Source organism: Mesoplodon mirus, assembly GCF_964341445.2.
Source record: "Mesoplodon mirus genome assembly, chromosome: 2".
Classification (NCBI taxonomy): domain Eukaryota; kingdom Metazoa; phylum Chordata; class Mammalia; order Artiodactyla; family Ziphiidae; genus Mesoplodon; species Mesoplodon mirus.
In genome coordinates this window covers 209,046,044-209,118,132 of record NC_138977.1, presented here as the reverse complement: position 1 = coordinate 209,118,132, position 72,089 = coordinate 209,046,044, and the positions used below count along the sequence as shown (strand labels likewise).

Genomic DNA, 72,089 nt, shown 5'->3' with positions numbered 1-72,089 from the left:
TTAGCCCATTCTCACTGAAACTCCCTTGGTGAACCCTCCTATTTGCCCATTTGGTCTTGGCAATTCAGTTTGGGGTGTATGTGCTTTAGCTACTGCTGAGCTTCATATCTCAACTTTGGGCATTAGAAATGTTGCAACTGTAAGCTCCTGTTTTCAGATCTACCATTCTGAGTGTTCAAATATCTGCCCTAGAAGCTCTTCCTCAACTCAACCTTAGCATGATGATAATAGCTATGCTCCTACTTCCATACATGTTAAGCCCTATTGTCTTCCTCTTGGGGACCTTATCACTCTTCATTCATTCCCACTTCTCAAAATTTTAAGGTGCATTTATCCTAATAATACCTCTACTGCAGTTATGTTTTCCTCCCCACACTAGCATTGCTTATTTTTACATAAACCAGTGGAATTTCTATTGATCTTTTCCTTTTACTCATAACTTTGAATAAAACAACTTCTGAATGATAAACGATTTTTGTGTATCTATGAAATACCAGAGAATCTCTTTACTCTTGTAAAGCACTTGTCAACCTGAATTTAAATATCACAGTTATCTATCCACTACAAAGATAAAAGTATTCTGAGATCCTCTTAAATTTCCCAAGATATATGTTGTGGCTCTTATCCTTAAATAGTATTGTAAGCATTATTTAATAGTGCAGTGACTGCTGTGGGGGAAACATATATAAAATGAGGAAAACAGATGGAAAGAATGTTGAGGAGAAGTTAAATGGTTATGTGGGCTTATTTTAGCTGTGTGGTGGGAAGCACGTGTATTTGCTTTTTAGAGCATGACTGTGATGACTCAAGCAGGCGGCAAACTAATTTACTTTTGGGAAAGACTTTGTTTACTCATTTCAAAACCAGTGGTTATTAAAGGTTCTATTCAGCTATTCCCAGATGTGTCACACCTTGCTATAAATAACCACTTTTTATTATAAGCTATATGATGCATACTTATTCAACAAAAGAATGCAGGGCTCCATAATGCAACAGGCACTGAGCTGGCACTAATGGTATAACAATGAACAAAAGAGACAAGGACTCTGGCATCATGGAGCTTACATTTTAGTAAGGGACACATTCATATATTTTCTAGTGTGACTGTACTTAATTACACCTATTTTACAGGAAAAGGGCTGTGTCATATGGGAACTCACAACAAAATAAGGAAACCCAATCTGATGGTGATTTTCCTGAGAATATGAAAATTAAGCAATTCTCCCAAAAGTAAGTAGAAGAGATAAGAGGATGAAGGAGGGCAGGGGAGTAGTCAGTAAAACCCGAGAGAACTGTAGCACGTGGGACCCCTGAAGCAGGAGGAGACATGGAACATTTGACGAAGTCCACACTGGGCCAGTGTGGCCAGAAGGCAGGTTAGAGTTGTCAGAGGTGAGTCTGGAGAGACAGACAAGGGCCAGATCACGCAGTGTTCTCTTCATCAAATTGACAAATTTGAGTTTTAGCCCAAAAGCAATGTGGCCCAGTGGATTTGAACTTTCTGGGGTCTGGAAACTTCAGCACATTATATATATATATATATATATATATATATTTATATATATATATATATATAAAATATAGCAAGACTTAACTTTGAATTAAAGCATGCCTAAATTTGGCTTGCATGAATAATACTGAGAATTTCTCTCCTTTTTAGATGTCTTTCCCAAAGGTACCCTAAATTTTTATCTGATACTTTTATCTTTATACAGTCCATCGAGAGAAAATGTTCTTGACCACTGGAATAAGCAGGGAAAGAAAAAAAAAAAAGAAAAAACAATGGCTCCATAGAGTTGTCTTGTCTTCTGTATGTCTGCTCTCGTATTACTACTTTCTCAAATGCACTGCTTTGAGGGTGAGGACTCAAAGTTCAAAGAAGATAATCATGGAAATGTGATGAGAGAGGTGGAGATAAGAGGGTTTCAGTGAGAAAGTAACAGTTTTATTAAAGCCTGGAGGAGAGTTAAATTGTTTTCTCCACTCCCACCCCAAATGCTCCCACAGCTGACGTTTGCCATGTTATGCCTGTTAACCTGGATAGAAACGGGTTTTTAAATGGATTAAATATTAATTTGAGGTTAACAATATGAAAATTAAACACACCCCTAGATGTTCCTAAAGTCAGCATCTTGAGGATTATTTCAGCTAAGAGAGTGCCATCAATTAGGGATAGCATTTTCCATTGATTCCAGGGGTGGTGTTGCTTTCTAAGATTCACTTGGAGGAATGATTTTTCTCTCCAACCAGTCTTTTCTTTTGATGTAAACTGACTTTGCCCACCTCTTTTCTTCCCTGGCAGGTGTTCTATCAGTGCTGCTTCCCCCCACCCTATTCCACAATGCCCTCATCCTATCCACCTGACAAGTACTTTCTTTTCTTTTTATGACTCCCATTGATTTCTTTATGGAGGTGAAATTGTGCAGAAGAAATTTTCCCAAAAATTGAGCCCGGGTATATTATATCAAGAAGAACTTCCTAACATTCAGTTCTATTATATGCCAGAACAAGTTCCCAGGAGCAATTGTAAAAGGCCAATAAAATGAGTTATTTAAAACTCAACTGGACAAAGTTATGGTGGATGTGCTGTCAGGAACTGCCTAGTTTTAGCCACAAGAGAATTCAAAAGACAAAGAGATCATAAAAATATTTTTTTCTCTTCAGTTCAGTTTTTCTCTAAGCTGAATTCTGTAATTTCTGTTGAAATCAATAACATTAATAGACAGCAAGAGTCTCTGCTTTTCTGATGTCAAGTTTATCAAGAACTGGAAGGAAAGAAGGATGGGGATACTAAGGGAAATCATTCACTAGAAAGAAGTGACGTGATCTCATGAATGACTACCTGAACGCAGTGTTTGGGAACTTGTATCCTAATTCTAGTTCTTTCTGATTGTGTGATCAAAGAAAAAAGTTGTGTGGAAACAGACAGTTAAGTCCTGCTAACATCTTCTAATAAGCTCCTCTAATTATGTATCACTTCCTGCACCGTTCATGTATTTTGTCAACCAAAAAGTATAAATAACCTTAAACTAGTATCTGTTTTGCCATTAAACGTTTAAGATGATTTTTCTCCGATACATTTACTAGTGCTAACTTCTACCATTACTACTACTACTGTAAGACTTTGATTATGATTATGGTACATACCAGCCTTGAAGAACATTCCAGAAAACTTCCCTAACCCAAAGATGTATAATATATACTCTGAACCTTTAATAAAAATCCCACTGTGGTTCAATTAATCAATAGTGTAATTAAATGGAACTCTTCATTGGTGGAGCAGTTTGACAGGCACCCTCTCATTTAACCCTCTGGACAACCCTGCGTGGTGGGTTTTATTACCAGTTTTATTGACAATGAATAAAACTAATGTTCAGAGAGAGGAATGGTTTGATCAGAGAGAGAGTTAAGTCCAAACTCAAACCCAGCTTGGATTCCAAAGCCCTTCTGCATATCTGCCCTTCTCAAACATTTTGGGGGTTTCATCATCTAAAAAATATTCAGATGACAAATTGTATATGTTAATTACACTTTCTTTCTTCCACTTCCTCCTCTCTACATTCTGTTCCAGAACAACACACATAAATATATACAGTATTTTAATCAATGGCTCTGAGAAAGGAGGCTTATTTTCAAGTATTTTATTTTTCATTCACAGAGAAATAATCATGTAAATTCCTTTGAACTGTGTGCCTTTTGGTTGAAGTAATTAACCCTTCTCCTTATTACCCCAGAACTTAAATTATTCTGTCTGATCACTCTGCAGGACTCTCCGACCCCTACTTTTCTTAAACAATTCCATTCACCCACCAGGTCAGAGACCATCACATGTTTCACTGTGATTTGAGAAAAGAGTATGTAAGTGAAGAAACAACTAATAATTTTGGTTAGTTTCAAAGGTAGAGATCGTAATATGTATTTTCACTAAGTGTGAGCAAGACACATTTGCATCTGGCTGGTATTCATTGCTTATGTCAGGGAATCATCAAAAACTTTCAATCCTGATCTTAAAAATGAGAAAGAGTGGGCTTCCCTGGTGGCGCAGTGGTTGAGAGTCCGCCTGCCTATGCAGGGGACACGGGTTCGTGCCCCGGTCTGGGAAGATCCCATGTGCTGCGGAGCGGCTAGGCTCATGAGCCATGGCCGCTGAGCCTGAGCGTCTGGAGCCTGTGCTCCACAATGGGAGAGGCCACAACAGTGAGAGGCCTGCATACCGCAAAAAAAAAAAAAAAATGGGAAAGGGTAAATTAAATAAACTGATGAAAAAAGAAATAATGCTTTGATTAATGGGAATACAGATGAAAAGAAAAAGTTACCTCAATAAAGATCATAGTAAGAAGTTTCCTTCATTGTCAGGATGAACTAGTTCTACATACACAATAATGTAAATGAATGTCACAAATATTATATTTAATAAAAGAGGACAGGCATAGAGTACATACTGTACAGTTCTATAGATGATCTTCAAGAAGAAATAATTTAAGGTGATTGAAGTCAGAATAGAAGATACCCCTGGGGAAACACTGGCTGGGAAAGAGCCCAAGAGGGTTTTATTGGATACTAGAAGTAATCTATATCTTGTAGGTGCTTACACAGGTATATGCATGTAATAATTTATTGAGTTTTATACCTAAGATTTATGCACCTTACTCAATGTATTGTATAGTTCAAATATGAGTGAAGGGATAGATCACAAAAGGTCTTTTCATTTATGTGTAGGACTTTGTCCTATAGAAAATGGAAATCGCCAATATGTATATTAATCAAGTAATTGGTTAAATTTGCATTTTGAAGACTCCTTTTTGGATCTCTGGATCATCGCCTGGGAGAGTAGAGAAGCTGGAGTCAGATACCTACTCCAGAGGCTATTTAAATAGGCCAAGTGAGAAGTGATGAGACCAGAGAAATAGAGAAAGGAGGAGATGATTATTAATAGTAACTAATTAATACTTGGCTTTGGAAAACAGTAAAAGAAAAGTTAAGGGCTATTTTCGAGGAATTTGCGATCATCTTAACTGAGATAATTCAAACGAGATGATCCAATAACTCATCACATTTAAAGATAAGCTAATTGTCTTCCTCCTATATTTCCTGTGAAATGTGCAAATATGAGTGTGATTCACCAGGGAGATGTCTTGGTTGGTGAGGTAAGCTTGTGAGTCATTAGCACAAACATATTTTAAGTCATTGTCATATTAAAGATTGTCCAGACGTATTGTTTAGTTAGAGAAAGAGGATTAGGAATGAGAATTTGTAGAGAAAAAAAAAAGGATGGGCAAAGAAGTAGAAAATGAGGAAGCAAAACAGAGGAAAAATTAGAAAAACAGAGGATTCAGATGGTGACAGAAGTCAAGGAAAAGGAGATTCGAAGATTAAATGGTCAGTGATATTTGGTATTAAATTTACATAGTTTGAGTAATATACGGACTTTACCTTTTCCACTGAATTTGGGTATTAGTGGTTATCAGTGATTCTTGCAAGTGAAGAGAAGCTAAATTGGTAATGTGCGTAGAGATGGTGAAAGGGAGTATATGGAGGTGACACACAGGAATAGCAAAAATGACTTGAAATAACTTCGAAAATTTTAAAAAATTGACGTTTAAAACTAGATTCATGAGGTTTTCAATTAATGCTTCTTTTATAATATTAGATAGACTTGTGGAACTATACTTGAGTCTAAACTGTAGTTGAAAGAAAAAAATAAAAAGAGAAGATGGAAGAGCATGGGATTCAATGCGTTGGTGGAACAATTAGTTTTGGACAGAAGTGTAGCCTTCTATGCCTTTGACGTTGTAGACAGAGATAGATTGCAAACAGAGACAGAGGAGACAGCATGTTTTAAATTGTTCAAGAAGGAGGAGGTGAGGGTGTAAGTCTAAGATATAGAGAAAGTAGAGCAGGTTTAGAACAGACACTGAGTAGAATGTCAGAGAGATTACAGGAATGCTCTCCACCTTTTACCTTTCTCAGCATTTCAATACCTGGCTTGAAATACTGAGACATGATAGTAGATAATCATTCAAATTTAAAAAGTAATTGCAATATAATGAGAATAAAATGCTACAACCGTCTAAAAAAACATACTGACCGTTCACCGACCTGAATTCCAAGTAACTGCAGAACCGGATGTTAACCAATCCCCCTCAGTCAATGGCAGCCCTACTTCAGTATCCCTGCTTCAGACAAGACAGGACTAGGGTGAGGTGAGTGAGGCACTCAACTCAGACACACAATTTAAGGAGATACCAAATAACTCAGTAATCAGGATAACGGCATGCCTCATTTTACTGTGCTTTGCTTTACTGCACGTTACCAATATTGTGTTTTTTTAAATAAATTGAAGGTTTATGGCAACTCTGTCTCGAGTAATGCTATCAGTGCCGTATTTATCAACAGCATTTGCTCTCTTTGTGCCTCTGTGTCACATTTTGGTAATTCACACAATATTTCAAACCCAATACTATATTTTTATGGTGATCTGTGATCAGTGATCTTTTTTTTTTTTTTTTTTTTTTCTTTTTGCGGTATGCGGGCCTCTCACTGTTGTGGCCTCTCCCGCTGCGGAGCACAGGCTCCGGATGCGCAGGCCCAGCGGCCATGGCTCACGGGCCCAGCCGCTCCGCGGCATATGGGATCCTCCCAGACCGGGGCACGAACCCATATCCCCTGCATCGGCAGGCGGACTCTCAACCACTGCGCCACCAGGGAGGCCCGATCAGTGATCTTTGATGTTAGTATTGCAAAGAGATTACAACTCCCTGAGGCTTAGATAATGGTTAGCATTTTTTAGCAATAAGGTATTTTTTAATTAAGGTATGTACGCTGGTTTTTAGACAATGCTGTTGCACACTGTATAGACTACAGTATAGTGTAAACATAACTTTTATATCCACTGGGAAGCCAGAAAATCTGAGTGACTCACTTTATTGTGATATTTGTTTTATCATGGTGATGTGGAACCAAACCAATTACTATCTCGAAGTGTGCCTACATTATAAAGCAATATCTTTAAAAAATCAAAATTACTGCAAAAAAGTCATACTGAACAAAATACAATTTTAATGAAAGATAGGCTGCAGCCCTAGATTTCATGACCCTGTCTCACTCTCTTCACCCTAATTTCTACCCTGCTTATGAAAGTCAGCCAGTCTCTAAACCAGCCTTCCATCACTGTGCCTCTAAATGTCAGGCAATCCCTGAACCCATGCGTCCCCAAAATACTATATAAAGTTGGTTCCCTGCTTTGTTCTAAATGACTGAGTTCTGCAACCAAAGTTGTCCTTTGCTTAGCAAATAGAGCAAAAAATAGAGCTTTGTTTCAGACATATTTGCTGATCTTTTTCCTCAGTCCAAGAAAAGCAGCAGGACATCTGTATTTTCTGTGTTGGACAAGGGTTCCTCCCAAGCTTGCTGTTAACATATTCTGGACTTGGCTAAAATTGTCCTCTCTGAGTATCTTTTTTTGCCCCCATTAAGCATACTCTTGGATTTGTAATAAAAAAGATTCTTTTGGATACCTTTAATGGAGGAGGTTATTGCAAGGAGTCACAGAAATAAACTTGTGGTTGCTGTGGTCATGGCCTTTTAACTGTGAGGGATAACAGCAAGCCTTGGAAAACGCCCAGAGAAATAGTTTGGCTTCTTTCATGATGAAGCCAAAGCACTGGTTACTTTCTTTTATTCTTTAATATTGAAGACATAAAAAATTAAAGGTAGGAATTTCTTTGACAGTTATCTCTCATAAAAGAGGAAGTTAATCTTTGAGAGCTTATAAATTATGTCTGATTATGACACACTCGGGTATTTTTCTGAGTTTTTTTCTATTGAAGTATAGTTGATTTACAACGTTGAGTTAGTTTCAGGCACACACCAAAGTGACTCAGATATATATATATATATATGTATATATATATATATACATATATATATATATTTCTTTTTTTTTCGGATTCTTAGATTCTTTTCTCTTGTAGGTTATTACAAAATGTTGTGTACAGTTCTAAATTAGGAGGTTTATTACTCTTTACTGATTTGCTTCATGAATAAGGGAAAAGGTAAACCAATAATCTGTCCATCCAGTGTCCAATGCTAATAGTATTTGACTTCTGGTTCTGCCACATCCTCTAAACTCCAGGCTTTGGCTGCATGACTCTTAGATCCCTGATATTCTTTCCCAGAATAAAGTAATGGAATTCAGAAAATGCCACTCAGAACTGTTTGTGTCTATATTCTGTAAACTGACTGGTTAATAGAAGAATTGTGGAATAGCCACAAGAGAACCAGGATTGCAATTAAGTCATCTTGAGGTCTCAGTTTCCTACTTGCTTTGTGACTTTGGGCAAAGCATGTCACCTCATGAATATCATTTTTCTCCTCTATAAAAGGAATAGTTTGATTAAAAGGTCTCAAGGATATCTTCAATATAAAAAATATCTGAATCTATGGTTGTATACATGTCAGTAAATTTAATTTTCCTCAAAATAGTTTTGCTAATGGACGCTTGGCACCTTAAATATGGCTGGGTCATTCTTGAGGATGTGCTCTGACTATTCCAGTATCACTACTACTGTGACATGACAGCTACTTAACAACTCTATTAATGTGTCATTGATTTATTTGTGTGTACACAGTCAGCAAATCTTAGACGCCTGGGATCAAGGGAAGAGCATGGTACTTATGTCATGTAAGCTCTCTTTGCCTCAATTTCCATAACAATAAAATTAAGATAGTTATACCTACTCCTATGATTGTCATGAGGATGACATAACATGTGTGAAGAATTGAGCACAGTGCCTGTACTATACTGGTACCCATAACAGTCTAGGGTTTTTTTTTTCTTCCTGCCTTAATAGTGAAGCTGGCCAGGTCTTATAAGATCAATAATTATCCAGTTCTCAAATAAAACACTTGTCAAAACTTAGGCTGAATGAATATCTCTTCCTCCCGAGTTCTTTGCCTCAGGATTCAAAGATATAAAAGCATTGGAAAACATTAATGACATTCCTCCCTCTACATGCATAGATAGTAAAATAAATTACTTTTAATGTTTTCCAGGAAAAACAACAAATTACATTTGAAAAGTATATGTTTAGGATGATAGAATCCAGAATTTTTGATGCAACATTATAAATACTGTCATTTGACAGTTATTAGTTTACAGATTTTTATAATTATGGTTATTACAACAATTTATATTTCTTAAATATCATCCAGTGATTCTCCATTATGTCAACATCCTAATACATATTGCATTGGGATACATATTTATATTGTCTTTATTATAGATACACATATACATTTACAGAAAACTGAAAGACATGTGTCAGAACCTTAGATGTTAAGTCTTTCAGTCACCATGTGTTATATAATCTTGAAAGTGACAAAACCCAGGGTGTGTGACTAACACTCCTGATATTACAGCCACCTGAGTCTCCTGTAAGAGCCCACATTAACCCTGGTTCATGATGAGAAAGCATTTCCCTGTAGCCCTTCTTGTTAGACATCCGTATTCTCGACCCTGGGCATTAATCAATGAGTAGCTAATTTTTTTTTTTTTTTTTTTTTGCGGTACGCGGGCCTCTCACTGTTGTGGCCTCTTCCGTTGCAGAGCACAGGCTCCGGACGCACAGGCTCTGGACGCATAGGCTCAGCGGCCATGGCTCACGGGCCCAGCCGCTCTGCGGCATGTGGGATCCTCCCGGACCAGGGCGCGAACCCGTGTCCCCTGCATTGGCAGGCGGACTCTCAACCACTGTGCCACCAGGGAAGCCCAGTAGCTAATTTTTAACAGGTCGGGGTGTCAAGTCTGGCAGAAGTATTTCCTCAAGGGCCCCATCACCACTTTCATATTTAATTTGAATTTCTTTGGGTCAAATGTTTAACTGCTCTTGACATTCTCCAGAGCAGTTATATTCAATCTCAATCTGCATAATAGATTGTAGGGAGGGCAAGTCATTTTCTGTCTCAATTTGGTCAAGCTAGCAAAAGTAACCTGTTGCTTTGATAGCTATGGGCAAGTACCCCTACCCGTTTTGATTTTATACCATCATCAATAACATAAAGGAATTAGACTAATTCCCTTTTGCCATTACATCATCTTCTGATATTTTATAACTCCAAGTATTTTTAAGTAACTCTTAAGTACCAGGTTCCAAGGGTTTCTAATGGAAGTAAATGCCACTGGTCAAAGAAGTAATTAAGATTCTCCTATTCAGTGAATATGTGGAGGTACTGCGGTCATGGTTCAGTCAACCAGGGGAGAATGGGAAGGTGGAAGTAATTGTCCTGGCTTATGTATCTTCTTGCCCTGAAAGCACAAACTAGGAAGTACTTAGGCATGCCCGTGCTGTCCACACAAATAGATACTTCTGTTTCCTTATTGAAGGTATATAGGGACAGTGAAGAAGCTGTTGACTTGAGTATAAATTAGGGGGAGCTACAATCTCCTCCCAAACCAAAATATCTTCACCACTTACTGACCATCTCTTTGATACAACAAATATTTGGTGAACAGCCATTTTGGCCAGACATTTTGCCTGCTGCAGAGCATTTGAGAACAAATGAGATACAACTACTGCTCTCCGAGAGCTCAAAATCTGAGACAGCAACTATTCCTGCAGGAAGGAAAATTGGCTCCTGGAAAAGTTAACGCATTAAGTGTGGTATGTTGAAAAGGCCTGCGTTCAAATTATCCCTTGTATCTGTATGAGTTGAGAACAATTACTTAACTCTCTGACCCTCGGTTTCCTTAACTGTACACATGGCTACTAATAATGTATTTCTTTCAAAGACCTTAGTGGGGAGCAGGGCAATGAGAGGAAAGAGCTTCAGAGAGTTACATGATTAGAGCAGCTGTGGATAGGAGATTCCGGGACCCAGGCAAAGATATGGTTTAGGTATAAAACAATTTAGCATTCAAGGCTGAACGGGGATTTATTTAGAGTGATTCAGAATATACTGAGTCATCAAAAGTGTGACTAAGGACAACCTAAGGTATCACTGCAGGGTTCTTGGTAGGCTCTTCAGAACTCATGTCAACTATAGAACTTCTGAGATACTAAGTGAGTTAAGCATGGATCTCAGTTACTCAGTCATGGCCTCAGGTTTTTATTCTTGATGTTTCATGTTGCTTTGATATGATATAGTACCTGGGAATGAGGCCAAGGCAACAGACTGGGAGTCAATATCTTCATTTAAAATTTTGCAGCAACATGGGTGGGCCTAGAGTTTGTGCTACTGAGTGAAGTAAGTCTGATGGAGAAAGGCAAATATCATATGATATTGCTTATATGTTGAATCTAAAAAAATGGTACAAATGAACTTATTTACAAAACACAAATAGAGTCACAAATGTAGAAAACAAACTTATGGTTACCAGGGGTAAAAGGGGTGGGAATAAATTGGGAGATTGGGATTGACATATACACACTACTATATATAGAATAGATAGCTAACAAAGACCTACTGTATAGCACAGGGAACTCTACTCAATACTCTATAATCACCTATATGGGAAAAGAATCTAAAAGAGCGGCATTGTGTATATGTATAACTGATTTACTTTGACGTACACCTGAAACTAACACAACATTGTAAATCAACTATACTCCAATAAAAATTTTAAAATAAAATAAAATACAATTTTGTGAACCTTGCGATACATTTGGGAGGAGAGAGAGGGAGGAGGGAACAGGTTAGTTGACTGTAAAAGCCACTGTATTTCAAGAGAACATGGAAGTCTTAGGAATTCATTCTGGGGCTAATAATTACAACCTGGGAATCTAAGGGAGAGGGAAAGTTCTCAAAAAGTCCCCTGGAGGAAAGACAACACTTCATCATCTGATAACATGGCAGGGATGTAACTTCTTGAGAGAATATAAGACATGACTTTCCAGTTAACTTTGGACTCCTCACTCTGGCTGTTTAGCTGCTGCACCATCTGGCCTTGGGAGCCCACACACCTCATGCCCACACAGAGGATAAAATGGAGATACAGGGATGAAGAAAGGGGCAAATTTGTTCAGCTTGAAATAGTTGGCATCTGTTTTTATCATTTTAATTCTTGTTTTGAAGCCTGGCTGCCTTGGATGCTCCTTGACGTCCCTGTAGAGATAGCTGGGCTGAGGAAAGCCAGTGCTTGCTAACCAGTGAGCTTTACTGCAGGTTGTTCTTGAATACCTGGGGCCTTCCTGGTGACCAGAGGGCACCACAGTTTCCCCTCTAGAACATGGCTTTGCTCCAGGCACAGACAAAGCCAGCTTGGGGTGCTCTTGGTGAAGAGTGTTATGGGCCCTCTGGCCTTTTAAACCTGGTCCTGAGGGAAACAAGAGCAGATACACACCCCCCTCACCCTGGCGGAAAATTCACCTCCACCCAGGTCATCCTTACACCCTCTCCTCGTAGGAAAAGGCTGGTCAAGGCTGCTGGGTCAGCCTTGACCTCATACACACAGACAGAACCTGTGCTCAGTCTGGCCCTGTCAAGGGAACTAGTGTCTCACCACTCTTCTTGTTCTGCTGTTTATGTCTCTAAAATAACAGAATGACTTGCTCTCTCTCTCTCTCTCTCTCACACACACACACACAGAGCTTAGTCGCATTGTACAAAGTTGTAACAAAGAAAAAACATTCCATGACTTTAGAGCATTTCCATGAAGGTCAATTATTTAAGTTATTTTGACATTATTAACTATGCTAATAAAAGCTATTAAAAACTGCATTTGCAAGTGATCAGGTGCATGCTTGAGTAAAACTACTACTTAGGGTTAGGTGCCACCTAATAGTAATGGTTATGCAGATGTGGGTGGACCTACACTGTTACACTTTTAAATCCCCTTTTGTTTGCTGCCCAAATCTAAATAAATACTTTTGTTAGTAGATAATTGTTCTTTTACTAAGAGATACTCCTTACCTACAGAAATGTATTTTGGGAACTTATTTTACACAGCAATTTTTTATCCATTGAAACTAACCCTTATTGTTTAGATATTTTAAACAGTACTTTTTTGTAATTTATGTTTTAAGAATCATGCCCAATTTTATTATTTCACAAGAAGGAAGCAAAGGATAAAAGTAAATTTAACACTTCCTGGCTGTTGATTACCGGCAAGCTGCTGGCCACCTGCTAGACAATCTCTACGCAAATGATGCTCCTTATTCACCAGAGTACAGAATTTTAAAGACAGTTACAATATGAACATGAACATGCGTATAAGCTGTTACACATAATAACAAAAGCTGGTTCTGTCAACTCCAGTCTCATCAGAAAATTCCATCAGAAATAGCTAAATTTTCCCTTGGTGGATCATGCCTTCTCCACTCTTGGCCCACATGTTTTGGTCAAAAGGGACCTAACTCACAACTTTAGGAATAGATATTGAATAGCATATAACTTGCTTCTTGAAGTGTGGCAGTGAACCACATCATGAGTATCACTTGGAAACCTATTACAAATGCAGTGATACACACACACACACACACACACACATACACACATACAATGGAAAATTACTCAGCCACAAAAAAAGGGTGAAATGATGCCATTTGCAGTAACATGGATGGACCTAGAGATTACCATACTAAGTGAAGTAAGCCAGACAGAGAAAGGCATATATCACATGATTTCACCTATATGTGGAATCTAAAAAATGATACAAATGAACTTATTCATGAAATAGAAATAGACTCACAGGCATAGAAAAGAAAAAAAGAAAAGAAATGTAGTGTCTTGAACTGCGGAGCATCGGGGCCACAGCTCCAACACAAAGGGCAGGCATTCCCAAAACAATGTGCTAACCTGACTCTGGCCGGTGGGCCCGGCCTGCCGCAGGCGTCCGGGGTCTTTCAGTGTGGTCATCTGTGGCGTCCGTCTCCTGGGACCCCAGCGCTCGGTGGCAGGAAGAGAGGGGAGTCTAGGAGAGAGGAGGGCACGGGCCAGCTCCGAAACTCCTTCAGGCGAGGTTAGTCCCGTGGCCAGTAGCACGAGCTGACTGGGGACAGAGGGGCACAGGCTAGCGGTGGGTGGAGGCCCCGCCCCTGACCCCGGGGACCCCGCCCCTGACCCCCCGCCCCTGAGCCCGGGGGCCCCGCCCCTGACCCCAGCCTCTCCAGGGCCCAGAGCCCTCAGCCGCGGCACTGGGCTCCCGAAGGTCTGGCCCATCCTCTCTCCTGGCCTTCCCTGGGCGCCCTCCCTGCTTGGACTCGCAGCCTGCACTGTGGGGAGAGTCGTGCCCCGCCCTGGGCGCGGTGTCGTCCGTGCTGGTGCCCAGATGGCCTGGACGCACCTCAAGTTGCCAAAGAAGCACTCGGCACAGCGCGAGCCTCAGGCTGCAGGCGCTCTGCCGCCTCCCCGACCCAGCGCGCAGGCGCCAGGTGGCCTCCAGGGCGCAGCCAAGCACACGGGGCCCGGCTTGCGAGGGGCCTGAAGCCGCGGACACCTGAGGACTGGCCCTCCGTGAACCCGCTAAGGCCCAGCCGGCACCGTTCTCAAGGAGTGAGTCACTGAGAACCGGCCTGAGCCGGTGGCTCTCTTCTTGGTCTGGCTCCTCCCCAATCTTCAGCCTGAGGCCCCGGGCTTCTCCGGAAAGATGCTTCCTGACCTGGAGAGCTCCTGAAATTCCTCTGCCCGGCTTCTGTATATACTCAACTTATATTTAAAGTTTTTGTATGTTCTGGGCCCGTTGACTCCTCCTCCGGTTTGAGCACTTCGGTTCTGTACCGTCTCTGTGGGGCGCTGAAGCGTTTTGGACCATGACGACTTGGTATTTTTGTAACCGATTCCAACAAAGACTCTTACCACAGTTCTTGGTGGTCTTCTGCAAACTCCGAGCGCCTTTTGAAACCAAATGAACTGACGGTGAGCAGGCTTCAAGGAAGGCTACTCATGAGACCACAAGCAGATGTGCTGGTAAAGTGCTGGAATGTTCCACCCTTTTAAATTCCTAAACGGTAAATATCACCCCGTGACTTTTATTTAAATTATTTAAATATTTTTCCTTGAAAAGAGTGGGAAGTGATGCCAGGATTATAAATGCATTTAAGTTAAACTATGTAGTGTCCTCTGCACAGTACATTTGCTTTAGAAATGTGGTATAGTTCTGTTGCTGTTTTATATATACACATATAGTATTTTTATACCTCAACACTTATTCTTGATGGTATCTGTCAGATATTAGGAGGGATCAGAAATGGGAATTGTTTCAAAAGTCCTTTAATTGGGCTTCCCTGGTGGCGCAGTGGTTGAAAGTCCGCCTGATGATTCAGGGGACACGGGTTCGTGCCCCGGTCCGGGAAGATCCCGCATGCTACGGAGCGGCTAGGCCCGTGAGCCATGGCCGCTGAGCCTGCGCGTCCGGAGCCTGTGCTCCGCAACAGGGGAGGCCACAACAGTGAGAGGCCCACGTACCGCAAAAAAAAAAAAAAAAAAAAAAAAAAAGTCCTTTAATTAACCTGATGACCTCACCAGGGACTTACAAAATCTGTTTTTAATATCTAGAACACTACAATTTAAGCTCCAAAACGACTTAAAGAAATGTAAACCCTCATTTATCAAAGGCTCTGGGTAGACCTGTCCTCCCACTGTGGGTGGTGCCCTAAGTCTGCAGCCCAGAGTGGCCAGACTTCCCTTGGGGCAGGTGGGCAAGGCCGCTGGACGGATGGATGGACAGAAGCCCAGGCCAGCCCGAAGTTTTATCCCTTGGAGCAGGACTGCTAAGGTCATGTGCACAAGCTTCCTTTGGCCCAGTGTCCAGTCATCTCCAGTCATCCAGCCCTCCATGCTCTGTCTGTGTGAGGTTTAAAAATAAAGCTTCTAATGTCCAAAAAAAGAAAGAAAAAAGAAAGAAAGAAAAGAAGGAAAGGAGGGAGGGAGGGAGTGGGGAATGGAGGAAGGAAGAGGAAGGAAGAAATGTAGTGACTTGGGCCCTGGATCAGACCTACTGAATCAGAATCTGCCTTTTGAAATATTCCCCAGGTGAACTGTATAAACATGAATCATCATAGTCCAGGTCTAAAGCAGTGGTTATTCTGGATAAACGCTGAAATCACTTAGGAACTTTAAAATATACTAATGCCTGATTCTCACAGATGTACAGGCTTAATTAGTCTAAAGCTGGCCCCCAGCATAAGTATTTTTTAAATCTCTGAAGGTGATTCTAATGTGCAAACAGTGATTTTCCACCATTGGAGAGCTTACCTCCCTACCTAGTTTAATTGTTTCAGATGTAGTCATTTAATCTAATCCAACCTATGAGAGGCTAACCTTGGACATTTGTCTGATTCTGAGGGAAAGATAAATTCTCTTTCAAGCTGGAGGTGAAGCTAAAAACATATGAAATTCAGAGCAGCTGTACACCTCCGAGGACAAAGATTATACCTGCCTACATGGAAGAAACAGAGCTGAGAAGAAAGATGGAATAGGGTGGGTCCTGGTGATATTTTTCAAGCCCCACTTTAAGTCATTCCTTTAGCCATTTAAGCTTTACCTTTGTAAGCTTTTTTGACATAATCACTTGGTTGATTTTTCTATTTTGTACAACAGAAAGTAGCTTATTTGATAAACTCTGACCCAAGGAATCTCTTGGTGGACTCAATCTACACAGGAAAATACTGCATCAATCCATAATAGCTATATAATTTTAAAACTTTAAAGAAACATATTGAGTTCTGACTCAATACACTTACTTTATAATTGAGAAGACTAAGGACTACAATGGATTGGGGAAGAGTTCACTACAAGTGAGGATCAAGGCTGGTCGATAGCACCTGGCTACAGAACAGCAAGAGTAGAACCCACTGCCTTTACAGGAGACTTGCGGTTTCCTGTTTGCAGTAGTCTCCACCTCATTGGTATTTCCTTTTAAAATATTTGAGTTCTGATCTAAGAACCAGTAACAACCTGGTAGATGAATACACAACAAAGGGAGTTCTTCGATCAAATAAATTTGGCAAGTGCTTTTTAATAACTTTTGCCTCCTCCGGGAGCACCTCGATTCACTTAAATTTCTAATAAATGCTTGAGCAAAAACAACTGTTTAAATCTTTCTCCTCTCAAAAAATACCTATTAACAGCTCTCTGGATTGGACTTTTAGAATACAGTTGATGTCTATTAATATGACTTTAAAGGAGTTAAAGTTCATAAGAGAGGAAATGCCTGGCTTCTGTTTCTCCCAAAGCAAACCGTGACAAAAAGACTGAAATAAAGTTATTTGTTTAGGAGGTGATCTCAGGGAGCTGAGCAAGGGTGAGGGAGTAGGTGAAGGAGGGGTGGGAGGAAAAGCCAACCGAGTATGTGGAATGAGTGAGTCATGACTGTTGGCAACTGGAGTTCCATCCTGCTGGGATGGTTGGGAACTTAGGTTGAGGGTTGTCCTGAGTGTGTTAGAAAGCCCTCTAGTTCTGGTCTGCTTTGCATATTTCGGAGCAAGCTCCCATGTCACTGCATGAAATCCTCATCCAGAGAAGCAGAAACACACAGAGCTGGGAAGCTGTCAGTATCCTAGGAACTTTTCTCTGCAGATGGTGGAGACCTTACGAGTGACAGAAATGGATAAGGGGGCCATACGGCAACATCATGTACTATAGGAAGAGTCATAATACATTTCCCCCAACTAGGGCCTCAGGTAAAATTAATAAACAATTTGGGAATGATGAGAAGATAGATATAAGGTGTATTATATATGTATATATGGAGAATGAAAGAAGACAGAGAACTCTGTGCTGGCATCTCATCAAAAATGAAGGTTTGGAGAATTAGGCCAAACAAAAATTTTGCAACTGTCTATGTGGTCAATCGCAGCAAGAACCAAATAATCCTGCAAATAATTAAGCAGAAACTTGAGTTCGATATGCTGTCAGTGAGTGTTTCTTCTTTTGCCCGATATGTTACATTATGAGGAATGTACCTTTGACATGAAAATATGTCAGTATGAGAGCACATGTCTTTCAACCTACTGGGTTGTGTGTTTGTAATAAATTCTGCTGGAGCATTTGAGGATTAATGGTCACCTTCTTATCCCCAAGGTGAACTCAGACTGATTAGTCAATTTCACATACATAGGTAAGCAAATAGTCATTTGTTTGCTGACTTCATTTTTTTCCCACCTTGGCAGATGTCATTCAGAAAAGAATGGTTCTGCTTTATGCTATAGGCTTGGCTTAGTACAATTTCAGATAATTAGTAGGTTATAATAATTTTTGACTAGATGGATTTAGTGGGGCTTAAATTTTTTATGAGTTATTCCCCCCCTCCAATACTGAAATAAAATGTTAATTTAGAAAAAATTTAAATACAAATTGAATAAAGATATAGTAAAATGACCAAGAGGAATTGAGGTTAATAGTAGCCTTTGACACATTTTCTACAGGTGTTTTTCAAGGCTTATTTTAACATACCATATATGATTTTGTATACTGAATAACATAAATTTATAACAGAATTATAAAGAGTCTATGCCAACATTTAAAATTAACCTAAGCAAACTACTAAAAAATCCATGAAAGTTAAGATGTATAAATAAAATGTGGCATAGTCTCTCAATGGAAAACTATATAGTAGTGAGGATGAACAATCTAGAACTGTATGCAAAAAGAGAGATGGATCTCATAGACATAATGTTGAGTGAAAGAAGCCAGATGTAATAGAAATGCTATAGCATTTCATTTATGTTAAGGGAAAACATTACACAACTAATCTATGCTGTCGTGAATAAAAATATGTTTACCTTTCCAGGAGTAGTGACTGGGAAAAAAGAGAGCTTCTAGGGTGCTGGTAATGTTCTGTTAATTGGTCGGAATGCTGGTTACATGGGGTGTTCAGTTTTTTTAAAAATTTCAAGTTGGGTACTTGTGTATACTTTTGTGAACATACTTTATATATAAATATGTATCTATATCTATACATAGATATAAAATATCATTTATAAAGAAAAAAATTGCCTAAGCAGTTATTTCACAGCCTTTAGTGAGCAACTACCCCTGAAGACTAGAGACCCACCTTCTGATTTCTCCCTCAATAATGGCTGAATAATTTGTCTCCAGTCTCTTGCCCCCCCTTTTTTTTTAACCTCTTCAATCACTATTAAATTGTTAATTTAATTAACAAATTACTGAAGTATTTATTATCAATTATTCTTTATTCTTTATTATATCTTGCAGGTAGACATAACCCTTCCATTTTGATAACTTTATTATAAAGCCCTTAATTCTGAATCACAGTCACAGATAAAATTAAAATCTCTACCTTGCAAAAGGTAAAGTTTCCTAATTGTTTTCCTGATCATATTTAAGGAGTGTTCTAAGCCTGAGACCTGGAATAAATGACGCAGATCTCTTGTTTTCACTTGACTTCAGTTGGCTCAGAATGCATGTAGTGTAGTTTTGAATTATACAATATATTGAAACCAAAAAACGTTTCTGTTCAACAAGGGAGGTTCTATCCATATAGTTGAAAGTACCAGGTCAGCAACAACCTATGAGTATGTGTTACACTTATATTTGATTCAAATTAGCTTTGGGGATGCATTTCAACGTGGATTATGATAATGGAGTTTCAAAAATAAAAAAATTATCCATTGTAAAGTTAATGATGCATTTTCCCCATTCAGATTAAACTTTATTATTTGTATTAAATTGTTTCCTCAAAGAAAACTTGCTAACTGATTATTATGAATGCTGGAAAATTCTTTTTGTGACATAGATTGTCACATATGGTGACTGAGAGACATATCTTGGGAGAGTCCTTCACAGTTGGACATGTGTCCTTGATGCTAATAAATTTAACTCATAAGGAGACAGTCCCTGGCTTCCTATCCCGAGGGTTAGAGGTAGCCTTCTGATTTAAAGACCTCACTAATTTTTGGTGGCATAACACAAGCGACCTCCCAAGGACTGTTGCCAATAGAGTCTCTCTTTCATGCTCATAGCAGCTAAACAGCTTTTACTCAATTTGAAAGGTCATTGTGGGGAAAACCTGGTAAATTGTCCTCAGGAAAATTAGAGACAGAACATGTTCTTGCCAAGTAATCTTGGAATTTCTCAATATATTTTAACCCTCAGCAACCCAGGCATTTTTCTTAACCACAAAACACAGTAGTGTGCCCCTGATGAAACAGGTCTAAAAATTATAACCCTGATAAGGAAGACAGCAACAATAACAACAAACAAAAGAATGGAAACAAATATGCTATCTGTAGGAATCTCAATCATGTATGATCAAGAAGCAAGTGAGCTAGCTGGTATGAACACAAACAAAATATTATGACATTTATAACATGCTTTTAGACAAGGGAGAAAAATTTTACTGGATATTTAATACATATCTTGGTTTGATTTATTGAGAAGTGAGGTGTGGAACCAATGAATCCTATCAATCAACAAAGGATGCTAAAGTAATTTAAGGATTTCCTAACAGTTCTCCTAGATTTAACATTCCCTAAATTTACTAATCAAAGGACAATTTTAGTTCAAAATATCATAGAGTAGAAGAAAAGCGAAATTGTGTTAAGTTTGGGTTAAAAGAGGGAGAGTGATCTTTAAAATTATTTTTACAGTTAGATTTTGAACATAAAAGAGGAAATAAACATCATTTACCTTTGTGCTTTTGCAACTGAAGTGCAGTACCCATGAGGGCATGAAGTGGTATACTAGGGATTACTAGAAATCAAAGGCTAAAACTGCTTCAGCTTTCAGGAAGATTTATCTTCACTTAGAAGATTTTATACATAAAAATGTATTTTACATTAGAACAAACATGGATAGATTTTGAATTAAAATGAGGGATGTGCTTGAATTTTAAAAAGTAAAATTTGAGATATCATAGAAACTCATTGATTGTTGTAGAATCCATAGGCTGTGCCTGGGTTTAGACTTTGAATTGCTTTTGGCATTAAGCTGAAGCACAGAGTGAGTTGCCAGCCTCGTCACCATTTTTTTAGATCAGAAGAAGTGGGACCTAGAAAACCAAAATGCCTTGTCCAGACTTTGTAGCTGACAATAGGAGAACCTGACCTGGATCCCCATTTCTATATCTCTAGGACTCTTCCCCCACTGAGCAGAACTGGAATAGAGGTAAGTGCTGAACCACACATCTGCCCCACTCTTGTATCTCGAGGTAGAAACACATTTTCTGGAATGTTCTTTCATCAGGATATTGATCTCTAGGTTAATGTTGCCCTGTCTCAGATTTTAAACTGTTTATTCACCCTCAAAGCACACTCCCTGTTGAATAGACCCAAGGTACACTTCTGTTTGAATATGTGACTATTAACATTCATTCAATTATTTTTATTAAACAGATGTTTGTATGTTGCCCATTATATGTTAGGCTCTGTGCTAGGTTAGAGTAGTTTCATAGAGCTTATTATATTGGGTAGACTAGCAGGAGAGAAGAATGAGCATGAATATATTCAGCTAACATTATTTTACATTCCTCCTTCCCTATCCTAACCCCAGTAGGAGTTTTAATGGCCCAGCCATTCTAGTTGCAGGGCCTTGTACCCCACCTCAAGACTACCAAAGAAAGTAATGGCTTGTTTCTGTGTTGTTCCCATGCCCACAAAATATATCTGCAATAAATTTAGAATTGAAGCTGTGGAAGTGAGTTATATTTGCAAGCATGGGGCCATCAGTGGCAAACCTTGGGAGTACAGTATTGGTGTTACCACCAAGATTCAAGTGCCATTTTGTTCCTTGTTTTCCCTTGTTCCCATGTATCCCCTTGGCCTTAGTAGTGTGTTCTTTCCTCTTGCCTCCCAGCTGTGTCCATGTGAGCACAGGATGGGTATTAAGGCCACCAAATCCTAGATAACCATTCCGACCAGCAGTAACAGAGGTGACCCACGGCTGTCCTAATCATAGTGATTTTTCTCCTTGGGCTCCTTCTATGAGTCAAACCCAATCTGATGGTCTTTCTAATGCCTCATGTGATCCTATATGGTATTGAAGGAGCATGCACCTTGTTGAAATCAGTTATTCACCTAGATCCTCTGAAGGAGGAAATGGTCCTACATTTCTGAAGCAGACTTGACATGTAAAGAATAGGCTTGTGACAGAATGAGTGTTTCTAAGTATTTTTTTAAATGTGGCTTTTGTTTCAAAGTATATCTTCATTTTGCCATGCCTTGCATTTCTCCATACTCTGTATCTTACTTGAAAACAACAAAAAATATAAATAAGTAAATGTAAATAGCGGGGCTTCACCTTTCCCTTTTTGATTCAGTATATGGTGTTTGTTTTTATCTCCTGATGAGCAGCTTGAGGTTATGCATTAGGGTTTTCACAACCTAGATTCTTGTTTTGTTGATGAGCAATTATATGATTTCTCACAAAGATTTTCTTTGTTTGGGGGATTATAATAACTTCTGACATACACATCATTTGTTAAAATTATTATTTGTATTTTCTTTATATATATATATATATTTTATTTGTTTGTGCTGGGTTTTAGTTGCAACAGGTGGGCTCCTTAGTTGCGGCTCACCAGCTCCTTTAGTTGCAGCACGTGTGCTCCTTAGTTGCGGTTGGTGGGCTCCTTAGTTGCAGCTCACAGGATCCTTAGTTGTGGCATGTGAACTCTTAGTTACGGCATGCACGTGGGATCTAGTTCCCTGACCAGAGATCGAACCCGTGTCCCCTGCTCGGAGGTCCTAACTGCTGCGCCACCAGGGAAGTCCCTATTTGTATTTTCATTATCTGTTATTTATTTCACTGATCTAATATTCCGTGAGATGGACAGCATAGTCACCATTATATCATGTTACTGAGGAAGATCATTATTCAACCATTTTATTAAATGTCTAGGAGTAAATGTATGATGGGTGATATGGATGGCATGAAATCAAAGTTGGGCAAGGCACACTTTATGTTTTTAAGACACATATCTGATAGGGCCAGTAAGTATGTAGACAAAAAATCACAAGAATGTGATTATTGAAATCTATTGCCACCATAACATTTTATATACCCAGTATAAATGTTAGAAGTTGTCATTATTGTTGAATATATTTTACAGTCATCTCTAACAAAGAAGAGCCAGAAAAGATCTAATGAGGCATTGCTTGAGTGAAGACTTGAAGGAAAAGAAAGGATATACTATAAGTGGACCTTATGGAAAAGGGAAGAATGATTTTCCTGCAAAGGGAACAGCTTGTGCAGAGGCATGGGAGCATTAAATAGTTTTCATCAAAGTGTCTTTCATGGAACTTTATGGTAGTAGTAGTATGATTTGTCCAGAGTCATGCAACTCTTTAATGACATTGCTTAGGGTCAAGTTCACTGCTCTTTGCGTAGTGTCTTTCTCCCTGTTTCTAAGTGTCTGGACTTTGCCTAATACATTGAGCTTCCTGAATGGAATGTTACCCTACAACTAACTGTATTCTCAAGAAAATAATGTTTCATATTCTTGATTTCAAGCCACATATCCTTGGGTGACTCTCTATAGTGACAGAATGAAACAATTGTGATCATAGTAATAACACTGTAAGAATAATCAAGTGCAATTGATTGAAGTAAAAATGCATCATTCTAGCCTGCATTTCTGCTGTTGAACATTTTAGTTTAATGCCTTTTTTTTGATAACCTAGGATCCATGAAAACTGCCTCTGAATATGGTTTAGTTTAGCAATTAGTATTACCCCCATCCCTCAAATTCAAAAGGGAGGGAAACCAGCCCTCTTTTTGAAATCAGATCATATCCAAACTAAGCTAGGGCTAAAGAAATGAAGGCAGGTAATTTATAAGTAACTATATTAAAAATATTATCACTGTTGGGCCAAAATTGAACTATTGTAAAAGAATGTGTAAATAACCTTTATTTAATGAGGAGTTCAGCAGCTTAGTCCTTTTCTCAGTTTCCTGAAGCAAGGAAGATGGAACAGTCTCTTGTCTGTTGTTCATGCTTCAGTTCCAGCTCCTTTGGTAATTCACATAATTTTTATCCAGACAGCATCTGCTAGGCTTGTCAGTGACACTACAACAATTGTTTTGGAAGTGTATTTGAATATCTGATACTGTTTCTGTTTTTTATTTTTAAAGATTGTGTGCTTACTTGAAAAAGTTTGGGAAGTAGCTAATGGAGCACGGAGTGGTAGAACTAGAAATCTCCCAAGTCACTTATAGCGACAACACTCAGAGGCCAGGTTTCCTTCTATCCACAGTGAATGCAGTGAGCCTTCCTGGTGGTTGATCTTTTACTGTAATTGAGCAGCTATGTATACATCCTGCACAGAACCAAATTAGAGACAACACTCAGGCTTGGTGACAGTTTACACCAACAAATTGGGATCCAGTATCTCCCTCCTGGCTTCACACACTCATGTACATGTGGAAAACAAACAGAAGTTTGTTCCCCAAACAGAAAGCCTGCTGGAGTGACTGAGCATGGGGAACATACAGACATGAGTAAGAGATAGCCATGTCCCCAAAGTGTTTTGTTTTAGGTTAAAAAGTGCTCTACTTAAAAAAAAAAAAAGTGATGTTTAGTTAAGTGCAAAATCTAGCAGCCATTCATATTTTCAGGTGAATCAGTTTAACCAGATTGAGTTATTCTCACTCAGCAGTTCAAAAACTTCACAGTGCATCTGAATCATCCTGAAGGCTTGTTAAACATGAATTGCAGGGATTTCCTCCCACCCTCAGCTCTGTAAGGTGTTACCTGACAATTTGCATCCCTAACAAAGTTTCCCAGTGATGCTAATGCTGCTGGTTCAGAATGCACTTTGAGAAGTGCTGACCTAACTGTTAGCTGGTTAAACTGATTTCCATGGGTTGTTGAATGACTAGTGGCTTTCGCCTTTCCTGAAGGCAGGAAGCGAATAGAAATGTCACTGCTCTGAATGAGGAATGGAGGAGTCATGGCTTGACAAGCAGCACAAGGTAGGGTAGGAACTAAATGTAGGCTGGGAGTTTGGAGTGATGGAAAGCAATGTGAGACTGCTGGGAGGCTGTGAATGGACACAAATGTATGATAGAATCTAGAAATGTGCATGGGTGGCCCTCAAAGTCAAGCTCACCCACAGGGTGTTTTAACCTAGAGCCAGGCATGTAGTGATTTGGGTCAAGGAGGACAGTGGAGATCAGTGTCCATTGTTTCTCTATTGTCCTTCTTGCTTTGCTTGTTAATTTTCATTGATTGGATAGCTGTGTGAGGTCCTGAATCTCCAAAGTTCTCCTTTGATGGAACTCAGGCTTCTGAAATGACAAGAAAGGTAACACAATGCCACTTCCAGAGAAGTCCTCTGTGGTGCAGATTTGGGGTGATCACCTGGTTGGGGGAGTATTGTAATAAAAATTTCATAGATGGGAGGATTCTTCCTCACCTCCCAGCTGTTTGCTCTAATCCTGGGATGTAGTTCGTAAGCCTCTACCCTCCTATCTCAGCAACAATGAGGTCATCTCTGGATCCAAAATAATTCTGAGCTTTCTAATTAGAGAATTTCAAGGCAGGCAGGAAGAAAAGTACTTCCATTTCCCTCTCATATGGTCAAATTTTATTTCTATTGATGGCTTAGACTCTAGTATCCTGGGTCTCATCAGAAGCTAGAAATCTGAAAGTAAGGACTCTGAAGCCAATATTCTCTAAATATTGTAAGCAAAATGATGTCAGCTCCATTGACTGGTAGGGTTGCCTGGTTGAGTGTAATGGACTGTGGTTGAGAAATATAATATTAAAGCATATCTTTATAAGATTTTACATGGAAAAATTGGGAGGGACACTTCTGGGTAAGTATTCCAGGTTTTGTTTGTTTTGTTTTTTCTTTTTGCCCTGATCCCTGTCTTTACAGCAGGCTGACATGGGTTGATTTATTTACCACTGCCTAAAACCCTAAAATGACCCTTTCTGTTTATCAAAGTGGCCCTTGTGTCTTCTGTACATCACTACTCATACAGTCTTCCAAAAGTGACAGTTACATATAAAGGGCTCATGCCTTCTCCATTTAGAGGCATCTCAATTTACAGTCTATCAAACACCTGGGCTGCAAGAGATCTGACATTATTGAAACAGACCAAAGCTACATGCCATGTCTAAGTTTTATTTTCAAGACAAAGATTGCAATCTTGGAATTAGTCTTATAGGCCAAATTTTCTTTAAACAGAGAGCAGGATCAGTTCTGCAGACAGAACACTGGAGTCTACCTGGTGAGAGAAGATGACAAAGTTAGGAAAGTCAGGCATTTTAAGCTTGTATTTAAGTAAGTTTGAGGATAATTAGAACTCTATGCTGTGAATGAAGTCATCTGGGGGATGGGAGTCAGAATCAACTATAAAATAATTTTTAAAATGTCTTTTCTGTTTTATTTTGGGATATCTACCTTAAAATTTATACAACTGCCCTTCAACCCAGGTACGCTACACACTGTGATGATAATAACAATTATAACAGGGATTAAGCTAAGGGCTTTACCTATGTTAACTCTAATATGTGCATAGCAGACAATCTATCGTAATGAATAAGTAATGACAGTGAGGAGAAATTAATTTCTTATACAAGGGGAAACACATGTTTATAACATTAACTCTGACGTTAGTGTTGTTGAAATGAATTTCTAAGCCCAAGATGGAGCTGCATGTGCCCAGGGTGCCATGTCAGCAAACTGAAACTTAGCTAAGTCTCACATCCCTGTAAATGCTCCACAGTGAGCCTCCTGCATGTTTGGTAGCCAGTCAGTAATGCAATAGGCTCCTTCCTTCAGTTTCTCTAGCTCCTGCCCCCTCCCTCCCTCCCTCTCTCCTTCTCATTTTCTTCCTTGTTCTCTATCTGTCTCTTGGTTTGGACCATTAGTCCCCCCTTCACAGAATGATAGAATTTCCCTAATCCCTTCAAATGAAGAAGCTGAAAGAGTGAGAAAAAATAACTTCCAAAGGGTGAATTTTATTTCAGGTTATACAAGTTAAATTGGATTTTAATGCTTATAGTATAAGGAAAATACTTGCAGTTTTGCCATCTGGAATGGCAGAGGTGTGAAATGATGAAAATAGACTGTGTTTGTAGGTGTGGAAGAAACGATGGTGTTTGGGAGGGGCTATTTTCTGCCTGAGCTAGAGTGAGAGAAATTATAAAGAGTTGCTTCAGCCCTTTATTCTGTAGCTGAATTCCATTTATTATTCACTGTGTCTCCCAGGCATGATGTGGCTGAAACCAGGACTCCATGGTTGATTTCTGCAGCCACAAATCTGAACTTAAGGCTAGTTGAGTCAGGGACTTTTGGGAGGAGAAGGGATGCTTTTCCAAGGCTGACATCTCAGAAAATTGGAGCGCTCTTTACAGATATCTTTCTCATAACATGGAATGTTTGCCTTTGTTTCTGGCTTGGACAGAAAAGGAGAGAACAATGGAGAGGAAGGAAAAGAGTTGCAACATGAAGAAATCATTTTCAATTCTGTGATAACCTGGCTGTCTTTGAAGTCTGAGTGTAAATTCTAGTCATCCCCTTTGTTATCTGAATCTACATATTTATCCCTAACAAACAGATGACAATGTCCTGAGAAGTTCAGGGAGTTATTTCTTTTTGAACAGGTGAGCTAGTTCCTAATGGAAATCTTTTCTCATTTGCATTGGAGTGATGGTAGTCATGTTTGACTCTGACTCCCCACTACCTATTATGCTGTAATAAACAGTAAATGTTTATTAAGTTAGTAAATGAATGTACTGACTAGTTATTTAATGGTTTGTTAGTATCCTATTGCTGTGTAACCAATTACTGCAAACAGTGATTTAGACAACACCCATTTATTATCTTACAATTTCTATGGATTAGGAGTCCAAGTACATGTTGGCTGGGTACTTTGCTCAGGGAATCACCAGGCTGAAATCAAGATGTTGGCCAGGGATTCAATTCTCATCTGAGGCTCAGGATCCTTTTCCAAGGTCACAGATTGTTGGCAAAGTGCATTGCCTTGCAGCTCTATTACTAAGATCCCGTTTTCTTGCTAACTGTCAACCAGGGGTAGCTTTCAGCTCCTGGAAGTTGACCTCAATTTCTTGCCTCAACAACCTTGCCTCCATAAGTAGTTCACAACAAGGCCACTTGCTTCCTTCCAGTCATCAGGATTGCATCTCTCTGACTTCTTAATTCCTCTCTAGTCTGCTAGGAGGAGGTAATATAATACAACATAATAATGGGAGTGACTATTCTATCTCCATATGCCGTATATAAAATAACCGAATCAAGGCAGTAACTGTCCATCATATTAACAGGTTCTGCCTCAGAAGGGAAGAGGACTATACAAAGGGTTGGGGAACTTGGGGCCATCTGAGAATTCTGCTTATCACAGGTGGGAGATACCCATCCTCTTTTGTGATGAAAAATATGTATTTGATTTATGCATGAATTTCATGTGGCTTGTTTAAGACATGGCCAAGTTTGAATCAGCCATTGTGGTTAATCTACTTCTTACATTTTCAAAAAGTTCTCTTTGTCATTAGTATGGCAATAATTAGTAAAAATATTACTAGTAGCTTTACTAATTTAGTAAAAATTATCACCTTACCCTATGGCACAGAAGACGCAGGCCAAACTTACCCAAATTTGCACTGGTCGTTTGGTTTCTCAGATAGTTCTATTCTTGGTCACAGGGAAGACACCTTCATACTGATCTTTTTGTTTGTTTGTTTGTTTTATTACCTGCTGAATTTTGGTAATCCTTTGGTAGAGAAATAAACTGTTCACATCACACACAGACACACACAAACACACACACACAGCTTTGCCATCTATGGTCTTCCCATGTGGCCTCAAACCTTTATCACTATTCACTGGACATTGACTGATCATCGGAACCAAGATAAGACAGCAAGGTTCCCTTGGAAATAGAATTTAATAAGTATACTTTGTGAAAAGGTCCCTGTGTGGTCATGTATGTACCAGCCAGCATGAGAAACACACACTTAGATAAAAATAGTCCTTCCTACAGAGACAAATATAAAATGCCTAATTTTCTGGGGAGAACAACACCAGACTTCATTAGTAGTAAGATGTAACGACATTCTCAGAACGTTTTTCCGTGTAGATTTTTATCAAACCTAGGGAATTATTGTTCTGTTACTGAAAGTAAGGGCCACTGGAAAAGTAGAAAGTAGCCTGGAAAGAGAATCTATATAGCATCATACCACTTGGTCCAGTCCTCCAAAGATATGATTTCTTGGAGGAGCTGAGGCCAGGCCATGTTCTTCCTCCAGTTTGTTCACCCTGACTTGGGAATTATTTGGAAACCTTCAAGGTCACCCCTTTATGTTTGTCCATAGTGGCAATATAGTCAAACGTTCCCAAGGTAGACACAATGATAATAATCAAAACTTCTGAGAGATGACATAAGACATAAAATAAAATGTACTTCTCTCTTCTAGAATAGAAGCTACAGAGGGAAAAATGCAATGAGAGAGATATTGTTTGTTGGACTAAAATAATTCAAAGTCATAAGTACAAGAGTCGAGGAAGACTCAGGTATATCAAAATTCTGGAGATCTAATGTCCAGATTTCCAAATTGACTGAGACATGTACTATATAAAAGCATCCAGAGCTATATAAAAATATAAATGTGTTAGTTAAGCCATTATAGGTATTCTGAACCAATTGGTGGTCAATTTTCAATAGAAAAAATCATACCCTGAAAAATGGAATTTTACTACCGATACATAATACCTTAAATAACATAATTTTTTGTACATGCAATATCATTTATTATTTGTTTGCATTATGGATAGTTAATTTCATTTTATACTTTGAAGACGTTTGCCTTAATTATTTGGGTAAATTTGAACAGACAGTCAAATAATAGGTGTTACCTAGAAACAAGAATTAAAAGTCATTTGACATAAGCTTGTATCTTGGTTAATGTGGAGATTTTTCAACACAGTAATGTTTGGTCACTTCACTGATGATAAAAATATTGTTGTTTGCATTTTGAACTCCTCTTGTTTAAAATGAAATAGATTTTTGAGAATCTAGATTTGGTATCTCTGGTTTTTTGATGAATATCTGTGCTTGTGATATTTAGGAAAAAGCATCCAGTTAAGGATAAGAATAGGGTGAGAAGGAAGAAACAGATATGCCTAATAACCTTTAGAGCACTTTAAACTTTTCAAAGACATTCACATATTAATATTTTTTGAGTACACACACTCTGTAGGAATATAGGGCAGTCATTTTAAGTATAAGACAATGGCGTTTAGAGAAAGTAACAACTTGCCAAAGATCTTGTTACAAGTAAATGAACAGAAACAGGAATTCATATTTTATTCAGACATTACTACTTTAGATAATTCTATAGAACTGCATCCCATCAATATTAAAAATCACCTAGACCAGCCATTTATTACACAATTCTATGGAATGTGTAATATGTTCCATATAACACGACTAATGTGTGGCCGACTTAGAATTTCAAAAAAGGACTTAGACTGAAAGGCAGAAAATCTTCACTCATTATACTGAATTGCTATTGCAAAATTATTCCATATCATTACAGAAGGTTTTAAAAATTAAACTCACAACTGATGTTGCCTTGAAAATCTGGCATTCATCAATGCACAGACTTGCTATTAGCTCAGCTTTGGCTCATTAAACATCTTGAATTTGAAACAAATTGTTTAAGATGCAAACGTGTGAAATCAGTGTATTGATTAAACATGACTCATGACATAAAACAAAACTTTATCTCTCACTCTTCCTTTAAAATGTTTAAGATCAGATATTTCTCTGGCCCTGAGTGAAAATTCCCCAGGTCCATGACTTTTATATTCACTTTTTTGTAAGAGGGAATTCTACTTTAAGTCACAAAGCAATCTCACATCAGAAATTAGGATGTCCAATCCAATTTTAATCAAAAGTTTGAACTTAATTTAGCATTGAAATCTGTCTCTGCCCCCAGTTATAGACTATGTCAACTCAAAACCCACAGTGAGAAAGGGAATTCTTTTCTGCCACTGTCATGACCACTACTCAACTTATACAGATATACTCTGTTGGAATAGAAAGGCCCCAAATCTACTGCATCTGCCTTCAATTAACCTCATTCATCTATGGATAAGCTCCTTGAAGTTAGATGGGTAGAACCAATACCTTCTTTGCTGACATGGCCTGTCCCTATTCCTTACAGAAACATTTGGAAAGATACCCATTTATCTTGCTGTGCTTCCTCAAGCTGATGATCCCAAATAACTTATAATGGACAATTTGGGCGTTCCAATTCATTCTTTTCATTTATACTTTTTAGAGTTGGCCTTTTGAATTCAGTACATCGTGTTCTTTTTAACCTGGGCTAGTACGTCAGAGAACTGTATGGGTTGGTTGAGGATGATCCATTTCAAGACCAATGTATGAAATGACAAGACTAAAAGTATGTTGAATGGTTTCAAGACTATGTGATCTAATAATTTTAAGACTTTGCCATAAAAGGAATATTCTGGAAAATCTCATAAAGTTGAGTTTCCTGGATGTGTAAAGTTTTTCGATAAATTTAGAAAGTTTTCTGCCATAATTTCTTTGAGTATTTCATTTGCTCCTTTCTCTGACTCCTCCTTCTAGTTCTCTTTTACATATATGTCCAGAGAGTTAGTTTCCCACATTTTTCTAAGGCTCTGTTCATTTTTCTTCATTCTTTTTCTCTCTGTTCTTTGAATTGCATAATCTCCATAGATCTGTCTAAAGTTTTTCAATGCTTTCTTTTGTCAGTTGAAATCTACCATTGTGCCCTCTAGTGAATTTTTATTTTAATTATATGTACTTTCCAACTTCAAAATTTCCATTTGGGTCTTTTTTATAATTTCTATCTCTTTTTTTATATTGACTATTTGATAAGATTTTGTCATCATTCCATTTTTTAACTTTAATTACAGTTTCCTTTAATGCTTTGAGCATATTTATAATGACTACTTTTAAGTCTGTTAAATATGACATTTGATTGCTCCCACGGGCAGTTTCCATAATCTGTTGTTTTTGTTGTTCTTTTTTTGTTTGTTTGTTTCTGGTGTATGGATCATACTTTTCTGTCTCTTTGCTTGTCTCTCTCTTTTTTTTTTGGAATTGGACATTTTGGATAATATATTGTAGCAATTCTATGCACTACTCATAGAATTTCCAGCAATTCTATGCACTACTGCTTATTATTATTTCCTTGTTTGTTTAGTGATAGTCTGAATTATTTTAGTGTAAACTATCGGCCCACGCCACCCCTGCTCATAAACACACACACACACACGGTGTGAAGCCTCTGATTTTGCTCCTCAGGGGACATAGACTTGGATATGACCACAGTCAGCCTAGGATGACAGTGATCATGGTAGATCTCTCCTTGGCTGTCTCTTTTCCTGATCACACACAGCTGTTAGCTCCATTAATTCTGGCCAATTACTCTGTTGTTTTCAACAATGCCTTGGGTCATAAATTCCTTTACAGACTAATCCAATCAAATTAGGACTCCTTTGAAGGGACAGTTCCTGAGGTCATGGTTTGATATATGTCCCTCCCAAGAGAGATCATCCCAGCTGGCACTGTCCTTATTTCTTTCCACTGAAATGAGGACAATCACAACTCCCATGCAGCCTTTATCACCAATGAATCTACTGATCTTTTTCCAATTGCCTTTCATCATAATTTGTACTGATTTTCAGAGTGCCGTTAGGCTTGAACTTCTCCATACTTCATTGCAATTGAAATCAGTTCCTTAGGGGTTGGAGATAGGATTGGAGCTCTCTGTTCTCTGGCCTGCCTCTGCCTGTGAGCAAAATATCTGAACCACTGGTCTAGTTCTGGAGGTGGGGACAATGGTTGGCTTTTTTATGAGTGAAATTCCACCTGGAGTTGCTGAACGCTCAGTTGATACAGGGTGGGGAATACTAGCCCCAGATCTCCTCAGATCACCACCTTCACTGAGGAACTCCCACCTTAAGAACCCATTCTTTCTAGTACCTTCACAATTTTTTCTGTAAATCCACAACTGTACTAAAGTAGTTTAATTTTTAAATGTGCTGAAAAAAAATTGCCCAGCCTCAGTGAATTCCCATAAATGACATAAATGAATCTCTTGGACCACCTCTTTAAGTGATCTAGGGAAATGTATCTGGAAGATAGGGAAAAGTAACATTTATATGGAGGAAAAAAAAATCCAAAGCATCTGTATCCTCACCAAGTTTCTGTCTGGATATCCATTCTTTTCTGCTAGGAGGATGACAAACATCTAGGGCTAGAATATTAAGAACACTATTTCAAAATCAACATTAGTCCTTCCCCTTCAACGTTGGTTATGCCCTCTTTCCTCTTTCCTTTGCTTTATCCAGCTCTGTATTTTTATAGGGGCCTACTTGTATTTTGACATTTTAATCTGGTTTTCCACCTGTGGAATAATTTTCACACTCTCATCATGGCTAGAAAGGAGTTAGGAAGGTTTGTAGAAAAGATATTAAACAAATGCTTCTGCAAATTCTGAAACCAGAATTTGTGAGAGAAGAGAGAAACAGCTATTCTGGTCTTCAACAAATAGCATTTGTGGTTTGGGAAGGGAAGAGGACCACAGGTTCCTTTCTTCCATATACAAACCACAACTGGTGGGCGTGTTGCTTTATTAGTAGGGTACAGGTCAGTTTTCTAAGAATAAGTCCTTACTTATGGGTTTTAGAGACATTTTTGGAAGAATATTCCAGGTTTTTTAATGAGTGAACTAAGCTACCATTTAGGACACTCTCTTGTTCATGAAACACTGAAATGTAATGGCTGAGATGGCTTCTTTGCTTGATTTTGCTCCTGTTTTAGATTGTTCTAAGGAATAACTCAGAAGATTATCCTAAAAACACATCTCACAAAAGAGCTTGTGTACAAGAACCTTCCATTAAATATGTTAGAAAAGGTTTAATTATTAATGAGTAAGAGTTACATTGTTATCTTCAAAGTGGCCCCATCACAGATCCAGACATTATATTTTTCAATGAAGTTACCATGGAAGAAACAAAATTTATATTTAGAAGAGGAACTTTTACATTTTGTTATAACAGCTATTATCTTTCTGGCACTCATTTATTGAATGTTGAGTACCTACATGTGCATACAGGAGTATTACTAGTTTTGTGAAGACTGCAAGGGAATCTGAAGACATTTCACCCTTCTAGAAATAAACTGTCTACTTGAAGAGGTTTGGATTTTAAGAAGTACTTTGCAATTTTCAAAGTCATTTTTCCTCCCTAAAATCTCCGTTTGAACTTTATAATAGCAGCAGCAGGAGAGCTGGCTTGGTAGATATTATAGTCATACAATTGAAGAATTCTAGTCTCAGAAAGGTTGTAAAGGTCATTTAATCCAAACCTTTTATTATTTTTTTAAACATCTTTATTGGAGTATAATTGCTTTACAATGGTGTGTTAATTTCTGCTTTATAACAAAGTGAATCATTTATACATATACATATGTTCCCATATCTCTTCCCTCTTGCGTCTCCCTCCCTCCCACCCTCCCTGTCCCACCCCTCTAGGTAGTCACAAGGCACTGAACTGATCTCCCTGTGCTATGCAGCTGCTTCCCACTAGCTATCGGTTTTACATCTGGTAGTGTATATATGTCCATGCCACTGTTTCACTTTGTCCCAGCTTCCCCTTCCCCCTCCCTGTGTCCTCAAGTCCATTCTCTAGTAGGTCTGCGTCTTTATTTCCGTCCTGCCCCTAGGTTCTTATCATACCAATTTTTTTCCATTTTAAAACAGTACCAGATGACAAAATGTTGCAAAAATGAAATTCTTCTATACCTTTTGTTTAGCTGCCACACATATGAACATCTTGTATAACCTCAGTGGAATTTCAAAACTGGGAAATTAAATGTGATATGATACTGTCAACTGATTTTTAGAACTTATTTAAATTTTACCAATTCATCCACTAATGTCCTTTTCCTAGGCTAGGATCCAATCCAGGATCACACCTTCTGTTTCCTTTTTTTAAAAAAAATAATAAATAATAATTATTATTTTGGCTGCGTTGGGTCTTCGTTGCTACGCACGGGCTTTCTCTAGTTGTGGCGAACAGGGGCTACTCTTCTTTAGAGTGCGTGGGCTTCTCATTGAGGTGGCTTCTCATTTTGGAGCATGGGCTCTAGGCGCGCGGGCTTCAGTAGCTGTGGCGTGTGGTCTCAGTAGTTGTGGCTCGTGGGCTCTAGAGCGCAGGCTCAGTAGTTGTGGTGCACGGGCTTAGTTGCTCTCCGCGGCATGTCGGATCTTCCCAGACCAGGGATCGAACCCGTGTCCTCTGCACTGGCAGGCAGATTCTTAACCACTGCGCCACCAGGGAAATCCCACTGTTTCTTTGTTTCTTAAACCTTCTCTAATTAAGGGCAGTTCCTCAGTTTCCTTGTCCTTCTCGATGCTGGTATTTTTTAATTGTACTGGTTCCTTATTTTGAGAATGTTCTCATTCGTAACCCATTCATTTTCAAGCTTAAGCAACCAAACATGGTTCTTCCCTGAGATCTCAAAGAAATTAGTGGCAGAGCACCTTGTACACAAATAAAAGACTGCTAGTTTTATGGAGAGTTCACCCCAAGGTTTCAGAAAGTATGTCTTCCTGCAAGAAGGGTGAGGGTTGACACAAGTAAATTGTATCAACAATTTGTATAATATATGTAAATTATATATATATTAGATTACTGATTTCCTATGGAGTCTTGGGTTTTATGCTAAGCCCTGGGACTATAATAGTGTGCAAAAACCAAAACGGTCCCAAGCCCACAGTTTTAGCTCCTTTTTGAGTCCCCCCAGGACTTTGTAGTGTTTTGAAGGACCTGGAAGTGTATGCCTATGTAAACACAAAGAACATTCAGAACATGGCTAGCAGCAAAGTGCTCTTTCAAATGAGATTATGCAAAAAGACTGGTTTTAGACAGAATGAGTTTTATAGAAGGCGAAGGAAGGGGAGTAAAGCATGGTGACTGATGGAGAAACCCCTAAATACAAATACCATCACCATCATCGGAGAGATGGAGGGACAGGTAGGTAAGTAGGTGGTCGGTGGGTGGGTAGGTAGGTAGATAGATAGGAAGAAGAACTAATATATCTATGTTTATCTGTATTTATAGATATATCTAAGACAGATCAATCTGTTGATCTATCACACACACACACAACCCCACCGCATGTCCTCTAGTAGCCTCCTGGCGTCTCTCCCAGGCCAAGAAACATTGGCTGTGCTCTGGGTTAGATCGAGGTGCCAATTCACAGAGACAAAGGGGTAAAAGTAGGACTCCCTCAATCCCTCTCTTCCCACAGACACTGGTGAGAGTTCTGACAGTTGAGGAAATCTGGGCAACTTGCAAAGAGAACAGAAGGAAGAGAACAAAAGGAGAGCAAAGCAAGAGGCAGCGCGCGGGAGAGGGAGGGTCGGCAGTACTTGCCGGGGGTCTCCGCCAGCAGCCGTGCCCTCTCGGAGTGCGTGCCCCGCCCCTTGTGGCCCCATGCGTGGGCTCCACAGGCGGCCGCGCCCCGGTCTCCGAGACCCCAGCCCGCGTGGTGGCGCCTTGCTCCTCGTCGGGGCCGCCACCTGCTCGTCAACCCCTCCGCCAGCCCCCACCGCGGCCCAACTTGACTGGAGTTGGGGTCCTGAGCGCCTGCCCGCTACAGCCGCCCGGCGGAGAGCCCCGCCCCGCCATCCCAGGTCCGAGACCCCTTTCCGCTCTCGCGATGGGAAAAGTTGGCGCCGGCGGCGGCTCCTCAGCCGGGCTGAGCGCGCTCCTCGCGGGCGCGGGGCTCGCGGTCCTCCAGGTACCGGGTACCTGTGGCGGCGGCTCCTGCTGGCTCCTGTGGTACCGGAATCCCGACCCCGGGGATCCCCTCACCCGTCGCCGCGAGGACGGGCTCCTACCATCCCCTTCCCTTCCCGAGCGGGGCGCCGTGAGCAGGAGCAGATGGAGCGGCAGTAGCCGCCCCTGGGGACTTCGGGAAGCCGGAGCGTAGGCTCCGGAGCGAGGAGAAGAAGAAGCCGCAGACTTCAGGGATGGAGGCGCGGAGGCTGACAGCCAGCCTGGGAGCGGTGGCAGGGACTCCACCACACCAAGGCTGCTCTGTTGTCCTGACCGCCCCAGCCGGTGAGTAGAGAAGTGCTGAGGGGGCGGGTCGAAGAGGTGAAGGGCGAGGGGTGGTGGGCTTTAAAGGGGGCTGGAGAAGCCGGTGTGAGGCTTCTGACTGGGGGAGTGTGCAAAATGGAGCCTCTGCCCACCTCCCTGAGGAACTGTATCACCTCAGAACGTGCCAGCGTCCCTCCCTCAGGGACTTCCATCTTCTGCTCCCAGCACCAACCCTGAAGGAAACTGCCGAGTTAGCACCTAAATCCTACTTCCTGTCACAATGGCCGGTGGAGTCGAAGACCAGGCAAAGAGTAGGATATTATTAAGTATTTGGAGTGAGGGGGTCATAAGGTTAACTTTTAGGGCAGTCCGTCATTCCCTGGAGTGATTTTCCCTTTACTTGCTGCAAGCTTACTGATTTCTCTAGTTAAAGATGACATATTTATAGGCTCGATGAAAGGGGATGAGAACTGACATGGGCAATCATTGCCGTTTAGTGCCATCCTTATTTCTTGGCATTTAGGGGTTGCAAGTTACAGAGAGAGCCTGTATCACCTTCTGAAGGCCCCAGCGTGTGCTTGCGTGTGTGTGTGTGTGTGTGTGTGTGTGTGTGTGTGTGTAGAGCCAGGGCTTTGTAATTTGTGCATTCTTGATTATTCTCCAGTGTGATCCAGTCCTAGAAACATCAATACCCCAGTGATAACAACCCCTGATCTCCACCACTGCCTGACTTTCTGCAGTGAAGAGCATGCACACAACAAAAAATGGACCTTTTCTTATGAGGTGAAAGAGGTTAATAGATTGCAGGAGGCTGACACTTAGGGACAGGGGGTATGTGATGGGCTTCTGCTGGACACAGAAAGGTCAGTACGGGTGAAAGTTGGTAATTTGGGGCCATGCCAGGAGAGGTTTTAGATTTGAGGTAATAAATGGGCACCTCTTCAATCTGTCAAAGCTGTCAACAGTGAACGGGGAAACTCTTATTGGCAGAAATAGTAAAACAACAGCTTTTCTGGTAATGATTAGAGACCATTGAAAAAGTATGTGAAAGTTCTCTAGGCTACCGTAAAGCAGGGATTGAGAAATTACGACCAACAATAGACAAAAAGTAAACACATATATAAATAAGTGGGGATTCAGTCAGGAAACTGAGCGTTTACTCTTTGGAACATGCACAGGTTATCCAGCCCAGCTACTTCTACCATGCCTTCATTTATGAAAGAATCTCCAGAAACCGTCCCAGAGACATAACGTTGAGTTGTGTTCGTTGTTAGCTTTTGAAATAAATGTTTTGAACATTTTAGAATAAATATCTGCTCATTAGTAATTCTGTTGGTACATAGGTATAGATAGTATTGATGCAAATCATGATACCAGCACTCAGTACTGACAGCCCTATCCCAAGAGCATTCACCTGACCTAATGTCTGGCATTGAGGACACCATTTCTGGTTCGTATGTTGTTCATATACAAGTTTACTAAAATAATTGTGGTAGATATTCTCTCCATCAAGCTCCTGGAGACCTTTGCCCTCACTCCCTTGTTTAATAATCGAATCTTTAATATCATTATCACTAAGATTATTCATCCCATTTAAATTTGAATTTCTAAAACTTTTGCACTTCTTCGGTTAGTTCCTTCAGAATTTCTGGCTTTAAAGGGAAGATTCAGACACATCAAAGGACTCTGAAAAAGAAACATATGCTGTTATCTAAGCTGCAGAGTATCCCTTACCTAGTCCTGAAAGATTTTATATAGAATAAGAGAGAGAAAAAATACATCTTTGGCAAAGCAGATGCTTGTTCATTTAAGAAATGACTGAAATGTATTGTCAGATTGTGTGTGTGTGTGTGTGTTACATGCATGCTAATATGTTTGTGCTTACAAGCCAGATAATGACAGTGTGGGTCAAATCATGGATGGGTGGCATGTAGTAGTCCACTAAGGCTACTTATTGTAATAAATAATGGGAGTGGTGACTGTTAATGTTTGAGCACCCAAAATTTGCTAATTAGTGAGCTTTCTTTCTTGTCTGAAGTCTTCCATTTCTTAATGCCAACCCCCAACACACACACCTTTTTTAGTACGTGTGTACATGTCCTCATAAACAGAGCTAATCAATTGCATCTAGCCAAATTTATCTGTCTGAGCATGATGGAGAAAGTAACGTTTAAAGTTATTATTTTTGTCAATTGGAGTATGGGGAATCAGAGGAAACAGATAGAGGTGACTTGAAATAGAAAGCAAGAATGGAGATTTGAATTCTAGTCCTGTTTATTTATCATGTACAATCATCAAGTCGATATAATGATTTGAGTTTGAATTTCTTCATCTGTAAATTGGGGTCCATGCCAGTCGGGATTAGTTGACAGAATCACATATATTGATACAGATAAAAAGGGCATTGTTGTTGTAAAGTCATATACACGTGTGTGTCACTGCCATTACTAACACTTTTTTCTCTCAAATCATTAAGAGGAATAGTTCATCAACCCTAAATCTGAAGACAAAGTCAGAAATTCATAATTTGCCACTTAGATTTCCTCCCCCAGAAAGAGGTGGGACGCAGGCACCACACATCTTTTGGACCTGTCTGATCTTTAGCTAAAAGCCAAGGCTAAGAAAGACTAATGATTATAAAATATATTATAAAAATATTAATTTATGGTAATTATAGGCTATCCATATAACTTGTCAAGAATTCTGAGTGGCTTCTTTGCCTCCCTCTCTCTCCTTTCTGTCTCCTTCCTGCTTGGAGCAGCCATTGGTAGGTGTAATTTTTGCTGTGCACATGATGAGACCTTTCCCTATTCTGTGAGTGTGTGTTTGTGTGTTCAGAGGAATTCCCAAAATTTGAGAGCCATTATTTAAACCCAGGTACTGATATTTGCATCCTTGTCATACAGGACAGCCCTTCTTGATGGAAATGTGTGCAAGATCTGGATCAAATAAGGGAATCCCATGGCATCAGGGATGCTGAGTGCAGATAATTTGTCAGGGGAAGAACATGCTGCTTCTGCACAACTTATTTTATATGTGATCTAATTTTATAGGATGATATTTACTGTCTTGTGTGTGTGTGTGTGTTATTTTTTCTTCCATTGAGTTCCAAAATGGTAACCAGCATTAGCTCATTAATCCCTGTGAGATTCTTATTAGGTAGGTAGTAAGCATTAATATCTCTTTCTCACATTTTTACGCTGAATATGATTGAAATATTTTGTTTTCTCACCCCCGTCTCTTTCTTACTGGCAGTGTTTCTCAAAAACAGTCATCTGCAATATGCTATTTAACTTACATCATTATGATGGTATTAATGCTGCATATATCAAATGCTGCATGACTGTCTGATTGTTTGACATTGCATGTCTTCTCCTTCTGATATTTTTAGACTTGAGATGTAACCACACAACCTTGGTAATTAAGCTAGGTCATTTTTTGTTTTGGGGGTTTGGGGAGTTTTTTTGGTAAAATGCTTTATTGTCATCATTTATTTAATTTTCACAATAATCTTGTGAGGGACACATTCTCACACCCATTACACAGATCAGCAAACAGGTTAAGAAAGGGTAAGTAACTTGGCTAAGGTGTTAGGGAGGGTGAGGAACAGAGCATAATTTGGAACCTGGTTTGATCTGACTCCAAAATCTATCCTTGCCTTACAGATTTTAATGTAGAACTTAGAAATCAGGACCTTTTAAGATTGTAAAATTATTTATCTTGAGTGGATTTCAGAGGAGGTTGAGAAGAGGTAAATCCTGGTTAGGGAAGCTCTACCTACTTGTGAAAAAGGAATGTTTTTAACATGTGCCTGTCATATTTCATTCCTTAGTTCCAAAAGTGACTGCACTGTTCCCCCACTTCATCTTTAGAGAGTCTTAAAATGAACAATTGGGTGATATACTGAGCGTAGGGTCACAAGCAGATTTTGAGATCTGGTCTTGTTTAATACATTTCTGAGTTAACAACAAAATCTGATTTTATTTTGACATTGGCTGTGAAAACTGGGTTTAGTGATCATTTGTGTAAGATCTTTTCACCTGACCTTTTTTCTTTTTTAATAAATTTATTTGTTTTATTTATTTATTTTTGGCTGCATTGGGTCCTTGTTGCTACCCGTGGGCTTTTCTCTAGTTGCAGAGAGCAGGGGCTACTCTTCTTTGCCGTGCACAGGCTTCTCATTGAGGTGGCTTCTCTTGTTGCGGAGCACGGGCTCTAGGTGTGCAGGCTTCAGTAGTTGTGGCATGCAGGCTCAGTAGTTGCTCACAGGCTCTAGAGTGCAGGCTCAGTAGTTGTGGCGCATGGGCTTAGTTGCTCCACAGCATGTGGGATCTTCCTGGACCAGGGCTCGAACCCGTGTTCCCTGCATTGGCAGGCAGATTCTTAACCACTGTTCCACCAGGGAAGCCCTCATCTGACCTTTTAAATTTTAATAGAATTGGCTTTCTTTAGCAAAACTTTAGCAAACTTATATTTTCCTTTTCTGATCAAGGCTCTGGTCCTGATCAAGAATGCAAATGCAGGGCCTCCCTGGTGGCGCAGTGGTTGAGAGTCCGCCTGCCGATGCAGGGGATACGGGTTCGTGCCCCGGTCTGGGAGGATCCCATATGCCGCGGAGCGGCTGGGCCCGTGAGCCATGGCCGCTGGGCCTGCGCATCCGGAGCCTGTGCTCCGCAACGGGAGAGGCCACAACAGTGAGAGGCCCGCATACCGCAAAAAGAAAAAAAAAAAAAAAAAAAAGAATGCAAATGCAGTGTGGCATGAAAGGCAATTTGCTATTGAGGAAAAAAAGCATAAAATGCGGAGGCAGATGGACTTAGGTTTGAATCTCAGATCTCCTTACTAGCTGTCTTTAATATAGGGAGACTGTCTGCTGTCTGCTTTCTGATGACGCATAGATGGTTGTTTCTCTGACTGTGCATCCAGGTCTGACACAGTGTTTTAGTGTCTTCAACTTGAGAGGGTTGAACACTTTGTACTTATAAGTCAAGTTCTGGGGAAATAAAGGTGACACACTCATCTATGCCCTTGACTTGAGGGTGAGCAAATCTTATATTTCACATGATTAGGTGTGTCCTTGTTGTTCATATACATATGTATTTATAGAAATTCCTGAAATTTGAATGCCACTATTTAAATCAGGTACGGGTATTTGCAGTAAGATATAAAGGTGTAGTAGCTTGTATTACATCATCTTTGTGTTGGCAAATATGGAATCTCTAGCTACAAAATGCATAATTTAAGAATAGAAATTAACCCCTTTTTGAAATTGCTAGTACCATCTAGAAAAGATAATTAAATATTGACTCTGGGAATGATTCACATTTTTAGAGTTATGAATAGAGTATAACTGGGCACAAAATACATGGAGTGTCTTCTTTATTTATGATGTTAATAATTGCTAACATTCAGGGAGTACAAACTGTGTGCCAGGGACAAGCCAGCAACCTTATATAAATTATCTTATCGACTTTTAATTCCACAGATATTTGCTGAGTGCCTAATTTGTTCCAGGCACTGATCAAAAGGTGTGTGTGAAGTGGTACAAAAAGTTATGAACATTCCTATGAGGCAGTAGAAGATCCTTGTCGTCTGATGACAAAACTGCTAAAGAAGTAAAGGTGAGATGGGAACCTTCTGGCTGGGATGGTTGTGAAGGCTCATGGCAAGGGTGATGCTTGCATTGGACCATGAATAGTAGTGAGAACTTTAAAAGGGGAGTTTTGAGATGACTCTAAGTACATGGTAGGCAAAAGAACTTGCAAGAGCAAGTGTGGAGAGGAAAGAGGTTACAATTTCTTAATCTGTGACCTCAATTTTGAATGATTATAGATATATTGCATGCCCAATGAGAAACTGAAAATCTATGCCAAGAAAAAAATCTGTGCCATCCCTTAAAGATTTGATTGCCCTTATTTGCACCTTTAAATCTCATCTTGGATGTTGTAGCTTTTTTTCTATTATGACTTCTTTCTCAAACACAGTTTTCAAAAAAAAAATTTATAGACTGTCATTTATTTAGTAAACTCTGTCAGAGACATCCTCAGCCAGGCTGCCCAGACTGCCACGTTGCTTTATGTCTTTAAATTTATATGCAAATTCTGTGACCTGCCTTTTTGTGTATCTTAATTATTGTCCTATACCTCTAGGAAGTATGGAGACTACACCTTTGTCTCCAGAGGGGAAATTGGACAAAGAGCATCCCTGCAGTGGCCAAAGGTGATGGCCTGAAAGAAGTGTGAGGAGGAGCCAGACTCCTCAGAATATAATGGTTTCTGCAGGGGGGCGGTGCTCTAATCAGATCAGATGGATGCAATAGTTATAACCTTGGCGAGAAACAGAGGTGAAACCCTGCTGTTCAACGTTTACAGTGAAAGAACAGAGCTTATTTTAAAGTGTTGGTAGGGCTAAAAGGACCTGAATGCTCTGACATGAACTTTTACATGTACATAAAAGGTCTCATATCTGTCTGCTGAGATCTGCTGAATGTTTTTATACTACTTAAATCAGTAATGTACCTTTGCACTGTTCGAAATGACTCACTTTTGAAGAATTTTGTCATGTTACTTCAGTTTTATTTTTATCATAGTCCTAAGAGATTAGAAGGACAGATATGATTATTACCTACTTTTTGTGGGAGATGAGACAGGCACCACTGGATTACCTGTGTGATTTACACTTCAGTTGTTGGAGGAAGAGGGGCTAAACCTTAGGACACAGCATTCCACTGATCCCTGGACTTGCTCAGGCTTTTTCTGCTGTGGGTTTGAGACAGAATTTATGTTTTGGCTGAAGCCTGCACTCCTGTCCATCAGGGACCTCGGTGGTTGGGGAAAAGCATGGAGATTGGGCACAGGAGAACCTATACAAATTACATGTGCTGAGCTTTAGAGCAAGTTGCTTGGTCCAGGTTGATTTGTGGGTCATTATTAGCCTTTAAAAAGGGCATATACCCTGAGAAAATCATAATTCAGGAAGAGTCATGTACCACAATGTTCATTGCAGCTCTATTTACAGTAGCCAGGACATGGAAGCAACCTAAGTGTCCATCAACAGATGAATGGATAAAAAAGATGTGGCACATATATACAATGGAATATTACTCAGCCATAAAAAGGAATGAAATTGAGCTATTTGTAGTGAGGTGGATGGACCTAGAGTCTGTCATACAGAGTGAAGTAAGTCAGAAAGAGAAAAACAAATACCATATGCTAACACATATATATGGAATCTAAAAAAAATAATGGTTCTGAAGAACCTAGGGGCAGGACAGGAATAAAGATGCAGAAGTAGAGAATGGACTTGAGGACACGGGAAGGGGGAAGGGGAAGCTGGGATGAAGTAAGAGAGTAACATTGACATATATACACTACCAAATGTAAAATAGCTAGTGGGAAGCAGCCGCACAGCATGGGGAGATCAGCTTAGTGCTTTGTGATCACCTAGACAGGTGGGAAAAGGAGGGTGGAAGGGAGACGCAAGAGGAAGGAAATATATATATATATATATGTGTGTGTGTATATATATATATATATCTGATTCACTTTGTTATACAGCAGAAATTAACACACCATTGTAAAGCAATTATACTCCAATAAAGATGTTAAAAAAAAGTGACCATGCACAGCATTGCCAAGATTTACTGCAAGTGAGGTGCCATTGCCTGTTGATACAAAGGTTATTTTAAGTGCCCACCATTGTAAATGACTCATCAGTGCCTTCTTTTGCACTTGTATCTAATTGAGACAGGGTGGGGGGGTGGGGGGAGAGTTTACAGACAAAGCAGAGAGGAGTTTGCTGAACACTGACAACTGTGCTCCACCCAGATGTGCTATCTACATGATAACAGAAGCTGACTTTTTTTTTTTTTTGCGGTATGCGGGCCTCTCACTGTTGTGGCCTCTCCCGTTGCGGAGCACAGGCTCCGGATGCGCAGGCCCAGCGGCCATGGCTCACGGGCCCAGCCGCTCCGCGGCATATGGGATCCTCCCAGACCGGGGCACGAACCCGTATCCCCTGCATCGGCAGGCGGACTCTCAACCACTGCGCCACCAGGGAGGCCCGAAGCTGACTTTTAACAATAATAAAAATCGCTGTATCTTTTAAGTAATTCTCTGTAAGCACATTGCAGAATATCACTACATTATTTAATTGAGACCTCACAACAACCTTGTGAAGTAGGTATTATCTCTGTTCTAATACTGTGGAAAGCCGAGGCTCAGAGGAGTTAAGAAAGCTGCCCTAAATTACCTGACCAGTGACATATCTGGGATTTGAGTTATGTTCTAACTTTGACACTAAAGTTCTTTCTACTGGATCACGCCGCCCCTGTGTATGGGTTTATTTTGGGGTTCCTTAGAGAATTTATAAGTCAGTTCAGAGTGATGGTAGGGAGAAGTCTTGGCATGAGAGGAAAAATCTTAAGTGTGCCCCTTTCCAAGTCACCCTGTTCTCAGGTCCCTGGCCCGTTTTATTCCTTTCATGACCTCTGGTTATCCCTGCGAATGACTCCCACAGCATCACTAATGTGTATTGTCTCCAGCTTGTTATCCTGGAAGATGTGTGGAAGCTGCCACTTGCTTTCTCCCTGCTGGCTGCTGACCCTAGAGAGGCAGCATGGACACCATGGACACTTGCCTTAAGATAGGGCTACTGAGACATGTTATCAGGTATTTGGTGAACAATATTGAGTTAGCCAAGAAGTTCGTTCAGGCTTTTCCCAGAGCCAAAGGTTTGAGGGTTCTGGTCACCTTCCCTAACTAGAATGATGGAGGATGTGGGAACCCAAACTCATGGTCCATCTGATTCAGGGCTTGCCTATTTGGAAAGTAAAAGGTCTTTGGTTTAGTCCTTCACTTCCTACCACTCTCAATTAGAATTATGAAAAGGGCATTTGTCACCCGGACTTGGAAGTTCTGCCTCTAATCTCCACCTGACCTGCCCTGTATTTTGCCCAGTGGGTCAAGGGATTTTGAACTGGGCTCTCTTACTGACAACAAAACTACCTTCAGGTAAGATCCTGAGGCCCCTGCTTTTAAGTGACTATCCTTTACCCTTTGAATTGTCTTTGTAACATTCTTGGTAAACAATTGACCATATAATTGTAGGTCTATTTATGAACTTCCTATATTGTTAAAATTATCATTGTTTTTCTTAGAGAAAACACACCATCTCGAGTCCTATTATTTTATAGGAAATCTTAGTTTCATATAATAAATAAACAAACATATAAAGTTTTATTGGAACACAACCCCATTCATTCATTTTTACGTATCATCTGTTTTTGTGATACATGATGCAACAGCAGAGTTGAGTAGTTGTATTGGTTTGGCCAAAAAGTTTGTTCGGGATTTTCCGTACGGAAAACAGAGACCATATTTTCTATCTGACCCTTTACAAGAAAAGTTTGCTGACCACTGGTCTAGATCATGGGGAGGAGATTTTTAACCATTCCTTTCATATTTGTCTATGCTGTTTTAAAATTTTTTGCCATGTGTATGTATTCCTTTTGTGATAAAGCTATTAAAACATTTTAAATGATTGTGCTACATACTAAAATGTAGCCTTTGCCCTTGAGGTTGCATGTACTGGTGGGAATAGACAGCTACACAAACAGAAAAATTACAGTTTAGAGTGATAAGTGCATAATAAGCATAATAAGAATCGTGAAAAGTACTATGAGGACAAAAATGGGTGGGAAGCCAACTAATAATCCTGGGAGAAGGAAGGAATGATTTTATAAGAAATTGGTATTTGAGCTGGCCTTTATTAATCCAGGATTAGGAATTTGCAAAGCCAGGGATGATTGGGAAGAGGAGAGGCTATCTATACCCAGTTTTCCCTCTTTTTTATGAGAATTAGGTCCACCTTAGTGGTTCTTAGTACATGTAACAATACGTGATCGATCATTCTTCCTTTAGACTCTCCTCCATCTCCATGCCATTTGGGACCCAGACTAACAGTCTTTAAATATCATGTTTGATTTCCTTTTTCCTTTTAAGCATCGTGTCTCTGAGTAGACCAAAGTATCTGAGCTCCCAAACAGATAAAGAGTCGCTTTAAATCTTAAACATTTGCTCTCTCATCTCTTCACAGCAGAATGTCACTAGCATGGTTGTGACAGTTTCTGCTTGATATTTGTGATATTGCTGCTTCTGCACAAGATGGAAATGGGTGATCCTGTCATCTTCTTGGGCCTGTGGCCTGAATCAGTGTGGCTCTTGGGGTGATTATGACAAGTCGGTTGTCATTTTCTGTTAGTGCGATGTCGCTTCCCTAGGTGGTGTGACAGTATGTGAAAGAGGGAATGACATCGCCGTATCCACAGTCACCTTGATATATACGTGTAAATGTGAGGGATGGTGTACCTAAATTAGGTCAGTGCATAGCTCATGATTGTAATCTCAACAGTTTTCTCAAAGCTGCTCCCAGAGAAAAAAATTAACTCATAGAGGACTTTACATTTTTTTTCCCAAAGACTCCTGTCCATCTCTTCTTCCTACTATGGATATTTTAGTTTTTTAAAGGTAACTGTACATTAAAAAGTATCATCACTGCGCTGCTTATAGGATTTTCACAAATGAACACACACACGAGTGTAGCCAGCACTCACGTCACTGCAGTGTTCCAGAGGCCCCGCTAATACCCTTCATAGTCAGTTCCCTCCCCTAGGATAACCTTTGATATGACTTCAAATAGCATAGGATGGTTTTAATTGCTTTTATACTTCATATAAAGCTTATATAAGTGGAATTCAATTCTATGTCCTTTTTTATATCTGGCTTTTTAATTCAGCATTATGTTTTTTAATTTCTTCCAAATTGTTTTTATTTGTGAATTATTTGAACTCTGTAATTTGAGATTTATACTCATATGTGTCTTTTTGATGAACATATAAAAAATAAAATGGGGGAGCCATTCAGAATCCTCTGCCCCCCACCCCCCCACAGTAAACCAGCAGTCAGTCCTCTCTACCAACAAGTGTCCTAGGGATACTATGAAGTGAGAGGTTTGTTTATTTAATTTGTAAGGAATTAATGAATGAGAAATGAAGCCTGCCCCTTCATTACTGATTTTCTTCTCTCACGTCTTGCCTCCTCAGAGTTATCCTTCATTTAAGCATCTCAGGAGAGAACTTAAGATTGGAATGGGGTCTTGATGTGGGAGACTGAGAGGGTATAAGAAATGGTGTATAAAGAGCATAGAGAGTATGTGACTGTTCGTGATTTGACCAATGCCTCAGAGCACTGACTTTTAATGCTCCATTCCCTCTGGAAGTTATGAATGTGGCTAGTGGAAAAACGTAATTAAGAAACCAGCCTGACTGTAGAAAACACAACTTTTGATTGAATTTGGTGGGTTTCTATTAATAGCAATATTCAACTAAAAGTATCAGGGCTATTTAGGTAATGGCAGGGACTTTCTTTCACTGATGGATTATCTGAGGAGGTATTATTTTCTATTTCAGAATGTATGGTAAGGTTGTTCCAAGAGTTGGCACCTCTGTATCCCCAGCGTCTCTGTCTACTGAGCCCCTTGCCAATCTAGTATGTGTAGTTGGCTTCCAGCTCAAGTTCATTTCTTCTAAAAAACTGCTGTTTTAGACTCTTGGTGTTACAGACTTCATGTTGCTGACTTCAGAGCTTCACTGAAAACATCTCTGGAATTGCTAATTCATAAGGGCTGGCTGAGTTCATTCCTACCATAGTGGCTGCTTGTGTGATACATATTCATTCTCTGTATAGATGTAGATATAGCTCTATCTCTATCTCCAAAGGCTCTGTTTGGAAAGGCTTGGCTCTACCAATTTTACCTAATCTCTGGGTTTTGGGTTCCTCATGGTTTATGAGAAGGTAACATGGAGACCAAACCTTAGAGATGTCAACTCGCTTCCTTGAGAAGGGCAGTTACTTTTGTGGAAAGTGATCATAGAAATCAGTAAAATTATATGAGGGAGACTAAAACGCCTCATTATAGTAGAGTCAGGATTATCCTGTTTATGAGCTCAATTAATTATTAAAGGCTAAGACGTTTAGAGAAAATTTTAACAGCATTCTATTAAGGTCAAAGTGGCTAAGATTCAAGTTTAAATGGTTTTAGCGATTGCATTATTTCAAGAAGTCTCTTCCATTTGGGGAGGTAATCTAAGATGTGAAGTGGAGAGACCTGGGCTAAGGGTCAGAAGACTTACGTCAGATTCATCCTCTGCTATACACTGGCTCTGAGGTCTCAAATATGGCACTTACATTCCACAAATAAGGAGATAAAAATACCATTTCCCGAGTCAGCTTCCCATAAGCTATGAGAGCATCCGACGGTGTGAGGGCCTGACTCACTGTAGATGTCCAGTGAACTTTTGGTTCAATTATATATGTCCATCTTCTCAAAGAGAGTTTGTTCAAGAAGTTTCTATGAGCCAGGAAGTTTCATGAGATGCTAATGGTCATGATTTGTGAGCATTGGTCCAGGATATTCTTTTTAGGTAGGGGGAAGATCATCAGTCTTCTGATCTAGAAGATTGGAGTTTTAGTTCTGATTTGTCCTTCATTTGTTGTGAAATTTTGGGGCAAGTCACATAACCTTCCCTGAGCATTCAGTTTCCTCCCCTGGGCTATAAGAATAATGCCTTGGACAATTTACTGCAATTTCTCTGTGTATTTCCTTATCTGAAAGTAAGCACAGTGATAGTAGCCACCTCAGAAGATCTTCAAGAGACTAACATGATTCAACACCTGGAAATGCTCTAGCAGAGTGCCTGTTGCATGATGTGTGCTCAATAAACGTTAACTGGAATGATTTTCACTTCTTCCTAGAACTCACTTGAATGAAATCACCAACCATGGAAATTGGAATGCTGAGTATGCTGTTAATACAGTGTTAATGCCATGATAGTTACCTGAAAAAAAAAGAAAAGAAAAGAAAAAGAAAAAAAATGAAAACCTGTCTACCTGTCTAATGCTCCCAGTTTTACTTTACTGGAATTTTCTCCTTCTCTTTCTCCCTCTCTCTGTCTGTCTCTCTCTTTTTTTCTCACCATGATGTCCATTTGTGGTAGAGCGGCAACAACAGCGATAACAACAACTACAGTCGGGGGCCAAACTGCCAGAAACCAAGGATGAGAAAGACTCCCCCTCCTTGCCCAGTCCTCTTCTGTGCCGCTGGGTTTTCTCTGGCAGGAATGCTTCACTTATTTCCTCAAGAGCTGTAGAGCTGGGAGCACAGCAGTTTTCCTAGAACCAGAGGCAGTAGACGTCTGCTTCCCTTGCGGCTCATGTTCTCACTCAGCAACCAAGCATGTCTTTATCCCGGCGGAAGTTCAGACGGCCTTTCCCTTCCTGTCTTAGCAGCTGCTGCCCCAGCCTCAGACCCAGTCATGACAAGTATGGCTGCTGCGTGGAGCACGTCTTCTGAGCCCCTCAGAAAATTCAGAGAGCCTCTCAGAGAATAAAGCTTTGGATTGGACTGTGGCTTCGGCCGTGACTCTTTTTCCTAGCAAACTGTGGTGCTGGATGAAAGAAGGTGTAAACTGTAATCCAGTCACAAAGGCCAAAGGTTGAGGAAGAAATTGCCATTTCTCCTTCCTGCTTGCACTCAAGAGTCTGTCTCCCGAATCCTTGTTAGAGTTATTGGTATCCTGGCTTTATACATACACCCTGGTATTTGAGTGCATATACTGGTGCTCACAGCATTGGTTTGAAGTTAGTGGTTCTGTCACCACTCTAGCTGTATGACTTGGACATTCAGTTAATCTCTGTGAGTCTCAACCTTCTCACCTGTATGATGGGAGTAGTCATGTCTGTCCTGCTTACCTGGTCAAATAAAATCTCAGCTTTGTAACTCTGAAACCTTAGGGTCCCATACCTGGGTAGGAAGCTTGCCTGTTATTTAACACAGCTTTTGTCTGCTGCATGTGACCATCCCCTCACCAGCCTCCTGCACAGATGATCCTCCAGCTTCAGACTGAGGTCTGACTGGTGGGGGAGCTGCCCTCCTCAGGAGCTCTGACTGGGAAAGTTGTGCCAGGCTGAAATCTGAACCCTCCAATAACTTTTACCTGCTGGTTTCTGTTTCATCTCTGGATCCAACAGTACATTTAATCTCAAAGTCTTTATATTGAAGACCAGTGTAAAAAAATACAGTCAATTTTTTTAAACTGGGTATCAAGTCATTTTTTCAGTTCCTTTGCCTGCTCTGCCCTTGAGATTCTGATCTGGATTGACTACGTGGAACAGAACATGGTACCCAGTGTTCCTGAACATTCTCAAGGGTCCTTGTGGCATCGGTTATAAAATTTTTCCTGATGATCCCTAGAAGAAAGTGTGATTATTACTAATGATAGGTGTCCCCACACATAGTGGGTCTACTCAAATCCTAGAGCCATAATTGTAAAAGCACGTTTCTTAACATGTTTTAAATTATTTTAACTTGGAAATAATTTCCCCCTCTATTACCTTGGATTATTTTTTATTCTGAAAAATAATAAAGATGAATTAAATTTAATAAAAGACCTAGAAAAAAAATCTAAAGAATAAAATGAAAGTTATTTGTAACCCATCTATTTGTAAAAAAATAAAATATTTTTATACCTTACAGTACCTTGGTCATGTTTCCACATATATGATTGTATATTTATGTGTAATTGTTGAAATTATGTAACATGTGGTTATGTGGCTCTGCATTTTGTTTTGCTGTCTTATTGAACATTGTATTGTCTTACCCCGTGTCGTCATCAATTATTTATAAGTATCATCATAATGGTTGCATCATAATATTCTATTGAATGAATGCACTGTAATTTACTCAATGAACCCTCTGTTGTAATCCCTAATTTGTAGCCAATTTCCAGGAGCTTCAGGGCTATTCTTTGAGAAATGGAAATAAGGGAGAAGGCAACACCTCTGGATTCCCACAGCAGGATTTTATTTTCCAAGTGCTGGAGTAATCCCTTCACTCCTCTCTTCCTACGTAGGCAGAGTTAACAGGACATATAGATCAGATCCTGTCAGAGCTGGAAAGCTAAAAAAACAGGTTGATTTGTGCATATGTATTAGTGTGTTGTATCCTCACTTCACAAATTCAAGTTTAAAATGCTATACTGGTGATTTCTGTAATCAACAAGATGTTTGGATTTGTTTCACTTACTGATGCAAACGGGCCCAGCAAGGGCTTGAACTGCCTCTTTCCTCTGATATCAAGGATTTTCCCTTGGTCAAGGAAATTGAAGAAATCCAAGTACAGTATCGGAATTTCTGTCCTTCAATATCAGGAAGAAAACTTTTAATGAACTGGAACCCAGAGCTGGAAATCGAAGTATCACAGACTTGTCTTCCATTAATATGATTTGGGACGATGTTAGAGCATAGCTCTGGCAGCAGAAAGGCTCCATTCTCATATAATCAGCTCAGTCATCTGGGGTCATTATTAAGGGGGCAGTATCCCCACTCCTTTGTAAACTTGCAGAGCCAATCACCAAGATAAGGGAATAGGAATCTCTATTGTCTACAAACTTCCCAAGTGAATTTTGTTAGGTAAATTTAAGAAATGGATTCTGACCCATACACAGAAAAAGGTTTCTAGGCCGTCAACTTAGGCTGAAAGAGAATTGTCCTATCCCTACACCTGTATTTCCAACCAGTCGTAACACCTTAGATATTGAGCTTTACTTTGGATTTCATCTTTGGTGATTATCAAGATTACACAACTGGAAAATAGTAGCTGCATAAACCTATAGCAAGGGTGATAGAAGGGATTTTTTCCAATTAAAACGTAATCATTTTTGAAAGAGGCATCCCACATCTCCCCAAAGGCCCTGCCATTAGTAGAAAACCAGCTGCATTCCTCTATTGGGGCCAATTCCACCCTTGTGGAATGGGTAAAAACTGTGTGTCTTCACCTCTGGGGACTGACTGGCTTGAGGCAGTAGCATATGGTTGACTCTAAACAAATAAAATAAAACCAAACAGAAACTTCTGGTTGTTTAGCCCCAGTAGAATCTCAAAACCTAATAGAAAAGGCTAAGCCCAGACACAACTTTACTCCATCTGTGCCTCGCCTCCAGGCCAGGGAAGCATTAACCTTACTGGGTCTGGTCGCTGGGGTGCTTCCAGCACTGTTCAGATTTTTCTGATGTCACTGGTTTCTGTTTGTGCAAATGAGAAACTGCAAATTTTGTATCTCGTGTGCTTATTAGGTAAGATGAAAAGTCAACCGACCAAGACGACCTCCTGGTGCCAGTAGTGAGGGCGCCCATATCTCATGGGCAGTTCCTCATGGTGCTGGGCTGTGGTGAAGAGGCATGAAAGTTTTATGTTATTCACTTTCCCGTGCTATGATGTCAGCAGCCAGGAGAACCAGGTCTTAAAACCTCTAACTTGGGTCCTAACACAGACAAAGATAATAGATAGGAATTATCTTATGAAGAGCAGGGCAGGAAGAAGTTTATAAGAAGCGGAAGTGGGAGAGAGAGATGGCCAGTCTTTTCACATTAAAAAAAAAAAATGGGAAGTATGGGTATCCTGAGTCTGCAAGTTGTGGGCTGCTTGAAAATAAAAGTTTCTCTTTTCCTTGTTGGACCACTTGCAAGGGGCGTTCATGCTTCCTGTTCCCTGAGCACTGTGAGGCTGTTGGATTTCGTGGGTGGGAGATGTAGGCACCTGGTTCCAGCAGAGCAGGCACCACTGTAAACTAGGGCATCCCTCCGTTGAAGTGTTGTCTCCAAAAATGCAGATGGACCTCAAGGCCATTGGTCCATTGTGTATATTTCCTGGAGCATTAAGGAAATGAGAAGCAGGTTTCTTAAGCGTCTGCCCATTTCTCCTGTGGAGGAGGAGAGAGGTGTAAATGGCCCCAGTGAGTTAACTAACTATGCTGGATCCATGAAAAGCCTTTACAAGAGCAGCTGGTCTCTCCCAGAGGCTGGGAGCCAGTCAAGCCCAGAGGGTTATAGGTCTTAAAGACCCTTTAGGTAAAGGGTATAAATGCTGAAGACATGGCAGGCTCAGTGCCCTGGAGCAGGGCCTGAGGGAACAGGTACATGTTCTAAGTAGGAGCAGAACCATGGGTCAAAACCAGTGTGGGCACAGCCAGCACAGGACAGACTACAGGGACCCAAAGAGGAGGATAGGAACTAGTGGGACAAAAATCCAGAGGGAGAGCAAAGTAGGTGCTCCTAAGTCTCATAAAAAGCAAATGACTATTGGAAGTTGCAAGGGCAGGCCTAGCAAGGAGGGTGGGGCACAGAATAAGAGGTCTCTTTCAATCTGAGTAGCCACTTGTTTCATCCCAAGAGCCTTTGTGTACTTCATCAGGCAGGGGTACCGTTTGGAGCTTAGGGCACCTTTGGGCCTTACATGTGGTATTAAATAAAAGCATCCATGAGGGATGAGGGCTCCCCTGTCCTGAAGGAAGCACAGCTTGGGATTCCCCTCCTGGAAGCCCCACAGATGGTGGCAGAGCAAAGACTGCTGTCTCCCTGGAGTCTGTTCTTAATGTTTGTGACCATAGTGTCCCACTGTGCCCCTCACATGCAGGACTCTTTCAGGAAAGTTTTGCTCAGTGGATGCTGGGTCTGCCCCCTCTGCCCCTCTGAGCAAAGTGCTCAGAAAAGAATATGAAAAGTGGGGCATCAGGAAGCTCTTAACAAGGACCAGACCCACCTCCAAAGAGCACTGACATATTGCTACATTTTTTTTTTTAATATGCCTTGGGGAAAAAAGGAAAAAAGTTAACATCTGACTCTTGATATCCTCTAATTTTTCTTTCCTTCCTCCCGAACTGTTTTGGGGAGTTTCATACTAAAAATGGCAACATAACAGCAACTAAAATACTTATTTCATATTTTCTTGCAAACTTTTCGCTCCTATTTTTCTTTTGTGATTGTTGAGTATGATCCAAGCATAAAATGACCACCAATTGAATGCTCACTCAGGACTGAAAATTTGGATGGGGGCAGCCCCTTGGAAACCTTATAACTCTGGCCAGTGGTGGAAAAAGAGTCCGTGCTCCCATGTGATGGTGATTACTCACGATGGCCTGGATCTCATGACACTGTGTCTGATCAGTAAACACAACAGAAGAGCTGTGCTCCCTCTCAGGCATCTCTGCCCACAGTGCCGTCTCCCCCATTGTCAGACGAACTGGCCTCAAGCCCTGGAGGCTGTGCCTGTTGGAGAATTTGCCATTGATGGGGCTTTTGTGGCAGAAGTTTTGCAGGCGGAACACACCTCCCCAATCTGCCCTAACTTGAGGAGAAAACTCTGGCATCATCTCCTCAATCTGCCTGGCTTAACTAATTGCAAACCTTGTTTTCCTTTCTTATAGCACTTTTTTTTGGCTGATTATAAAAGCAATACGTACTTGATATAATAAATATTAAGCAACATAAATTATAAAAATCTAACATGATGATGACCCATTAAGCTGCCACTTATGGATAATCAACATTAACTAGTACATATTCTTCCAGTTATCTTTTGAGGCTTTCAGGAACATACAGAATGACTGCATATGTATTTATAAAATAATGTTTAAACACAAACATACAGAGATCAGTTCATACAATGCATATTATACGCTTTGCCTTTTTTTCATTGGCAATAGATTTGAGTCATTTTTTCCTATCCATCCATGCAAATCTACCTCATCCTTTCTTTTTAAGTAATAGATCTTATTTTTCAGTTTTAGAGTCATAGAAAAATTGAGCAGAAAGAACAGAGTACCCAGGTAACCACTCTGCTCCTCATGTACACAGCCTCCCCTGCATTCATCATCCCACAATGTAGTGGTACATTTGTTATAATCCATGAACAAACATTAACACACCGTTATCAACCATAGTTTACACTAGGAATCATTCATTGTGTTGTACACTCTGTGGGTTTTGATAAATGTGTAATGACATATACTCCCTATTATAGCATCATACAGAGTAGTTTCTCTGCCCTAAAGATCCTCTATGCTCCACCTCTTCATCCCTTCTTATCATAAATTCTTGACAACCACTGATCTTTTAACTTCTTCATAGTTTTGCCCTTGCCAGAGTGTCATATAGTTGGAATTGTACATTATGTAGTCTTACCGATTGGCATCTTTCAGTTTGCAATATACATTTAAGGATCCTCCGTGCCTTAATTTGGCTTGATAGCTCATTTATTTTCAGTGCTGAATAATACTCCATTGTACAGATGTACCACAGTTTATTTGTCTATTCACCTACTGAAGGACATCTCCCTTGCTTCCACATTTTCGAAATCATGGATAAGGGTGCTATAAACATTTGTGGGCAGGTTTTTGTGTGTACCTGGACGTGATTTTTCAGCTCAGTTGGGTAAATACCAAGGAATATAAGGGCTGAACTATATAATAAAAATACATATAGTTTTGTAAAAACACAAAATGCCAAACTTTCTTTCAAAGCAAATTGAGCCTTTTATGAATCTTCCTTTGGTGATATATCTAAAAAGTCATTTCCAAACTCAGTCATTTAGATTTTCTCCTCTTCTAGGAATTTTATAGTTTTGTGTTTTACATTTAGGTCTATGATCCATTTTGAGTTAATTTTTATGAAAGGTGTAAGGTGTCATGTGGATTTGCAGTTGTCCCAGCCTCCTTTGTTGGGAGACTCCTATTTCCCTGGAATGGCCTTTGCTCCTTTATCAAAGATCAGTTGACTCTATGTTTGTGAATTTACTTCTGGACCCATTGATCTATTTGTTTAAACTTTTGCCAGTACCACACTGCCTTGATTATAGTAGCTTTGTAGAAACTCTTGAAGTCAAGTAGTGTCAATCCTCCAACTTTTTCTTTTCCTTCAATATTGTGTCAGCGATTCTGGTCTCTAGCCTCTCCACATAAACTTTAGGATCAATGCATTGATATCCACAAAATAACGTGCTGGGATTTTGACTGGGATTGCATTGAATCTATAGATCAAATCAGGAAGAACTGACATCTTAACACTGTTGAGTCCTCCTATTCATGAATGTGGATTATCTCTCTGTTGAGTTTTCCTTTGATTTCTTTCAACGGTTTTGTAATTTTCCTTATATAGCTCTTTAAACATGTTCTGTTCAATTTATACCTATTTCTTTTTTTTTTTGGATGTTAATGTTACCTCATCCTGTTTAATGGCTGCAAAATAGACTATTATATGGATGTGTTTAAGAACCCTCATTCATTCTTAAGTGCATCTTTTTTTTTTAATATGTATTTATTTATTTGCCTCTGCTGGGTCTTCGTTGCGGCATGTGGGGTCTTCAGTTGCGGCATGCAAACTCTTAGTTGCGGCATGTGGGATCTAGTTTCCTGATCAGGGATTGAACCCGGGCTCCCTGCATTGAGAGCATGAAGTCTTAGCCACTGGAACAGCAGGGAAGTCCCAAGTGCATCTTTAATTTGGATGATTTTAAAAAATGAACAAGCAAAAGCATAGTTCATTCACCACCCACCACCAAATCAGAGATGGTGATACATTACTTTGTCAAGCTGGAGGCCCAGATAATAAAGGAAACCAATCTATATTTATCACGCAGGGTGACAGTTGTCAAGTATACCAGCATAAATAGCAGCAAACTAGATTGTATGAAGTGGGTAAGCCTACTCTAAAATAAGTACTTAAAAACAACTTAGCCTGGTATATAGATAGATAGACAGATAGATGTATGTGTATGTGTGTGTGTGTGTGTGTTTCTAAGAACAACTGATTCAAAATAGCATAGTGGAATCTTAACATTCTTCTACAGTAATTCTCAGGTTACATTTTTAACCAAGACAGGGAAACCTAAAACTGTGTTTCACAATAGTAGTCTAAATTTTGACCCGTTAGAGACCATTTCAGGATACCTTTGATTTATACTTGCTCAGATCTCTAATGTACTTCATAAGGTTAGACTTTAAAGGAGGCTTTTCCTTGAACATTTAGGAAGAGTTTTAACTTATTATTTGTCTGGTGTCCCCTTTATAAGTCTGGAAACCTCCTCTTTAGGATTTAGGCAGTTGTCTCCATGACATCCTGAAGGCTCTTCTGTCCCACCTGCTCAGGAAATGTGAGCCCTGAGTTGTAGCTGATTTGAGGTTTAGACAAACTAACTCAAGTGTGATGGCAACTCTACTGTTTGTTCACCAGGCTGTTAAGCCTGTCATTTCCCGAGGCAGCCTACAGAGCAAAGTTTTATTTAATTGTTCAAGCACAAGGAATAAAAATATCCAAGTCTTCTGCTTGTCTGAAGCTTTTTTCCTGGACCTTGTCATCAGCTGTTGTTTAAGTTAGAGAGAAATAAACTTGTTGAGATGGCCCCATGAAGACTGAAGACCACAATAAAATTGTAATACACAAGATTTCAAAAAAGATGGTTTGGAGATAAAAATGTGACATGTGAGAAATGTTCTTCCTCACTTTTATGTATATATTTGAAAAAAATATTTAGAGAAAACGATCAATAGGCTAAAATTACAAAATAAATCCAGATGAACAGACCCTATATCTTTGACTAGCTACTTTATCCTTAAAGATTTATTTACAAGACCAGCAATTAGTATGGGTCTAGCACTAACAGTACAGTCTTCTAACAACTGTCAGTCATTCTCATCGGATTGATTCAGAATGAGGAATTTAGACAGGCTGATTTAAAAGAAAGTGCGTGAACCTAGAGTCTGTCATACAGAATGAAGTAACCCAGAAAGAGAAAAACAAATATCGTATATTAATGCATATATATGGAATATAGAAAGATGGTACAGATGAACCTGTTTGTAGGGCAGGAATAGAGACGCAGACATAGAGAACAGATGTGTGGACATGGGGTGGGGGGAAGAGGGGGTGGGATGAATTGGGAGATCAGGATTGACATATATACACTACCATGTATAAAATAAATAGCTAGTGGGCACATGCTATAAAGCACAGGAAGCTCTGCTCAGTGCTCTGTGACAACCTAGATGGGGGGAAATGGGGGGCAATGGGAAGGAGGTCTAAGAAGGAGAGATAGAGATATACATATAGCTGATTCACTTCATTGTACAGCAGAAGCTAACACAACATTGTAAAGCAATTATACTCCAATAAAAACGGGTAGTGTGCAAAAAAATAAAGAAAGTGAGACTGTGATCACCAGTCTTAAACATGATCTTAGCCTTGGTATTCAACAGTTGGTGAGTTTCCAGTTCTTTGGGGGGGTCTAAAGGAACTCCCACAAGGATCCTATATGAGTCACTTTGATATATTTTTTAGCAATAGTGCTAGCACTTTGGACTTTGTGGTTGATGGATGATGTGTTTGAGAGGAAGATGTGTTTTGCTATTTCCAAAGCCCTACTGTAGTTTGTAATTACAATGATAGTTAAAGGTGTAGATGTTAAGAATTAAATAGGGTGCATCATCTGTAAGACCACAGATGTCAAGCAGATATGGCCTATGTGTTAGGTTGGCAGGATCAGGAGGTGGTAGGCTGAAAAGTGATCACCTAAAGGGAGCAGCAGATGTCTGTCTCCAGCTAAGTGTTACAATATGCTAAAGAGAGCTCAGGGGAAGAGCTGAACATCTTCAGGTTTGTTTTGGGGCTTAGGCAAATGACTTGGTTTGGCCAATAGAATGTTAAAAATGGTATTTATTATTCATGCAGAATCTTGAAAAAACTGCTTGCATGAGTTCATCTCCTCTTGGAATCCTGCTACCATGAGTACAAGCTTAGGCTAACCTGCCTGAGGCTGGAAGACCACAAGAGGAAGGAAATGTGTCCTAGACAACCAGCCCTGAGCCAGCTAATTTCTAAACATGAGGGAGCCCAACCAAGATCAGCAGAAACACAACTGAAGCTGACTGCAGACACATGGTGAGTCCAGCCGGGCTGGGCCTAGATCAGTAGAATTGCTTAATCACCTCACAGATTCATGAAAAATAATAAATGTTATTGTTGCACAACACTGAGGTTTTATGGTTGTTGGTTAGACAGCATTAATGTGGCCTCAGATAACTGGTACGCCAGCCCATGGAAGTGGTCAGTAAATGTTAGCTATATGTACTCATGTTTCATTGACTCTAAGGTGCTTAGATGATGGTGCCTTCTTGAGTTTTCCAGAAGCTGTCTATAGAAGGTTTTCGCTCAATAGCACTATAATTGCCACCTGGCTGACAGTGACTGTTATATCCATCGATTCTAAGATGCATCTGAATTTCAAAGATGTCAAAATGCAAAAATTCTGCTTATTGTAGAAAACATGACCAAGACTCCTCAGGATAGTGATGATCTTGAGTTTAGCTGAAGCCCAGGTCCTTGGAGCCAGAGCATGTTGTAAAAATGGAGGTAGTCAGCATGATACAATATCGAATCAGAATTTCAGGTTCCTGGAGCACAGGGGGACCTGGGGAGCATGTGGCTAAAGGCCATCTCCGTTAAAGCAGGTCAGTGCTGTCCTCTTTGACCTCCTAGGTGACCAGAGGAGGAGCAGATTGGGTGACTCATGAATATGCTCCAAGTTGCCTAAACATTACAGGGACAAAGTCTTCAGAAACAAAGCTTTCTTTCACGCTTGTAGTTTGAAAGTATAAATTATGTCCCCTTAGGTCTCCTAATGCTGAATTAGGATAGTGTTTAATTAAGCTGACTATAAATGGTATTGGGACAGCCAGGGTGAGTTTAAATATTACAATTAAAGGCACTTATTTTATCTTTTGCTTTTTATGTTTCCTAAGGGCTTGTATGCTACATAGAGACAAATTAATATTTTATTCCATTATCTCAATCTTCCTTAGTTTTTAGTAGATTCTGGTAAATGGGGTTAATATTGGACATTTACACCTTTAATGGATGTTTACAAGCATCACAAAAAATCAGTACTTTCATTTCATTGTTACATATCATTTTGGACCAAAACATCCCCTAGGTTGAGTCCCACCCTTGGCTCCAAGTAATCTTCACCTGCTGACAAAAAATCATATTCTTCAAAAAAACCCAAGACTCTGTAAATACCTTCTCTGAGAGTTACTGCAACAGTCTCCCCAAACTGTTTGAAAAAATGGTGGTGCTACAGGGATCCTGATTGTCCCTTTCATAGCAAAAGCCCTGAAGAAAGCAGTTCTCAGTTGAGAGCAATTAGAATGCTGTAGCTGAGTGCTAAGCTTATTCTGAATGCTTGTTCTGCCAAGGGATTCGTGTTCCTCTCTTGTGTCCGTGTCTAAGAGGGTACCTTTGGCATTATTAATTATCGGGCTTGGGAATCAGGCTACTGAGTTATTCTTCTTACCTAAAGTACAGCTTTGGTTTCCTGCCCAGACCTCTTGTGATTTCCACGGAAGGCAAACCCAAGTCTGGCTCCACCATGTACCAGGACTGTGACCTTTCCTAAGTTCTCTGGTTCTGAACCTCAGTTTCTTTCTTTTTTAAATGGTTGGCAGTGGTTAGTAATGCTGTCTTATAATGTGTGGTGGAATTTAGAAACAGTAAGATACAGAAAGCACCTGTATATAAAGACAATACATAAAGAGGTTACTTCCCATCTCCCATCTTTCTTTTCTTTTATGTTTTTGTTTTTTTGTTTTTTTGTTTTTTTTTTCCCGAATTTCTCTCTCTGGGCCTGGCTACAGATTCCTGCCATCTGCTTGAATGTCCAGATTTGCTCCCTCTCAAGTGACACAAGTCTCTGTTCCTCTCATTTGGTGGGAGCTTTCCTTTTTGATGAATTTCCTTGAAGGGACCACCAGCCTAGATTACCACTGCTCATCTTACTCTATGACACAGTTTCTCTATCTCTGAATGTTTGTGTTGCTGACCATTCCAGTAGGCATACTGTGATCTCTTTCCCTCCCCAGGGAAGCCCTGAGACACACTGCCTCCCCCTTTGTAGCCCTGGACTCAGCAGCAACCAGGTAAGGGAGAGTGTGGATGAATCAGTGCAGCCTGTCACTATCCCTGGGAATCTTGTTCAAAGAGAATTTGGTATAGAAATTGAGGCACCCCTATCATCTTTATAGAACAGTAGCAAAAAGGTGACACTGCTGAGATTAGGGACATTTGTATCCACTAGGATCACTGTAAACACTGACCTCAAGGTCTCTGAAAGGTCATGTGTCAAAACAGAATAAAAGTGAGCATCTGTTGAATATGTTCTGTGCCAGACTTTCTTCTAAGTGCTATATATTTATCATTTCATGTAATATGCACAACAGACCCATGATATGGATGGTAAAATAGCTTTATTTTACATTTGTGGAAATTGAGGTTTAGAGAAACTAAGTAAATCACAGAAGGTTCTATAGCTACTGAGTGACAGAGCCAGTATGTAACCTCAGGCAGTGAGACTCCACAGTTCTCTCTGCTTCCCTCCCTCCTGAAGCCATTCTCAGGTGGGCATTGGTCATTTTCAGATTCAAACAGACTCTTGGGAACTGTATGTGTTGGAGAAGTTCTGGGGAGCTGAGGGGAAAGGGACATCCATGGTTCTGTTATGAAGGGAACTACATTTGCAGCTACAAGTCATCAAATTCGGAACCTAGTTAAGGTTTTAGGTGTCAAGGATCAGTAGAGTTTCAGGTGTACTGTGTCAAGTGCCCAATGGCAGGGAGGGGACTAAATTCCTGTAGTCAAGTCTTTGGGCACCAATGAATGAAATATCTTCTGGGTATAAAGGAAAAGACAGGTCCACATGCCCTTCCCTCTGTTGGACTCTACCCTCTGCCCTATGGCATATGGAATTAGAGGACATGCATATATGAGCCAGATCTGATACTAATCAGAAGAAACTTCCCTCCTTATTATGTGAACAAATGTATATTAATTTAAAGTGAATCCTCCCAGTGACTGTAAATTAAAGGGCATCAGGAATAGTATATCTTGAAGCAGAAACATAGTATATTTATTTCTATTCTTGGACTTCAATATCAAAACTACGTTATTTAAAAACATAACCATGCAAGGAGATTTAAAGATACTTCTGTTTGCCTCTCTTCAGGAAATTTCATCTTTAGCTTTGAATTCTTCGTCTCTGAGGTCATCTAATAGTTTTTCCTTCCTTTTGGCAATGTCAGGGTGTGAAAACTATTTTTTTCAAACACCTGCTTTATTACATGTAAAAGAAAATGTTTTTTACCTTTGAAAAATGAAAATGTATTAGGATACACATATGCTAAATAGCTTATGCCTCAGAAACTATTCTTGTTTGAAAGTCCACAGAAATAAACTGTATTTAAAAGGTGGGAGAGAGATTTATTGGAAAAATATCATTAGCTTGGGGATAAGGCAGCAAGAACCTCAACTAAGATTCTACCAAAGCGACAGTATGGTTTATGCATGTCTGAGCTTCAGGCATTCTCTTACTCTTAGTATCATTTAATCAAGGTTCAAAGTCCTAAAAAAGAAGATCCAGTTGACCAAGATCAGGACACCAACCCACATCTTGGCTTTTCCAGGAGATGGAAGAGGAACAATATGGCCTCCTTTGCTCTCATCAGGGGAAGATGGCAGAGGGATGTTGGGCTTAGGTACTGCCAAGATCTCACACTTTGAAGAATTGCCCACATAGAAAATGGACATGCTATAGAAACAGAGGTGAAGTGTTGAGTACTAACCAGCCAGAAACAAACAAAATTTTTTTCTAGAAAACAATGTAAAGATGATATATAATGTGCGTGTATGTGTTTGTATCTTGCCTTATATTACAGGTAGGTTTCTGAAAAGCTTTATTTCTTATTTCAGTTGTAAAAGGGTAACTATTTATTTGTAATAATTTGGGTGCTGCATCTTTTCACAGCTAGTACTGAAAAACGGAGCCTCAGATTGATTTTGTTTAAAAGTTGAATTGACCTGTAATGCCTTTCTCCAAGGGAAAGAGGCTGAATATGTAATTAAGATCCCTTGGGAAAGAGGATTCTGAATTCTGCCAGCAGGAAGCTCCTCTTTTGAATAGATCTTGATGGAAGATTCCATCACGGATCTCATTACTTCAACCAGACAATTATCATTTAGGAACTGAATGTTCTGTAATCCCTTTCTCTTTTCTTTTTCTTTGTGCGTATGAGCATGTGAGTGATTTTTCTTTGCAAGATGCATGTGATTTCAACCCTGGCTAGAATGATTGATTTTATCCTCTTCTTTAAGGAATCATGTTTGTTAGTTGAGTGCCTGCTAAGAGCCTCTACATTTTCTTTACAGTCTACTTATGGTGATGAGGCTTTCCTTGAGGGCCACCAGCCCAGGGCACATTTTCTCTTCTCCATAAACCTGGGACACAGAAATCTCATGCTTGATATCTTGGTTCTCTTGTCCTTTCCTACAAGTGGCTCGTGCACCTCCTCCTAGTCCACTGTTTCTGGCAATTCTAGAGGCCTTCTGATAGGACCTAATCTGACCTGGTACTTAGGGAAACTGATGCTGTTATTTGTTTTTTATGCACGTAGATTACAAGCATGAAAAATAACTTCCTTTATGGCTCCCAAGAAAAATCAATAACTGGTAACTGGGATTTTTGTGGGCAACTCTGAGACTCTGCCCTTACGAGCTGACCATCAAATGTGGCTGTAACCAAAGCCCAAAGCCTCCAGCTGGCCTGTAAATCAGAGCCAAGAGACTTAGGGGGCTTCTAGCCCTAGGGAACCCATGCTTAGGGATTTCAAGGCCCAGTCAAATTTTACAGAGTTCTAAAACTTGGGGCTGAATTTGCTAAGTTAGCACATTAAAATAAAAACAAAACAAAAAATAAACAAAACACTAAAACCAAACTTCCAGCAGTTAACAATGGATTTCAAAAGGATGCAAGCACATAATCTCCAATGAAAGGATAATCATTTATTTTGTATAAATTTAGTTTTATGAAAAACATGCTCTATTTTCTTATTTTTTCTTATATCTAAAACATGCATCATTGAACCCTTCAATATTACACTCTACAACGAAGATAAATCACACAAATTTAACAGTGAGTGAAAGAAGCCAGACAAAATATTGCTCATACTTCATAGCTCCATTTATAAAAATGATATAAACAGGTAACATTGATCTCTGCTGACCTGGGTCAAGACAGTGGGTTATCATCAAGGAGTAGATGGAGATTATCTGGAAGGGAATGAGGGTGGGCACATTTCTAGAATATTAGTAATGCTTTGTTTCTTAATCCAGGTGATGTTACATACATCAATTCATTTTGTGAAAATTCAGCAAGGTTTCCAGTGTTTTATATTTATTTTGTGGTATATTCTACATAAGTTAAAATAAAAAATAAAGGCTATGTCGTCAAAGCCCTGTATAGACCAACCTGGCATTTGGAAAGCACTGATCTGGTTTGGTTTCCTTTTTGACAGATGAGGAAACTGAGGACCTGAGAGGGAAACTATCTGATTCAAAGTCATGAAGCAAATTAGTGACCCAAGTGGGCGTGGAATCCAGGCTTCCTCAGCTTAGTCCAGGGTCCTTGCCATGCTGCAGGCTCCTTCATCCTGAGATAATCATTATGCTTGAGGCATCTCTACCAGGCAGGGCCGAACTTACAGGAGGGTGCATGTTCAGGTGCCTGCACTTGGCAGACACTCATTCTATGCTTATTGACTGAGACCTAGAATGCATATTGCTGTCACTCATCTTCAGCCAGGGAGCTGGGTACTTCTTAATAGATAGCTGTCTCTGTCCTACTTTTGGCCATTTTATTATCTAAGAAAAATTTTTCTTCCTTTTTCAAGAAAAACTTCCCTCCTTGAACACTCGAAGCTTTCCAACCATTCTTGTTTTATTTTCTCCTCTCACACTTGCATCACCTATCTTTTTCTTTCTACTGGGTCCCCCACACCCTTCTACCTATAGATATGCTCAGTGTTCCCCTGTCTTAGAAAATGAGATAAACAAAAGCAAAGCAAAACAAACAAAAGTAGCCCCTTTCTTTGTCCCTGATAGTGATTCATATATATTGGGTATCCATCCTATGTCCACCTGCCAACCCAGCCTACAGTCAGGCAAGTCCAGCCTCCCTCTAGAATTATTTCTTTACATCTTCAAATTGTTTGAGGAAGACAAGTAATCATTAATTCTTCCTGCTCCTTATCTCCAAGTTTCCCCTCAATCCATGGTTGTCTGGCTTCCACTTGCACAGCTCTGTGGACACTGTTCTTTGGAGTGATGACCATGTCTCCTTGGTCAGGTGTCCCTATATCCTAATTTTCATCAGATAGTTATAGTGTGTGTCTGTGGTCCTGGAACTTATTTCAGTGGATCCCTGTTTTCAAATTCACAAAAATCTCACAGATTGGAGAATAAATTAAGTGGTCAAGACCACCTCTCCATCACCATATAAATGGTCATTACTAAGTCCTCATTCTCACTGACACGTCACATTGGGTGCATGTGTCTAACACTTTTGAGCATAAGCTTTGACACAGCACTCTGGATCTGTTTCCAGCTCTCTTGTGTAGGAGCTGTGTGATCCTACACAACTTATTTAATCATTCTGGTTCTCAGTTTCTTCATCTGTAAAAAAGAAACTAGTAATAATGTACTTGCATGGGATCAACAAGAAAGGTATTGAAAGTGTGTTGTACTGGCACGGAGTTAGCAGCCAGTAAGTCAGACCAGTTCTCATTCTATCTTCCTTGTTGACTCCTCCTCAAGTTCCCCCCAGTGTCTTCTTGTCTCAGGTGATGTTTCTTGAGATCCTCTGTCCTCTCATCCTTTACTCACAGCACACTCACTATGGTTGCCATGTTTAGAGTTTCTGTGTTTGACACTATGCTGGTGCCTTATGGTTAAGCTGTGGGCTGAGCAGCCTGACTTCATGGGTTTATAATCCCAACTCTGTCACTCAATAGCTGGGTTTACTGGGCTGGCCAAAAAGTTCGTTAGGGTTTTTCCAAAAGATGTAACGGAAAAATCAGAACGAACTTTTTGGCCAGTCCAATACTTGGACAAATTATTTTACCTTTTGTTGTTTCAGCTACTATAATTACAAAATGAGGTTTATAGCCATTATCTAACTTCATAGCTGCTACCTACTTCAAAGCAGTTATTATAAAGATCAGTGAGCTAAGGTGTATATCAGATGCTTAGCACTGTACCTGGAACAGAGCAAGGAACCACAGAATGTTAGCTATTGTTATCCTCATACACCAGATTAGCTATTTTGGCCCTGCATTCCACCCTTCCCGTAGTTCAGATCCTTATTCCTTCTTTCTGAACTAGAATAACTTCATAATTAGTTTTCCTGCCTACAACCTGCCCTCCTTCCATCTACTGTCCTTGGGAAATGAATTGAATTTTCCTGAATCACATTTCTGATCGTGTGATTCTTTGATACTAAGAAATCCTGTGGTTCCCCATTGTGTACTGATTAAATTTCAAACTCTTAAGTCCAGCTATTCAAGCTCTCCCCTATCTAGACCCTACTTATCTTTCAAACATTATTTCTCCTTTGCATACATTGCTGTACCCAATGGCACACCCTAAAGGACCCTTTCTCTCCTCCTCATGTCTGACTGCAGTTACCTCATTGGGGACGTTGTTTCCATTGTTCCATCCATCTCAGTATTCTCCCCTCTGTAAATACCCAATTACTACCATCCCTTGAAGTTCAACTCAGATGTCATCTTCATTCTGACTGCCCTGATGTGTCCTCTACCCCTAAAATGGAAGGATTCTCTCCATCCCATGTACTCCTCTGAGGTATTGTCTGCCTCTTTCCAATAGGTGCAACACTTTCTGCTTTGTGTTCTGTCTGAAGACAGTTATTTTTCCCCACAAGATCAGTTTGCATCAGTATGTCCAGGGAAGTAGGTGAAGGTGGCTTGATTTAATTAACCCCAGTTTGCAGGAACTGAACCTTCTGTGGAGGTTACTGCAAAAACCATAAAGGGCTCGAATCCTGCCTTGCAAAAACGTAAATCTGAATTGAGGAGAAAGAGTGCACATACATGAAAATGACTTAAGAACATTCTCAGAGCAGCACATGAACAGGTGCAGATTAATGAAGTGCACATGGAGTTGATCAGTGCTGAGGGGATGCAGAGCAGGGAGAGCTCATAAACCTTGTAGTAAAATGTGTGAAGGCTCTTCAAAGAAGGGGAGTTTTCTGGAGAGAATAGAAAGAAGAAAGGCAAAAGTATTGTCAGAAAAGAGAGGGACAGTTATCCTGATGGGTAAGAGTGACTGAGCAGGGTGCAGAATGTCTATTTCTTCTACTGCCTGAGGGGCAAAGTGGTCTCTGTATTGGAGAATTTTAGGTCCCAATCAAGATATGCTCAGGCCCCAACTTAGAACATTGAGGAACTCAGTCCTTCATGTTGGTACCTTGCGGTCATATAGCTGGGTTATATCTTCTTTTACTTACTAAGCATATGATCCTTGGAGTCAGATATACTGGGTTACCTTCTTTTACTTACCAGATATATGATCCTGGGGCCATCATTCCACCTCCCTAAGCTTCAGTTTGTCCAAAAGTCTTCAGTACAACTTGAAGTTCAGAACACAGGATCTGGTGGGAGATTAAATTCTACCTCTCCTAAGTATTGGCTGTGTGACCTTGGAAATGTCTCCTAACCTCTCTGAGCTTCTTCATCTTAATGGGATGGCCATGAGGGTAACTGAAATAGTGTACATAAGAGTCTGCCATATGGTAAAGATCAATGCATTTTAGGTGATATTATAAACATTATTTGTTACATTCTTAGGGTCAGTATCTTTATCTACAAAATGGGAAAACTAATAATCATTTGCTGTCTGAGACTAACAAGAAAGATGCATCATCACTGTATTTAATCAATTGTATAATTTTGTGATTAATATCTATCTTCAATGCTAGAATGAAATCCCAAGAATTCAGAGCTTTGTCTGTCTTACCTACCACTGGGTGTCTGGTACTAAAGACTGTTTCTAATACAGTGTGAACGAATATACAGACAATAGGAGTGACTAGGGAGAAAAAGTTTTAGTGGTAATTATGGGACATGCACAGCTGGTATATGGTAGATTTCTATGGACTAATGAATTGTGCAAATTATTTCCAGAGTTGTTGAAATGAGGCCATTTGCATTAAATATGCAGAGTATTAGTAATTAAGCTGTAGATTCAAACTTTCTTCAGTCTATGTTCTTCTGTTTTATTTTTACCTTATTTGCAATAAATTCATCCTCTTGCCCCCATATTCTCTAACTTTGTCTAATGATGCTTCTAATTTTCTCTTATGGATTTTATCACTTACTATACAAATTGAAAGATTTATGAGCAAAGAATCATCTTGGTTTTAAGAAACCAAGAATCTAAGGCATGGTGTGTCTTCTGACAACTATTATAATTATTGGAAAACCTCAATTAGATTATGGGAGGGGGAGCATTTCCATAGGGTAAGTTCCACAGGTGAGAGAGAGAGAGAGAGAGAGAGAGAAAACGAATGAAAGAGAAAAGCAAAGGGAAAAATGTTTAGTCATTAATCAGCTTAGTTAGACTTGAATTTGTCAACTTGCCATTAAAAGTGGCTAATAACTTCATTTGCAAATATTATTTAGCATCTACCATATGCAATGTTGTGAAGTGCTGTACTGGGTAGTGTGGGGATTTAGAGAAAAGAATGGGACACAGTCTCTGCTCTCAGTGGTCTTCTGTCATACTTGTGGAGGGAAATATGAATCAATAAAACTTGAGTAAGCCTCTGGAGGACCTTGATTTTTGTCCAGAGATGTAGGCCAGGATGTTGAAGGAGTTTAGAAACTAGTCACCTGAGCAATGATGAGAAAACCTCAGAGATACTGTCTTAGAAAGATTAAGTAGGAGCAGACCAGAAGTTTCAAGGACTAAATGGAAGTTACATAGAGGAGTGTCAGATTAATTTCATATTGCTCCAAGAGGAAGGATTAAGATTGATCTATTTATTATCTCATTTATTCATTTATCTATTAAATAATACCAAACATCGTCTAAATGCCAGGCATTTTTGTAAGTGCCATAGGGAAAAGAATGCACAAAAATCTGTACCCTAATGGAGAGGAATGCCCTAAACTAAGATACAGAGAAGATCAGCTTCAGGAGCTGGACTTCTTCAAGACCAGGACTTTTAAAAAATGGGTCATCTATGGATAGGGTCGAAAATCTTTCATAGAACTTTCTAATTGTTAATACACAGAAAGCACTTGACACATCCATTTATTGATTTATTCAGCAAATATTGATAATACTATTTACTATAATCCATGAAACATGCTACATACATGTTGTGAATACAAGGTTAAATAAAGCAGACAAGGTCTCTGTCTTCATGGAGTTTATATTCTAGATGGAGGGAGAGACACAAACAATTATACAAATAAACATGGCAGTTTCAGCTGATGATACATGTAAAAATTGTGAAGCATAATTTATAATTGTGATCAGGAGAGTCTGAATGGGATATATTAAATTGTATAGTCACCTTGAAGTTGAGTTTCCCCCTTTAGTGATTGCCTTCAGCTGAAGAGAACTGCTTCACCCAAGGTCATGTTTCCTTCCAGGGGGCCATTGAGGGAGTTTACATGTAATGAATCATCAAGTTGTCCAGTTGGCTTCCTGAAATCTGCTTTCCTGTGACCTGTCACAGATGTAATTGATAAGGAGCTGACCATGCAAAACTACATTGCATCTACCCAGCCATTAGAATAAAATAATAAAATTGATGACAGTATGGTACCATTATTGATACAAGGCAGTCCAGAAAGATATGGTTCCCAAACAAACATGATCCCAGCCAGCTGCCTTCTCATGGATGTTCTCTCCTGACCAGATTGCCTTAATATTCCCTTCAGCTTGACTAATCTTCACACAAGTTTGCTTTTGAACATAGTCCCCTAACTTCCATTTTCTTGGAGCATTTACTTTAGAAAACTTGAAATTATAAGTACTTTTTCTGCCCCTTTGAGATGTAAATCCTCCTAGCACTTGCCAGTTTTATAACCCAGGAATATCTTTCTCAAGGATAGGAGCTATTCCTTTAATTATCAAGAAAGATAGCAGCCTAATTTTGCAGTCTCTGTGGAAGGGTAGGAGGCTGACTTTGATAAGCACCAGTTAGCAAACAGAGCTGGTCTAATCACATTGAGCAAATTCCTCCCTAATGCCCTCCACTATTTTTCAATAGCTCACCAGGTACTTAAAAACTCTCCTGCCTTTTATTTCAGCAGAGTTGAGCTCATTCTGCCTCCTCTTTTGCAATAGTCTTGAATAAAGTCTCCCTTGCCTGTTAAACTCTGTCTAGTGCAATTTTTTTTTTGACCCCCCCCCCCTTTCTCTATTAGATATTTTGACAAGCTGGGCAGCTGGCAGGGGAAAAGTGACTGGAGTTTACCAGAGCTTGATTCTGCCAGCAGTAAACTCATGTTCTGGATTATTCTTTTGAATTCCTCCTGCTTAGTACCACAGGAGACTATAAGAGTCCCCTTAGTTAGGCTTCTGGAAGGACAATAACATTATATCTGCTTATAACTCAGAAACCCAATTTGATAATGAGATGGCAGAGAGCTGGCCTGGGAGAGCCAAGCATGGGAACCAAGCCTGGCTCTGGCATGGCCTGAATGAGCAGTTGAGATTCAGGCCTTAAGATCTGCATTAGCAAGCTCTAAAATTGATATTGAGCATCTTAGAGTATGGTGAACTTGGCTATTTCTAAGGACTCTCTCCCTGCTATGATTTCATATCAACTTCTCTGAGAATCGACTTGGGCTTCAGAAAGCTTATTTGTTATGATTTTATAATGGTCTAGAGAGCTGACACACTGAAATTTACTTTACAAACTCCTGTTGTTATCTAGTTTTGCTATCTTTGTTTGCTTTACTATTATTTTTTCATTAGGATAAATTCCCAGCACTGAGATCACTAGGTCAAAGTGTGTATCATTTTTATGGCTCATGTTACCTGTTCAGAGTATTGCCCTTTTGAAAGATGGAAAAATTTTATTTTGCTGCCAGCACTGGCTGAGTGCACAAGTATTTCATAGTCTTGTCCAGTTCTTTTTACTAATTTAAATTTGTTTTTTTATTTGTTTGATGGGGCCTGGTAATTATTTTTATATAATTGCATGTATTTAATTGTGATCTAGTCTATTTGTTCCCTCTCAGTATCATGACAAAGACTCT

The 72,089-nt window shown here is 39.8% G+C and overlaps 1 long non-coding RNA gene across 1 annotated transcript; it reads left to right on the top strand.

Moving 5' to 3' along the window:
* Nucleotides 1-36,674: 36,674 nt before the first annotated feature.
* LOC309798779 lies at nucleotides 36,675-51,531 on the top strand. Its single transcript, XR_014293233.1, has 3 exons — nucleotides 36,675-37,049; nucleotides 42,514-42,649; nucleotides 49,841-51,531. It is a non-coding gene; the product is annotated as an uncharacterized lncRNA (long non-coding RNA).
* The last annotated feature ends 20,558 nt before the right edge of the window (nucleotides 51,532-72,089 follow it).